This window comes from Arachis stenosperma, chromosome 10 (genome assembly GCF_014773155.1).
Source record: "Arachis stenosperma cultivar V10309 chromosome 10, arast.V10309.gnm1.PFL2, whole genome shotgun sequence".
Lineage (NCBI taxonomy): Eukaryota > Viridiplantae > Streptophyta > Magnoliopsida > Fabales > Fabaceae > Arachis > Arachis stenosperma.
The window spans coordinates 42,967,434-43,039,522 of NC_080386.1; the positions used below are offsets into that span (position 1 = coordinate 42,967,434).

The 72,089-nt window shown below is 36.0% G+C and overlaps 3 protein-coding genes across 3 annotated transcripts; all 3 read left to right on the forward strand.

Annotated features, from left to right (window-relative positions):
• The first annotated feature begins 29,586 nt into the window (after nucleotides 1-29,586).
• LOC130957026 (replication protein A 70 kDa DNA-binding subunit D-like) lies at nucleotides 29,587-32,066 on the forward strand. Its single transcript, XM_057883931.1, has 10 exons — nucleotides 29,587-29,736; nucleotides 29,817-30,084; nucleotides 30,187-30,286; nucleotides 30,389-30,598; nucleotides 30,722-30,764; nucleotides 30,956-31,119; nucleotides 31,193-31,263; nucleotides 31,357-31,583; nucleotides 31,686-31,766; nucleotides 31,881-32,066. The coding sequence occupies exons 1-10, from the start codon at nucleotides 29,587-29,589 to the stop codon at nucleotides 32,064-32,066; spliced, it is 1,500 nt and encodes a 499-aa protein (XP_057739914.1).
• Nucleotides 32,067-37,964: 5,898 nt separating this feature from the next.
• Nucleotides 37,965-40,579, forward strand: LOC130957027 (uncharacterized). The gene is made up of 9 exons (XM_057883932.1): nucleotides 37,965-38,145; nucleotides 38,377-38,523; nucleotides 38,651-38,791; nucleotides 38,992-39,072; nucleotides 39,154-39,300; nucleotides 39,414-39,497; nucleotides 39,723-40,167; nucleotides 40,289-40,502; nucleotides 40,535-40,579. Exons 1-9 carry the CDS (start codon nucleotides 37,965-37,967, stop codon nucleotides 40,577-40,579), a joined length of 1,485 nt encoding a protein of 494 aa, XP_057739915.1.
• Nucleotides 40,580-40,709: 130 nt separating this feature from the next.
• Nucleotides 40,710-44,910, forward strand: LOC130957028 (uncharacterized). Its single transcript, XM_057883933.1, has 3 exons — nucleotides 40,710-41,211; nucleotides 41,557-42,774; nucleotides 43,316-44,910. The coding sequence occupies exons 1-3, from the start codon at nucleotides 40,710-40,712 to the stop codon at nucleotides 44,908-44,910; spliced, it is 3,315 nt and encodes a 1,104-aa protein (XP_057739916.1).
• Nucleotides 44,911-72,089: the final 27,179 nt, after the last annotated feature.

The window sequence follows — 72,089 nt, forward strand, 5'->3', positions numbered from 1 at the left end:
CGCCCTTATACTCACTTCTCGATGACTCTGCCCATATTTTCAAACTCACACTATCAGAGTACGGACCAACCAACCCATAAAAGGTATTTTACAAAAAACAGATCTAGCTGGAAGAGTCCTACAGTGGGCAGTCGAATTATCTGAATTCGGCATCAAATACGAAGCTCGGACTGCCATTAAGTCACAGTATCTGGCCAACTTCTTTGCAGAATATACCGATACCCCGGGAACCCCAATAGAGTGGAGCCTTTACGTAGATGGCTCCTCGAACAAAACCAGGAGTGGCGTAGGCGTAATCCTAAAAAGCGACCAGGGAACCCAAATCGAGCTCTCATTAAAATTTGAGTTCCTTGCCTCCAATAACCAAGCAGAATACGAGGCCCAACTAGCTGGTTTGAAGCTGGCTAGGGAGGTGGGAGTACAAAGGCTTACCATCTTCAACGACTCGCAAGTGGTCATCTCACAAATAGAAGGGAGCTATCAGGCTAAGGATCCCACCATGCAAGGATAAAACCAGAGAACAGCTCGGACAAATAAGGGGATATGAGGCATAGACTACTTCACAAAGTGGATTGAGGCAGAGCCATTGGCCACTGCCACCGCCCAAAGAAGTCGAAAATTCCTATACAGAAATATTGTCACAAGGTTTTGGGTTCCATGCTCCATCACCACAGACAATGGTATGCAGTTCACCGACACAGGTTTCAGGAACTTGGTAGCTGACTTGAAAATAAAACACCAATTCACCTCCGTAGAACACCCATAGGCCAATGGACATGCGAAAGCTGCCAATAAAGTCATATTGGCCGGGCTAAAATGAAGGCTACAAGACGCAAAAGGAGCTTGGGCTGAGGAGCTCCCACAAGTCCTATGGGCATATCGGACAACACCCCACTCCACCACTGAGGAATCTCCCTTCCGACTTGCTTACGGAATTGAGACAATAATCCCCGTCGAAGTAAAAGAAAGATCTCCTAGAGTGATCCTCTATAATGAAGATATCAACTCCCAAGCTCAAAGAGAAGAGCTCGACCTACTCCCAGAAGTCTGAGAAAAAGCTCGAATTAGAGAGGAAGCATGATGACAACTCATTTTGGGCTAGTTTTTACTAACATTTTCTTGTTTTCATTAGGTTTCACACACTTTCTTGCACAATAAGTAAGTGATTGGAGGGAAATTTCATGTTTATCTTGATTCAATCAAACATTATTAATTTTATACAAAATCATGAGATTTATGCAAGAATTAGGTGATTATTATGAATGATGCAAAACTTTATGATTTTGGTGATACTTTGATTGCATGTTTGATTGATGGCAGGTGAACAAATGAAAAGAAAAAGCAGAGAAATAAGCATTGCAGAAGAACACTGTGCTCAATTGAAGAACGCTACGCTCTCTAGCGACGCGCACGCGTACAGGACGCTTAAACGTTGGGCAAGAATTTTGGAAAACCCACGCGTATGCGTGCATGACGCATACGCGTGGGTGTGATCAGCGCTCGTTTACAAAAGAGCGCTACGTTCACTTCGAACGAGCGCCTACAACAATTTCAAATTTATGATTGAAGATTTTCCACCAACGCACTCACGTACATGACGCACACACGTGGATGGGGCATCTGGGAAGAAGCACGCAAACACGTGGATGGCACAGAAGTTGGGAATAATTTGACTTCCACGCGCACGGGCAAAGAACGCGCACGCGTGGGGAGCGCTCATGGCGCGAACGTAGCGCTCATTTAAGGAACGCTACCAAATGACGCGCACGCGTGCATGATACGCGCAAGCATGGTTGAGGCTAACGATAGTGACGACGCGCACGTGTTTGGTACGCATACGCATCGATGTGCAAAAAAGCAGATGATTATTCATCTACTTCTCACGTTCCATGAATAGTCGGCACATTGAAGAATATCCAGAGAGGCATTTAGGGAATCGCTCTGATTCTATCTCTGTTCCTTCCGTTTGAAGAAAGGAAGGATCCGAACAAAGAATCGATCTTTCTTTTAGTTGTTGAATCTCTCTTTGATTGGTCAATGTGTGATATTCCGAATCCTCATTCCTAATGGAATCCCTGGATTGATCAGAAGATCCTTTCAATTGGCTAGAATTCGTTACTTGAATGAAACTAGATCTCGTGGAATCATATTGAATATTTGATGATACATTCCATACCTTGCTAAAAAACTGATCCTTTTTTACCAACCACACATTGTCTAACCAAATCCAATTCTCTCTCGATATGCTCCTCAAAAAATCCGATTCGTGCGGATTCATCAAGGGACGCGCACGTGCAGAAGACGCATACGCATTGATGAAAGAGCGTTGCGCTCTCTTTGAGAACGCTACGTTCTCCTGAAGCTACAACCAAGTACCTTTTCTGACCCACTTCATCAAAGGCCAAAAAGCCCACTCCAAATACTTGATGACTGAATTGGAAAGTGTATAAATAGAGAAAAATTTGATTTCATAGGGGAGTCCTTTTAGTTCTTCTTTTTAGGAGTCCTTTAGAGTTTTAGAGTTTTTGGGGATCTGATTTTATTTTTCTTTCTGTTCTGGGTCTTCTGCATTTTTCCTTTTTCTGTTATGTGCTAGAGCAATGATGAACTAAACCCCAATTTCATTAGGGGGAGGAGCTCTATTGTAATTCTAATGAATCAATGAAATTCTTCTTCTTCTCTATTCATTTGTGTAGCTATTGGGTATCTTCTGTGTTGATTGTGAATTATTCACGCTGGAAGGGGATTTAATTCAGTGAATGCTTGTGTGAGCCTCGGAAGAGGAATCACTTGCATTAGAATTGGAGCTCTATCCTTCACTACTCTCTTGATCAATACTATTCGGGAGGAATTGAGATCTTGAGAGTTAGTGTGCCTTATGGATGAGAGAAATGAACTTAACCTCTTTTCATGACAAGTAGAACAAGGAATTAGCAAGATTGATTGTGATTAGAGAGATTGGATTGCCTAGGAATTATAATCTAATTAATTTCAATCTGCCATAGATCTACTCATATGATTGAGAAAGGAGTTGAGACCCAATTGATTCATGAAGGATTATGATATCTCCAATCCTTGATGAATCATTTTCTTTGAATTTTTTCAACTTAGATCTCTCTGATTTCACTGCACTTTACATTGTCTATTCCTGTTTTGATTCCTAAGACCCAAATCCCTTTATAATTCATGCAATTTAAGTTTCCTTGTCCTTTAAGTTTCTGCACTTTTAATTTTCTGCATTTTAAGATTCAGTTATTTACCTTTCTTGCAATTTAAGATTCAGCAATTTAATCTTCTTGCCATTTACTTTTCAAACTCTTTATATTCTGTAATTTAGATTTCTTGCAATTTAAATTTCGTTATTCAATTTCTACCCAAATCATCAAATATTCGCTTAACTAGAGTTATCACCATACTAAAGTTGCTTAATCCATCAATCCCAATGGGATCGACCTCACTTTCATGAGTTTTACTACTTGATGCGACCTGGTACACTTGTTGGTTAGTTTGTGTGGAATCGATTTTCCCTCATTAAAGCGCTAAAGCGTCGAGAATGGCTTTAAGGTATAACCAGAAGGTAGTCCAGCGAAGCTTCGCCACCAATGATCTCATCTTAATTCGAAATGACATCGGAGCAGGTCGATTAGAAGAAGGGAAGCTAGCAGCCAACTGGAAAGGACCATACCGAGTTGCAGAAGTACTAGGGAAAGGTTACTATAAGGTGTTCGATCTCGAAGGACGAGAGCTACTAAGGTCATGACATGCCTATAACCTAAGAAGGTACTATAGCTAGAAAATAGTAAAGATGTTAGGTCAAAGTGCACTCTTTTTTCTTAAAAGATTTTTTAATAAGGCGCCAGGCCGAGATCTAAAAAATAGCCCAACCTAGAAGGGTAAGCACTCATATGTATACACTTTTTATTTATATCTTTATCTCATTATTATTTGAATGAAAGTTATCAAATTTCCTAAAATGTTTCCTATGAAGACGCATTAATTTACGCTTAAAAGCACAATTCATTGCCTGATCATAAAGAGGTCGGCAAGGTGAAGCGAAAAAGCCCGGATTAATGCAAGGAGTTATAAAAAGTAACCCATAAAAAGCGACCTGACGAGGTCTGACTAGAAATGGGATTACTAAAAATAACTCGAGAAGGCCCGACAGAGAAGTCGGACCAACATAAAAGGATCACTAAATAGGGATAAAAGCATCTCGCAAAGACCAAAGGAAGGTTAAATAACCAAAGGCCATAAGTGCTTCGCTAAAAGGTACAAGTCTTGGAAAAAGACACTACTTAAAAAGCGAAAACACAAGTCAAAACAGCGCTAAAAAGTCTTCCAAACAAAACTATAGAGAAAAGGTTCAACCTCGGAACACTACCTAAAAAAGTTGTTGGAATATGACTAAAAAGCCCAAACAAGGGAAGACAAACAAGTCGGCACCCAAAAGGCGTAACCCAAAAGGATAAATGTGACCTCAACAAAGGAAACAAATAAAGACCAAAATGCTCAGCTAAAAGGTGCAAGTCCTAACAAAGGATGTTACCTAAAAAGGCACAAGTCAGAAGAAGGCTAAAAAGTCCCCTCAACAAACTATAACGAAAAGGTTCCCCAAACGGAAAAGTTGTTGGAGTACGACTAAAAGCCCGGAAAAGCAAAGGCACATAGGTCGACGACAGCCCAAAGGTCCCAAAGGTTGAAAGGCCTAAGACCGAAGTGCCTAAACTAAGGGGGTACGACAATCCTGAAAAAAGGTGCTACTCAAAAAAATGCAATCGTAAAAACAAGGCTAAGAAAGTCGTCCAAACAAACTAAAAAGGGTATATACCTAAAGTTAGTGGAGCTCGACTAAGAAGCCCGGACGGCTAATCGTAAAAGCGATATAGTTGAGGATGTCAAGTTAGCCAAAGATAAAGGCATGATTCAGAAGACCCAAGGAACCTCTAAACAAAGGTTGAAAAACGACTCAGATACAAGCATATCAACACAAGCAGAATCAAATGCATCATTAAAGACTCAAAGACTGCCTAAACGGCACCCAAAGAGTTTAAAGTTTTGTTTTTAAAATAAAAGTTGCTAGGAAGCAACTAAATGTCAGAGGTCACCCACAAAAACTTATATCAACAAAAGTTCAACAAAAGTCCACAAGTCGGACTACACAAATACATAGCCAAAATAAAGGCACAATAAAGAGTCATAAAGGATCCAAAGTTGCATCAGTAGCTACATCTTTAGGAGAGGAAAACCTGGTCAATATTGGGGTGGCATTAACAACTTCATCTGGGCCATTCAATATCTCCACATCAGGATCGGACCCAAGAGGAACCACCTCGACAGAAGGAGTGACAGTAGTTGAGATTGCTGAAGCCTTGGCTGGTGGCACAAGAGGAGAACCCTCATCATCATCATCGGGGGCAGACGCAATATTGTCATCCTCCACCACGTTGTCCATGCTAAACAAGGAGAGGTCGAGCTCGGGAGCAAGAACCCGGACCTGAGCCTTTAGGTTCTCGTACATCTCGGTTATATTGCTCACCATATGACCCTGAAGCTCGGCGTAATCATCCTGGGCAGACTGCCTCTCCCTAGTTTCTAGAAACTCACCATAGGTGCGGGTATAACTCTCCTTGTACTTTTTAGCAGTCTCCTCAGCCAGGTTTGCAGCTGCCTATGCAACAGTAGCTCGAGACTTTTCATTCTCCACATCCAGCTCCAACTTAGCCACCCTAGCATCGAGCTCATCCTTCAAACCTTTAATTCTATCAAACTTAGACTTGGCATCCTCCATGAAGGCCTTGGTCGCACGAACTAGGGACTCCTGGACAACTCGAGACAAGGCCGCACTAAGATTGGCCATCTGAATACTATTGCTCGCTATAAAGTCAAGATGGTGAAGGATCGACACGTCATCAGTCAAAACCTGGCTGTGAGGAGCAATCAACTCTGTGGCAAAGGCCACACCATCAAACTCTTTGTCATCCAAGTTGTAAGTCTCAACAATTTTTTGCTTTTTTGTAGGGGGACCAGCAGCATGAGAGGAGACAGCACCAGAGGTCAGTTGAATAAGGTCGGAAGGAACTGTCCGAACACGTGGTGTCGGGATAATCTTCCTCGGACCCTGGGACTCAGCTGCCGGCTTCTTCGGAGACGACTGACCGAAAGAACCCTCTTTTGTAGTCTTCTTTGACAAATTCACCGCAGCCACCGCCTTCTTGGCCTTCTGGAAAGGCTTCATAGAGTCTGAAGATTTCACCATCTCTAAAAAGGAAGCCAGGAAAAATAGATAAGGATAAATTCACAAGCAATAGAAGAAAACTATCTGAAAGAAGTCGGACGCTACCTAGTTCAGCACGAAGGAGGGAAGCATCTCTTAGAAACTTCTTTGTATCCAAATGAAGAGGCTCTCCCTAGTGTTGCTCTAAAACAGCCACAAAAGCTTGTTCTACTTCACTCAGACTCTCCCAAGAATATTTGACCACTACTACATCTTTTTGCCACCATAAAGGGAAGGTGGGCTCATCATTCTCATCCAAGAAAAAAGGACGAGCACTCTCAACAGCTCGGACTTTGAAGTAGTAATTCTTAAAGTCCCGAAAGGACTCATCAAACATAGAAAATACCTTCTTCCCTTGAGTAGCTCAAAAGGAAATCCAAGAGGTTTTCTTCTTAGCTACCTCGGGTTTTATCAACACAAAAAGGTATAGAAAAAGGGATATGGTAGGTCGGACACCCAGTTCTTGACACAACATCTGAAAAATATTTATAAATCCCCAAGAATTTGGATAAAGCTGAGAAGGGGCCACATTACAGGACCACAAGAGGCCGGTCTCAAAAGCAGTAAAAGGAAGAGTAATACCTAACTGGCTAAAGAAGTAATTATAAGCATAGAAAAAAGGACGCTCTACCCGAGTTAAGGGAGGGAAACTAACCTTCTCCTCAGGGTCGAGTGACACCAGCTCGTAATTCTTCTTGTCCTCCCTATTGCTACATATCCTATGGAACCTTCTAAGCCTCTCACAGTACTTGGGATCAGCCACAGTCACACACATTAGGACTATTGAATCTAGCCAATCAGCCATACCAACAGGAACTTTGGCGGACATCTTGACAATATTTTTACGCGAAGACATAGACCAACTATCCCTATAAGCAAGAAAAATAAAAAAAGTCACTAACAAACAACTCGGACAGAAACAGAAAGTGGGGAAACAACCAGCAAACAACAAACTACAGAAGCAAAAGGATACCTCAGGATTCACATAAAGCAAAAGAGATCAAAATGCCAGAAGTCCAAGGGCATCCTTCGGAGGCAATAGTACAGAGCACGGAAAAAGAAATAAACCCTAACTTTCTAAAACAGAAGAAAAACACGAGGAAATAAACAGAAGCTCATATATCAATGACAGAGATTGCGACTTTCAAGAAACAAAAGCATACAATGATCACCAAAGAAAGCTTCATCTTTTTACTTCTAAAGAAGCTAAGCAAAAAGCAAACCTTAAATAACACATGCAACAATCATCATCGGAAGTAAAACAGAATTGAAAAATAATGCAAAGAAGTTCAGAATGGAAGAAAGAACCTGGATAAGAAGAAGACAGGGAGACGAATGCGCGAACAGCAAGACACGAAATGCCATTACTGAAAAGAAAACTCCAAAAAGATATGATCTTTGTGTTCCGAGGGTTACTTGAAACTATAGGTCGATCTCGGACGAGATCTTCTGTACTGGTCGGGCTATTGTGTCCAACTTGGTGATGGCGCTGATCCTTCGTCCCCGGAGGGTGGGGGTACCTGCAAGGGACTCCGATGCTTAAGTTAGCAAGGGTATTAAACAGGTATTGAGTAGAATCAGAGTATGAGTTATACCTGGGTGCTCCAGTGTATTTATAGTGATGAGACGTGACCTTTTTAGATAAGATAAGTTAGTTATCTTATCTTATCTTACCTTCTAGGTGAGGTCAGCTTATCTTTCATGGGAACCGCCCTTCCCTCTGTAGGCTTGGGCTGCCTTAGAATTTGGGGCGTGTTCCTCTATTTGGGCGTGTTCTTGGGTTTCCTTTAGATTTGCTCAAGGGCACAAAGTCTTTGCCATGTATGACGAGTCCTTTAAGGACTTTAAAAACTATTTCTTTAAAGTTCGAGCTGTTGAGGGGGTTTGCCCCCTTTTTTCTTGATGAAAATGATGAACCTGCTTTTCCTCTTGAGTGGCAAAAGAATGTCATGGTGTCTCGGTATACTTGGGAGATGTTGGAAGAGGTCGAACAGGCCTTTGTGAGTGTATTGGAGGATATTTGGAGGGAGCCTCCGCATTTGGATACTAAGAAATTTCTAGGGGACCCATCTTTGGTCCGAAATGTGTTGGGTACTGACTGACGTGTTTTCGTTTTATTCTATTTTATCCCTGTGATCCATGACTTTTGTTTGTTGATTCTGTCTATTCTGTTTTTCAAAAATGTCGAAAAACAACGACTCCATGAAGGCTTTCAAAAAAGCCAGGAAGGTAGCCGCTGCACAAAATATCTCGGTCAAGGCGACTGGGGAGGGATCTTCTCAAACCACCATGAAACTGCCCGTGCCGAGTTCCCCTAGGCCGAGGAGGGTGATCCCTACTCCTCGGGTTCGCCTGGTAGATCCTCTACAAACTTCTACTGCTGCTTCTGGTGCTCCTTTCTCGAAAAAGCAGAAAACATCTGAGCCCTTTAACCTGGATGCCCCGGATTTTGATGCTGTCGAGTTTGTCAACCAGCAAATTGCCCCTTTGGTGCGCTTTCCATGGATGATGTGTCCCTTCTTCAGCACCTAGATTTCATCACTAGAAATAGTGTGAAGATGGCACATATGGGTGCGGCTATTTTCCGAACTACTCAGGGTATCCCGATTCATGCTACGAAATCCTTCATGAAGGAGGCTAAATCGGAGTTTGATCGGATCAAGGGTCTGAAGGAAGAGTTGGAGGTGAAGTTGGCGAAGGTAGAAAGGGAATTGGAGGGTGAGAAGGCTAGCTCTGTCGCATTGGCGGCTTCCTTGAAGTTGGCCGAGGACATGGCATTGAAGCACAAGGATAGCTATGTCTCAGCTTATAGGGAGTTGGTGCATCTCCGAGATGACTTGGAAACTGCTCGGGTTGATTATGTCGAGCTCCAGGGTCACCTTGTAGGCAGCGTGACTGCCGCCTATGAGAACTTGAGGGAGCAGGTCCGGATTATTGCCCCTGATGCCGACTTGACTCTCTTTAAACTTGATAATGTAGTAAAGAATGGCAAGATTGTCCAGATGATCCTGATGATGACGTTGAGCCTCTTCCTGCGCCTTCTCTTAAACCTTCTGCTATGCCGGTCTCTTCAGCCCCCTCGACCGTAGTTGAGCCAGATCATGATTGTCAGATCTTGAGTCGAGGCGACGGGACGGTGGATGCAGTGCCTCTCCAGACTCGTCTTCCTTCACCTCATGTTGATGCCGCTAGTGAGGGACCTCTGAATTCTCTTTAATTATCTTTGGTATATTTTGGCATAGCCCGGCCTGTGGGCTTTTGAACTTTTTATTTTGTAAAGCATGCTTCTGACTTTGGTACTTCTCTAGTTACTTCGCTTTAGCAACTTTATTTTTGTTAAACAAAATAGTTTCTAAACCCTTGGGGCTGACCCTGATGGCTTCTCAAGTTTGTTTATTACTGCTACTTGTGTTTTGGATTGGACCTTTTTGTTTGTAGCCCGACTTCTGTTAAGACTGAGTCCAACTTGTGTGTTGGTCTTCTTTCTTTGTTCCGGAGGTTATCTTTAGCAATCCATTTCGGTTGGACCTTTTGTGAGGTCTCTATTAGGATTTTCTTTTTAAGGTTTTTCGGGTGGCCGTTTTTACCATGTCGAGCTCTTACGAGTTATTTCTGTAATCCTCTTTCTTGGACCTTGTTCAAGTCTCTTTCAGGGATTACTTTATAACTCTGTGTTATTTGTGCCGACTTCGTCATGTCGGGCTCTTCTGAGTTATTTCTGTAGCTTTATCTTTCCGGGCCGACTTTGTCACGTCGGGCCCTGTCGAGTTACTTTGATAATCCTCTTTCTTGGACCCTGTTTTAGGTTTCTTTCAGGGATTACCTTTTTGTAGCTTTTTCTTTCCGGGCCGACTTTGTCACGTCAGGCCTTGTCGAGTTACTTTGATAACCTTTTTTTTTGGACCTTGTTTTAGGTCTCTTTCAGGGATTACCTTTTTGTAGCTTTTTCTTTCCGGGCCGACTTTGTCACGTCGAGCCCTGTCGAGTTACTTTGATAACCCTCTTTTTTTGACCTTGTTTTAGGTCTCTTTCAGGGATTATCTTTTGTAACTTTTTCTTTCGGGGCCGACTTTGTCACGTCGGGCCCTGTCGAGTTGCTTGATAATCCTCTTTTCTGGACCTTGTTTTAGGTCTCTTTCAGGGATTATCTTTTGTAACTTTATCTTTCTGGGCCGACTTTGTCACGTCGGGCCCTGTCGAGTTACTTGATAATCCTCTTTTTTGGACCTTGTTTTAGGTCTCTTTCAGGGATTATCTTTTGTAACTTTTTGTAGGAGTCCGACTTCGCCATGTCGGGCTCTTCAAAGTTATAGTAATCCTCTTTTATAGGGCTGGCCAGATCTCTTTCTAGGGCTTTACTTATAACTTGGGTTGTTGTGGCTGGTCTGACTTTTTGTGCCGGCCAGTTTTTAAGTTATTTTATAGCAATCCAATTTATTATGTCCTTGTCAGGTCCCTTCTATTGATCACTTTCTATAACTTCTTGCATTATTCTGTTTTTATCTTTGCCGATTTTGTAGAATTTGGGTTTTTAGCCCTCGTTTTTATCGTGATCGCACAGTGAATTCGATTTTCACTTTTTTTATCAATCTGTAGCTTTACAATCGGGTGATGAATGTTTTGAGAATAATACGACTTGAGCATTTGTAGAGAATCTGAACAAAGTTTATTAAAAGAAAATGCAAATATACATGAGGAGTTAATTTCCTAAGTCGGGTGATTTGTAGGTCTTAGCGGGGAGCCTCGTTAAAAAACCTTTTTCAGGAAAAAGAGTGCACCTTGTCCAAGATCTTTTATCATCCCTAGCTATAGTACCTTCTTAGGTTGCAGGCATGCCATGATCTAGGAAGCTCTCGCCCGTCGAGTTCGGAAAGCTTGTAGTAGCCCTTTCCCAATACTTCTATGACTCGGAAGGGTCCTTTCCAGTTTGCTGCCAGCTTTCCTTCTCCAGGTCGAGTTGTTCCTATGTTGTTTCGGATTAGGATGAGGTCATTTTCAACAAAGGCCCGCTATATTACTTTTCGGTTGTATCTGGAGGCCATTCGTCTTTTCAGCGCCTCTTCCCTTATCCGAGCTTTCTCTCGGATTTCTGGAAGTAAGTCGAGCTCTTCCCTTTGAAGTTGGGAATTGACTTTTTCGCTAAAATGGATTACTCTGGGTGATCCTTCTTCAACCTCCACTGGGATCATTGTCTCCATTCCGTAAGCTAATCGGAAGGGTGACTCCTTTGTCGTGGAATGTGGAGTCATTCGATATGCCCATAGGACTTGTGGGAGCTCCTCAGCCCAGGCTCCCTTTGCATCTTGTAATCTCCGTTTTATCCCTGCTAATATAACTTTGTTAGCAGCTTCGGCTTGCCCATTGGCTTGGGGGTGCTCAACAAAGGTGAATTATTGTTTTATATTCAGGTTGGCCGCTAGTTTTCTGAAGCCTGCGTCTGTGAATTGGGTACCATTGTCTGTAGTGATGGAGTATGAAACTCCGAACCTTGTGACAATGTTTCTATATAGGAATTTCTGACTTCTTTGAGCTGTGGCATTGGCTAGGGGTTCTGCCTCGATCCATTTTGTGAAGTAGTCTATTCCTACTATGAGGAATTTGACTTGTCCTGATCCTTGAGGAAAAGGTCCTAGGAGATCAAGTTACCATTTTGCGAATGGCCAAGGTGAGGTTACGCTGATGAGTTCCTCTGGCGGAGCGGTGTGGAAGTTGGCATGCTTTTGACATGGCGAACATGTCCTTACGAATTCTGTGGCTTCTTTTTGTAGGGTTGGCCAATAGAATCCTGCCCGTAGTACTTTTTTGGCGAGTGCTTGCACTCCGAGGTGATTGCCACAAATGCCACTGTGTACTTCTTCTAGGATATCCTTAGTGTTGGAAGTCGGTACGCATTTTAGCAATGGTGTTGAAATCCCTCTTTTGTATAAAGTATTATTTATGATGGTGTAGTATTGTGCTTCCCGTTTTAACCTCTTTGCCTCTTTCTCATCTGTAGGGAGGGCCTCTGTTGTGAGGTAATTAATTATGGGAGTCATCCATCCCTGATCGCGACCTGTTATGGCTAGGACCTTTTCTTCTTCTGAGATTGATGGCTTCTGTAGAATTTCTTGGATAAGGCTTCTATTATTGCCTCCTGGTTTGGTGCTGGCTAGTTTTGAGAGTGCATCGGCCCGGGCATTCTGTTCTCAGGGTATGTGTCAAATCTCATACTCTCCGAGTTGTCCGAGCTGTTCCCTGGTTTTATCCAAGTACTTTTTCATAGTGGGATCTTTGGCTTGGTAGCTTCATGTTATTTGTGAAGTGACTACTTGTGAGTCGCTAAAGATGATAAGTTTTTGAGCTCCAACCTCCCTAGCCAGCTTCAAACTAGCTAATAGTGCCTCATATTCCGCTTGATTGTTTGAGGCAAGAAACCCGAATTTGAGGGAGAGTTCGATTTGGGTCCCCTGGTCGCTTTCAATTATTACGCCTGCGCCACTTCCCGTTTTATTCGAGGAGCTATCCATATATAGATTCTATTCTGCGGGGATATCCGGTGTGTCCGTAAATTCTGCAATGAAGTCGGCCAGATATTGAGATTTGATGGTCGTTTGAGCTTCGTATTGAAGGTCGAATTTGGACAACTCGACTGCCCACTGTAAGATTCTGCCTGCCAAGTCTGTTTTCTGTAAGATTCCTTTTATGGGCTGGTTGGTCTGAACTTTAATGGTGTGAGACTGGAAATATGGGCGAAGTCGTCGAGATGTTATTATGAGAGTGTAAGCGAACTTTTCTATTTTCTGGTAGTTCTGCTCGGACCCTTGTAACGCTTTGCTGATAAAGTATATGGGTTGTCGCCCACTGTTGTCTTCTCGGACCAGTGCTAAGGCTATTGCCCGATTTCCCACTGCGAGGTACAAGATGAGTGGTTCTCCTTCCCGTGGCCGACTTAATATAGGTGGCTGTCCCATAAATTTTTTGAAGTTTTGGAAGGCTTGCCCGCATTCAACTGTCCATTCAAACTCCTTTCCCTTCCTTAGAATGGCGTAGAAGGGGAGAGATCTTATTGCTAATCCAGCTAGGAATCTGGACAAGGCTGCCAACTGCCCGTTGAGTTGTTGTACCTCTTTGATACAAGTCAGACTTTTCATGTTGAGTACGGCCCTGTACTTGTTCGGGTTTGCCTCGATTCCTCTCTGTGTGATCATAAAACCCAAGAATTTACCAGCTTCTACTGCGAAGGTACATTTCGTGAGATTGAGTTGCATGCCGTGTCGTCTTATGGTGTTGAATACTTGTGTCAGGTCGGATAATAACATCTCTTCGTTTTGCGTCTTCACTAGCATGTCGTCTATGTAAACCTCCATGATCTTTCCGATGTGATCCGAAAAAACTTTGTTCATTAATCTTTGGTAAGTGGCTCCCGCATTTTTGAGACCGAAGGGCATAACAATGTAGCAGTAATTTGCCTTTGGGGTTAAGAAAGAGGTTTTTTCTTGGTCGGGTGGGTACATTGGGATTTGGTTATATCCCGAGTATGCGTCCATAAAGAAGAGGTATTTGTATCCGGAGGAGGCATCTACCAGTGCGTCGATGTTTGGGAGCGGATAAGGATCTTTCGGGCAAGCTTTGTTGAGATCAGTATAGTCGATGCACATTCTCCACTTCCCATTTGACTTTTTTACCAAAACGACATTAGCAAGCCATAGCGGGTATTTGACTTCTCTTATGAAGCCTGCCTCCAATAGAGCTCGTACCTGTTCTTCCACTGCTTGAGAGCATTCTGGTCTTAGCTTTCTGCGCCTTTGTTGTACCGGCCAAGATCCTGGGTAGACTGCTAGCTTGTGGCACATTAGTTTGGGATCTATGCCTGGCATGTCTCCGGCCTTCCACGCAAAGAGGTTGGCGTTGTCGCGTAGGAACAGTATGAGAGATTCTTTTATGTCCCCTTTTAGGAGTGTGCCGATGTTGGTTGTTTGGTCCGGGGTGTTCCCGATCTGGATTTTCTCTATTTCTCCTTCAGGTTGTGGGCGGAGCTCCTCCCGCCTCCGAACTCCACCGAGCTCGATTGTGTGGAATTCTTCTTCTCTGTCTCTGAGGTTTAGACTTTCGTTGTAACAGTGGCGCGCCATCTTCTGATCTGCCTTTATTGTGGCTATTCCTTCTGCGGTTGGGAACTTTATGCATAGATGCGGAGTCGAGACTATTGCGCCGAGTTGATTTAACGTTGCCCGACCTATTAGGGCATTGTAGGCTGAGCTTACGTCGACGACGATGTAATCTATTTTGAGTGTTCTTGACTGACTTCCCTTCCTAAAAGTTGTGTGGAGCGAGATGTATCCCATTGGTTGAACCGGGGTATCTCCTAACCCGAACAGGCTGTCCGGATATGCTCTGAGTTCTTTTACTTCCAAGCCGAGTTTATTGAAAGCAGTTTTGAATAAGATATCGGCAGAGCTCCCCTAGTCTATCAATGTGAGATGAAGATTTGTGTTTGCCAGTATAATAGTGATGACCATGGGATTGTCATGCCCTGACGCGACGCCGGATGCATCTTCCTTGGTAAAAGTGATCGCCGGGATGTCGGGTGCTTCCTTCTTTTCTGCGACGTAGTATACGTCTTTGAGATGTCTTTTGCGGGATGAATTGGAGATTCCTCCCCCGGCGAATCCACCGTGTATCATGTGGACATGTCTTTCTGGCGTCCGGGATGATCGCGCGGTTGGTCCGACATCTTCTGCTCTTCTTCTTTTCCTTTGTTCTTCATCATGGGCGGCCAGGTATCGATCTAGCTTTCCTTCACGTACGAGCTTTTCTATGACATTTTTAAGTCAAAACACTCAATGGTGGAGTGCCCGCGGATTCGATGGTATTCACAATATTCAGCCCGATTTCCTCCTCCTATTTTGCCTTTGAGTGGTCGAGCTGGTGGTATTTTTTCTGTGTTGCAAACCTCTCTGTAGACATCCACAAGAGACACCCGAAGAGGGGTGTAATTGTGGTATTTTTTGATTTTCTCTCCATGGCGATCTTCTTTCTTTCTGGAATCTTTGTCTTTATCCCGAGAGGTGAACCCGGCCTTTGAGGTCTCTCCTAATCAGGAGTTTTCTTCCATGTTGATGTACTTTTCTACTCGTTCTTGCACCTCGTTTAGAGACGTGGGGTACTTCTTTTATATAGATTGGCTAAAAGGCTCTTCTCGCAGGCCATTAATGAGGCCCATGATAGCGGCTTCTGTTGGCAGGTTTTGTATATCCAGGCATGTCTTGTTGAATCTCTCCATGTAGTTGCGCAGGATTTCCCTTTCTCCTTATTTGATTCCCAGCAAGCTCGGCACATATTTAGCTTTATCCTTTTGGATGGAGAATCTGGCAAGGAATTTCTTGGCCATGTCGTCGAAACTCGAGATGGATCTAGGAGGGAGGTTGTCGAACCATCTAATTGCTGTTTTTGTTAAAGTAGTTGGAAATTCTGCTCCTGAAGTTGCTGAGATGATGGCTGGGATCCGTAGTGCCGTCGTACAAGGTCATGTCTGGGAGTTTAAAGTCTTTTGGGATTCTTATCTTCATGATCTCCTTGGTGAATAGATCTTGCTCCTTGCGGGTGCTATCTTCGGGAGTGGATCGGCCGGCTTTAGTCTTGACATCGGCTTCAAGTTTTAGGAGTTTGTTCTCCAATTCCCGACGTCGCCTTATTTCTCTTTGCAGGTCCTTCTCAGCCTTTCGTTGGCGTAGAGCTTCTTCCTCAAGTTGTTTTAACCGATCTTGAAACGCATCCAGGGCTCCCTCGTTTGGGGAGTTCTTTTTGTTGATTTGGGGAGTATCTTTTGGTATAGTGTCCACATTTTTGTGCGGCGTTCTATCCTCTAGATCTGAGTCGTGGTTGTTGTCATGGTCGTCCGCCATGGTGCTGGGATGACTTCCAGGTTCCCCGGTAACGGCGCCAATTTTCCGAGGGTTACCTGAAACTATAGGTCGATCTCGGACGAGATCTTCTGTACTGGTCAGGCTATTGTGTCTGACTTGGTGATGGCACTGATCCTTCGTCCCCAGAGGGTGGGGGTACCTGCAAGGGACTCCGATGCTTAAGTTAGCCAGGGTATTAAGCAGGTATTGAGTAGAATCAGAGTATAAGTTATACCTGGGTGCTCCATTGTATTTATAGTGATAAGGCGTGACCTTTTTAGATAAGATAAGTTAGTTATCTTATATTATCTTACCTTCTAGGTGAGGTCAGCTTATCTTTCATGGGAACCGCCCTTCCCTCTGTAGGCTTGGGCTGCCTTAGGATTTGGGGCGTGTTCCTCTATTTGGGCCCTTCTTTGGGCTTTTCTGGTGACTTGGCCGAGCTCTTTGGAAAGAGGTCGGGTTGTCCTGACCTGAAGAGGTCGGTTGCTTTGTCTGTAGAACATCCCGGGTCGGACAGCTTGATCCAGGGTATGAACACTTTGGTTAAGGAGAAAACAGAAAGCAAGCTTCTTTTTTCGTTGAGCAAACGAAGCGCACTAACGGTCCAAGAGAAAAACTCCAGAAAAAGAAGGAAAAGATTGGGGCAAAAGTGATAGTGGAGAAAAGGAGGTTCTTTTCCAGCCAAAAGGAAACGAAGTAGACAAAGGAAGGAGAAGAAAGGGCTAAGTTCAAATTCTTTTTGATCTCAAAGCAAAGAGGGAAAAGGAAACGGTGAAGTAAAAAGCATTAAAGGCACGTGCATATTCCCAAGGAGGTAACCCCCCTCGAGGAAGGAAACGCGACAATAAATGAGTTAAAAGCAAAACGCTTCGCATTTAAAACATAACATAAAACTCACGAACGGAGAAACGGATGCTTGAGTGCGACTTCCCCAAAGAGATCGAAGTCCAAAAAGGCACGATCTTATGGAAAGGTCCGAACTCAAGCAGGGGCACTGTTCATACCCTTGACCGAGCTATACTAACTGGGTTGGACGACGTCAAAGCAACCAACCTCTTGAAAAGGTTGGCTCATCACCGATCTCTTCCTAAAGAGCTCGGCCAAATCTCCATAAAGGCCTAAGCAGGCCCAAAGCTGAAGATTACGGCCCCTCTAAAGGCGGCTAGCCAGAAAGATAAGGTGACCCCACTCACAAAAGATAAGATAAGATAACAAACTCATCTCAAAGGAACATCATCAAACACTACTATAAATACACTGGAGCACCCAGGTATAACTCATACTCTGATTCTACAAAAAAACCTGCCTAAAGCCCATGCTAACTTAAGCATCGGAGTCTCTTGCAGGTACCACCACCCTCTGGTGAACAAGGATCAGCAACATCTCAAGATCACATAAGTCAGACACGACAGCTCTGGCTACAACAGAAGATCTCACCCGAGATCGACCTACAGTTTCAGGTAACACTCAGAACAGATAGCTTTCTTATTTGATGAGTACTTTATTATTATTCATAAAATTCATGAGTATAAATTGTTGTTTTTCCTTGATCAATATGTGAGTCTACTACACTCGTGGCGTAACACCTTACCACACAGAACCTTACGCTTACGTCATAAAGCAGAGGTGGCGAGGTATTACGACCTCTAAAAGAAAAGATGTGTGTGTGTGTGTGTCTATATATATATATATATATATATATATATATATATATATATATCTGTGTGTGTATGTGTGTGTGTGTATAGTTAAGTAAAAGCGAAAACAGAAAATCGTTTCACATTCGCATGGATAATCGTAAAAGGGATAGGTAAGATTAAAAGAAGGATAAAAACATAATACGGATTAGAGTCCCAAAATACAGATATCAAGCTCCAGACTCGACCTGTGAAGCTAAGGCCAGCTAGAGTATATAATTATATGTATTTATACAACTCAAAATATAACTCAAACTACAGAATATACACCTCCAAGTCAACCTCTAGGAGGGAAAAAATAGAAAATATACATTTAGAGGCTTCTATATACATATATACATAGCCTAAAAGAAAATATAACAGCCCAAAAGACAGTTCGTCGCTAGTAGGGAGGGTCTCTAGACACTTAACGAGGTGTCTCTCGACCTGCATATGAAAAACAACGGAAATATGTATGGAATGAGAATTGGGGGTTCTCAACATGGAAAAGATGCCCGTGTAGTTAATACAAAAGGTCCCGAGAAATTCAAAGGCATTCCTAGAACTCCGACACTCAGATTTCAGCTTAAAGATCCAACTAAACCATGAATTAAGTAAGTTATCCAAGGTATTCAAGTTCTAAATCTAACTTTAACCTAACACTTCACTTTCAGCTCAAAGTAGTGGGTTGCTGAGTGGATGGAGGTGGTGGAGGAGTCTACTCTAGTGAAGCAGCTGCACGACTTCGTGGTGACAAGAGTTGCACAGTAGAAAAATCCACGTAGTTGGGGTTAGGGACCATGATGAACGGCTGTTCCTGTGCACCCATTGCCTGTGATGTCCCAGGGGTTGTTGGGGTAGAGGACGATGACTGAGAAGTCCCACGAGTAATAGTAGAAACCTTCCCTCTACCCCGATCACGAGGCCGATTCGTGACACTTCCCTTCCCTCTACCCCGATCACGAAGCCGATTCGTGACACTTCTTCCTATCGTCATGTCGAGAGAGAGAGAGAGAGAGAGAAAGAGAGAGAGAGAGAGATTTTAAAGATTTTAAGAATTTATAGATAAAACAAATTAAAAATTAATTTTTTTAGATATATTATTCATTTCATAATTATTAATACAATATTATTCATTTAATGGCTATTATTCATTCAATGCCAAAAAGAGTTTTGTTTTTAATTTCATCATTCGATTATATTTAGAATTTTTAAAAATTTCGATAAAGTTTTATCTATAATTAAAAAAAAATTTAAATATAATTTTTATTTTTTATTTTTTTACAAATTAAACAAAAATTTTAACGAAAATTCGGCAAAATTTCTTCTTACATTAGAAATCTCAACTAAAAAAAGTAATCAAATTTTTACATAAGGAACAGTTGTAAACATTAATTAGAAGGCTTGTTTTGGGATTCAAAACTTTAATAGATTATTAATTATTAAATTTAAGCTTCCAACTTCCAAAATCTCTAAGTTCCAATTTGGTACCACAATAATCACTACTACATAAGGTCAAACTAATAATAATAATAATAATAATAATAATAATAATAATAATAATAAAGAAGGGTGGAAGCAATATATATTGGGATGTAATAAATTTCAAGCTTAGAAAGAGATATGGCTTCATACGAGTAATAGCATTGTGTGCGACAGTGACATGCAAATGCAATGCAAAACTATAAAAGACAAAGAGAAGCAAATGCATAAAATTTTGGTAGATTTTAATTAAATGAAAGCTCTTTCATTTCCAATTGCATGCCGCATAGGGGTGTTATTGGTTTAGTTTGGTTCGGTTTTAAATCAAAAATTAATCGAACTGATATATTTGATTCTTTAAATATATAATCGTTTGGTTTGCTATTTTTACAATAATTGAACTGAATTAATAACGATTTGGTTCAGTCGATTTTTTTGGTTTTTAATTTATAATGAACAGAATAAGAATCATAATTATTAAATATTTAAAATAGTCAATAAACTAAGATAACAAGAGTACATCATATCCAAATTCAATACATTTTTAATCCATTCTAATAACTAAACATAAAACAAAACACACAAATAAACATAAAACAAACATTTAAAAATATCTAACAAATTCAATCTTAAAAACCAAACAAACCTACAAACACACTTAGCAACTAAATAACAATTAAATTAGCCCATGATTAATCTAAATCCACACCAAATTCATCTACAGTTGGTATAATTTCTACAAAACAAAATAAAGAACTCAATATAAATTATAAATTATAAATTAACGCGCATAAATTATGTAAGAAATTTCAATTTTTTTTGCATACCTAATTCAAGTTTCTCAACCTTTTCAATAAACTCCTCAAAATCAATTGACATTGGAAAAGCAAACGAACAATAATATATATAAAAATAATAAATGAACAACAATATAATCAGTAACAACAACCAACAATATACTAACTAGCAACAACAAAAATTACAACAAATTGAACAATAAATTAGATAAAAAAAACTAACAACAACAACCAAAAAATACTAACTAGTAGCAACAACAATAATTACAATAAATTTTATTGAACAAATTTTTTGTCTTTAGCTATTGCAGTTTTAAATGCTCTTAAACAAACTGATGGCATAGTATTCAAAATAAAATACAAGAAGGCAGATGCATAGCCAAAAGAATCATAAATCAGGAACCATGTAGCTAAAGATGTTACAGCAGATAAAAAGGGAATGAATTAAATTGATTTGAAAAATAAATTGTTAAAGAAACTCTACCCCTTCTGAAAATACCAAAATATAGATTCTATGTTTCTGACACATTACTAGACATCTTATATAAAATCGTGTGAAGTTTGAAGCATAGCCAAAAAGATTTAATACTATATACGTGAATATATAGTGTTGTGCCTTGTCAAAAGAACAGTTCAATCTAAATGACTAACCCATTATGTGAGAGCACCAAAACAGATTTTATAATATTAATTTGCTAGTTTTGTATAGAGATCTAGACAAGATGCAAAAAATGTAAAAAAATACTAGTATTTATTTTAGTGAAGAGGATAAAACATAAGATTTATAAAAAAAGGATAATACAGCCACAAAGAACAAAAGGATGAGAAAAATCCTAGTTAAAAAAAGGGGGGGGGGGGGGGAAGACAATATAAAAATAAAGAAAATATAACTGAAGCTAACCACCTAAATCATAAAATTTGCAAGATTAGGCATTTGTAGATAAAAATAAAGTTGTTCAAAATAATTGAGATTTAATTAAAAAATTTTATCAGCAAATTTCTGTGCTGGAGCTTCTCTGCTTTGTGCCTCTTCAACGAGGCGCTGCGAATGAGAGAACGTCGGACTGACGAAAGGAGGAGACAAACACAAAAAAAATAAATGAAATGTATGTATATTTTTTATTCGATTTAGTTTTTACTAAATTAACTGAAAATCGAATCGAACCAATCAATTTTATAAAAAAATTCCAAAAAAATTGCTTTTTCAATTTTTAAATTAATGATTATAATTTTTTATTCGATTTTATGGTAATTTTTGGTCTAATTCAATAACTTACACCCTTACTGCCATATATTAATGATGTTCCAACAGATCTGATTTCGTACTTATTATTAATGCCACATATTAATCTACCACGATACCTATGACTCTTATCATTTCTCATTATGAAGCGTGTGGATTTAATTATTTATGATTGAAATAAAACATTATAATAATGTAATTTTAATGAGGGGAGTGGGCTGTAGCACAAAGGTATGTTGCCGCGCATTTTTTTATTATTGTTAAGTATTTTACATTAATAAGATATATACTAAAATTAATTATTAAAATTGATTATTAATATATAATATATATTAATTATTAAATTTAATATATAAATAATATTTTTAATTTTTCATTTTGCCACTTCAATATTTTTTATAAACTACAAAAAACTCAAAAAATGAAATAAAATAAAAATGTTGCTTACAGCCTTACACTCTGTAAAAGTAATAAAAAATACTTTTTGTATTCTGTAAAAACAATAACATTTATTAAAAAATGCTTATCGTATTTTAGAAGAAGTTTATTTTATCCTCATATTTCTGAATTTTATTTAAAATTTTCATTTGAGTATTACACAAAATCAAGGCATATAAGTATATAACAATTTTTAAGCATTGTTGTTAGACCTAATAAATTAAAAAGCGAGAATTAAAATAAAAAGGGCCAATGAACCTTAACTCACACGGCATTTTACTTTCTCTCTATCTTAAAAGTTTTAGGTTTAACTCCTACCGATTTTATTCGAGAAAAAAAAAATTAATAAGTATATGAGAAGTGTATAAGTGTGTCTACTTATACCTAAAATTAGAAGTTGTCTAATTCATTTAAAATATTTAAAATTAAAGATTGTTTAATTTACTGATCAATAAATAAATAAAGAAAAAAAGGCCTAAGGGCTAAAATAAATAAATAAATAAAGAAGAGAAGGCCTAAGGGCTAAGGGCATGGTGATGTCAAAAAGGTAGCTAGGCTTTGCCATTAGCATATACACCCAAATTTGTAGGACGGCTGGGGCTATATACATACACCACGTGATTCTGATCTGATAAAAGCTCTAAAGTGTGCGGTGCAGGGTGCCACTGCCAGGTTTCATTTTGTTTCTTAATTATTTGACAATTTGGTTCCTCATAACCCATGCCCCCATCCCACCGCGCACCACACCAATAGCCAATTTTCATAATTCACCTTATTTCCTTTAAATTCTAATGAAATTATTACAAATCTAATTATATTAGATTATACATAAACGAAAAAGCCTAGGAAATCAATTTTATATGCCGCGAAATAATCAACATTTACTTTTGGACGTTTTTTTATTTTAAGAATTTTTTTAAATTAATTTTAGATAATTTTTTAAATTTATTTACACTCCAACTAATAGTTAATATTCTAATTGATTATCTAGTATGATTATATATACTACTGTACAATGATGCGATGGAAACAACTGGAGTATTAACTATGGCAAGATTTAGTAGTTTGTTCAGGCTATATAGCATAGAAAGTTAGAAACAAAAACATCATCACATGATGGTTAATAATTTGATGCAACAATTGATACATAATTTCACTCTTTTATTTATTCTCTTAGCCAAGCATATCCCAATTATTGTTTGTCTAATTCTCTAGTCATAGGTTTTTTAAATTACATATATTTGTACTTTTAGCCTATTTATGATCATATTGGATTGAATTTATCTCAAATTAAGATTGTCAGATGAAAAAAAAAACAAATTAAAATTACTAAAAAACATAAAAATTAAAGGAAAAATAATCTGTTCAATTCAAATATTTATCGAAAGGGACCAAATCTTTTCTGGAGGAGGGGCTAAGTCCAAGAAAAGAAGGGTTGTTTTTGGACCAATATATTTGGCTAGGCTTATAAATTGGGTAACGTCCAACCCTATTTAGCAAAAGAATTTGGGCCTCATGAGGGGCCTTGTTTTTCTAAGACAAAAACCTAGATGTTGTATTAATACCAAAAGCAAAAACGAAATAAAATCCTAGCAAAAAAAATAAATAAATAAATAAAAAAAGAAGAAAAGAAATAAAACAAGAGATGTCGACATGTGGTTTTTCAGAAGTCTCGTGGTGGCATTACAAAAAATAGTACTGTCAAAAGACAAAAGTTAATCTATAAAAATGAGTAATATTTCAAAATTACCAAAAAAAAAATAATCCTTAAAGAACTTTTAGTAGAAAAATTTAATTCTTACACATTAATTTTTACGTCAATTTTATTAAAAAGTTAGATAAATTAATATCTGTCGTTATTTAACATAAAACATAACAGTTTTAAGAAAAATTTCTTATATTAGTTTTTTATATAGATAAACAATCTAATAAGATGTTTCGGTACGATCGTTTGACATATTTAGTTGGAGCGAAACAGGAGGATATTTCAAAATCAAAGAAAAGGCGTGGAAGATATCATCACTTAGACCATCCTTAACCGTGAAAAGTAGAAAAATGTGCATCTCTAAGATTCTTGATGGTTATGCTGAAGATGACGTGAAGATGTTGTTTTTCTGTTAAAAAATTTTGTAGGAGTTGTCTGTCTTTTTGTTTGATTCATACTGCTTATTCTACTTTAATGTGTTGAACTCTTTTACTTTTAAAATAAAATAAAATAAAATAAAAATTTAAAAAATAGTTTAATAAATTTTTTTGACACATAATTTAACAATTAAATTTATTAAAAATTAAAGTATTTGACTAAAAATTTCCTAATAACTGATTTGCCCATTTATATTCTCACCCAACTTTGTCCCAACTCCCAACTCAACGTTATACATATATAGCTTTAGAATTTAAAGTCCCCTTCTATATTTGATCATATTTGCCTTAATAGAGCTAGAGGACCACATTTGACATTTGTTTACCATTTTTTAGTGGAATGTTCTGATTGGGTTACATATCTGCCATTTGCCTGTTGCTCACTTGTAGCAATAGTTTCCATCAATTTCTCCATATACAAATAGCTGTGCTTAAGTCCTCCCTACTTGGACTTAGTGGATACTAATCCATTCTACACCAATCAAAACAAATAATTTTTTTTTTGACTTTATGGGATATTATAATTATTAAAAATATTTATTAGATGATGGTTCAATTTTTGGTGGTGTTAGTGAATCTTAATAAGCTTTTTATAAATATATTAATTATTTTGTTTATCTTAAAATTTATTGTGTTTCACAATAATTATTATCTTCTGTCATTTTTATAGAAGATTAAAAAAATATTATTATGCTTAAAAAAAATTATTGATTAAAAACATAGTTTAAGATGAATAAACAAACTTGTTAAATAGTCATATTTTATAAAAATATTTGCGATACAGTTTGGTTTGATTTTAAAAAATTATCTAATCCAATTTTATATTGATAGTTTGATTCAATTTTTTACTGAGATTATTTGAACCAAACTAACTAATTAAATTCGGTTTGGTTCACTTTAGTTTATTCGATTTTTCAATTAATTCAAACGAAAATTTGTCCCACTACTTCATAAAGTTTTAATATGAAATTATACAACACAATAACTAACAAAATTCTTGACACAATGAGATTCGACGATAAAAAAAATTACAATACGACAATTAAAGTTATGAAAAGTTTAATAGTCAAAGCAACAAAAAATAAAAACTAATTTTTCTTAATTTTTCAAGCTAAAGACAACCACATTTCGATGTTTTCTCTAGCAAAATAACAAAATATCTTCAAGCAAACAAATCTAAAATCAAAAGACAAATATACCACCTATTGCTTTTTCTGTGTCGTCAATATTCTCACTTGAACTGATATCTAACTGCATAATTATACAACTGACAGAATCATAAAAATAGAATTAAAAATCAAAATTGTAAATACAGAATCATATAAAAAATTAATAGAAGCAGAAGCACAACAAAATAAAATAGGTTGAACAAATATTCAATAACAATTTTAAAAAATCAACAAATACTCAATAACAACAAATCAACAACAAAATAGGTTGAACAGTAATTAAATCAGAAATTGAACCAACCTAACTCGTAAGCTCCATTCTTGAGGACGACGGCGTGGAAGACAATGGCGCCTACTGGTGCGTGGAGTAAACGGCGACTGCTATGCGTGGAGGACGACGAGGAATGGAGGGAGGGGCTGCGCCGAGAAGAGGGAAGCGTGATGAGGAAAGGAGGGAGAGAAAGGGATGCGCCTCCGCGAAAGTGTTGTTTGGCGGCGTCAGGGGATGAGAGGACACTAGCAGTTTGGAGTATGGGAGAAGTTTTGGCAGCATTACTGTGTTAGGGCTTCAAAATTGTGGTAGTTAGGTTAAATGGGTGATGATCCTTGTTTGGGTGAGGGGAGGTGTAACACCCTACCACACAGAATTTTATGCTTAAGTCGTAAAACAGAGGTTGTGTGGTATTACGGCGTCTAAAATAAATATATACATATAGTAGTAGAAGAATATAATAAACTAGGAACCTTGAAAAATAGGTGAAACAAAATCGCGAAAATAAAAGCGCAACGCTCATGAAATGGGATTGCTTGCATGCTAAGAAATCTAAAGATCGTAGGTATAAATAAACAAAGTGAGAATAGAGAGTCAAGGATACAGAATAACTAGCTCCTAACTCATCCTGCGAAGCCAAGGTTGGCCCGAGAATATTTACATACATATATACATATCCCAAAATGCCCAAATTGTATAGATAAACTCTAACTCTCCATAAACCTCTAAGAGGAACAAAATGAACATGTTATTCGGAGAGAAAGTTAAGTACATATATGCATAAACTATACAACAAAAGAAACCCAAAAACCACTCCGCTTCAGAAGTCTAGACGCCTAGCAAGGTGCCTCTCGACCTGCATCTGAAAACAACAACACAGTATGGGGTGAGAACCAGAGGTTCTCAGCATGGTAAAGGTGCCACGCACATAATATATAAGGTCTTAGGAATGCCAGAGGCAATCCTAGAACGCCGACACACAGATTAAAAAGCTTAAAAGTATAAAACAGAAACCATAAAAGGTGGTCTTCTAAGGAAATCTAGGTCTAATTTAAACTTAACCTTAACTCTAAATCTTTCCTCCGTTCCTCCATCTCCAATAACATATCACAGACAATCAAGCAGATAAAAACAAACACAAGTAGAGTGTAAGTACTGCAGATAACAATTATACAATTAACATAGCAAGTACATTTAGGCACACCTAGTTAATGCACAACAAGTAATTCGAGCAATATGTACATGATGCATGCCTGTCCTATGACTGGTGAGTCTCATCTGTCGGTTATCAAGCCAACCCGACAAGTCCGGTTGCTAAACCTTTGGACTGTCCCCTAACACACATCCCTAAGAGTCTATGCCTAGCTTTTTCTCATATTATAGATTGATCATTGGGGTCAACCTTCCCAGAAATTTAGAATGCCCGGTCACATCTTATGTCGCAGGGTCAACAGAGTATTGAGTCTCAACCTAGAACACGTGATGGCAAGCCACAGCACTTTATCCAGGGAAACTCGTATCTCAGATAAATTAAATGTGTAAGCCTCATACATTTCAGAGTAATTGTAGAAATCAATCATTCAAGCCTTGTCATCATAAATCATTCAAGTATACATCTCATTCTTATATGATTCAACATTTTTAACCTTTACTTCATCCCCAAGTTACCTTAATTTTTTAACTCCATCTCATTACTAAGCTCTCTAACCAAGTTTAGAACTAACAATATAAAAATAGAGGTTTAGGAGGTCAAATTGGCTTTGAAAATACAAAATAATGATTTGCTGAAAACAGGGGTATGCGTACGTATGCATGCATCTGTTCGCGTACGCATGTACGCTAGACAGAATTGAACGCATGGGTCTGGCTCCTATATGCATACGCATAGGTACCAAATAGAATGTAATCAATGCGTATGAAAGGGTATGCGTACGCATGCATGGGTTTTTGGTTAACTAAAAATGCTGCAGAATTTACATTTTGAACCCCGAACTTCTGACGTGTATAACTTCTTCATTTTAAATCATTTTTCATCCTTTTTTCGAACAATGTAAACTTCACAGATCCAATTTTTATATAAAACAAGTTTGAAATCATTTGGGGGTCCAGAAGTCAAGTTATGGCTCGCTGAAGTTCGGCCAAAAACTAATTTCACACCAAGTTCAAAAACCTCAATTTTCTTAAAGAATCCAATTCAAACCTAATATACCATACACCAAAATCAACACAACATAACCTTGCGATCACCACAATAATCCTTCCATGACTATCATATCTCAATTCAATAATATCATGCATCAATCTCTCAAATACATCAACAAATTTGTCATCCACTTATCCTAGGCATTTATATATTCTTGTCAATAAGTCCATAATCATAAATTCATCAATTCACATCCTATTATTATCATCCATAGCAGTTACCCAATCCAATACATAACTCATAGTACAATTTAACAACCAGAATAGTAAGCATTAAACATTCCTTTACATTGCAACCTATCTTATGGTCGTCTAGTCTAAGTTTTCACAGAACATTATATATTAAATACGTGAAACCTAAACCATACCTTGGACGATTTCCACGTATACCCTAAGACACCACCAAGGCGCCCAAAGCAACCCTCAAGGCTCAAAATCTTCAAGGCAAAGCCTCCCAAACTCCACCAAGCCTCCAATGTACTCAATCAACTTCAATATACACATATACATGCCTAATTCACATATTTCATACATATATACTTTAAAACTCATAATTTAACATACTAAAAACAAGGATTGGCTAGAGTTAGAGACCTCACCATATCCACAGATCAAGAGAGCCAAGTTCAACAAATTTTGCAAATTAATTCGAACCAAGAGAACTAAAATCAACAAATTCTTCAACTTGGGCACTCACAATTTTCAAGAATTAAAGGGATAGAAGAACTGGGATGATAGAGGAGCTTACCAATGAAATTGTTCCGATAGGTTTATAAAGCTCGACGCACTAGACACGTGGCTGCAAACGTTGCGGCGATCGGAGCTCGAAACTCGGAGTAAGAAGTTGTGGTGGTTTGAATTGAGCCTAGGGTTTGGAAGCTTTCTTCACTCCTTCCCTAAGGTTTGCTGCGTGAATGAAGAGTAGGGAGGAAGGGGAAGGCTGGGTTCATTAAGGCTAATGGGCTGAGTTGGGCCTTGGGCCCATTTTGGGCCCGATTCAACCAATCCAGTCCGTTCGGCCCAATCTTGTAGTCAAATTCTTTGAAATTAGTATCAAAATTCTCGTTTTAATGAGCTCTCTCCTAATTTAATATAAGATTTATATTTTTAATTTTTCTTATTAAAATTTAATTTATTGACTAATTATTTACTAATTTAACAGGGTTTACAGGAGGGATTTGGTTACTTGGTTTTGTTTAGGGTTTTTTAGAGTGCGTTTGATTTGCGTTTTTATTTATTTTTAGTGTTTTTTATTTTCTAAATTTCGTGGTGGCAAAAGTAAATATAGAAGGTGAAACAGAAAACATGATTTTATTATTTTTATTGTTTTTACTTTTTCTTTCACAAAATTTATAAAATAGAAAACATAGAAAATAAAAATACAGACCAAACACATCTTTAAAAATTTCAGTTCAGTTTGATTAGAATTTTTTTTACCAAAATTAAAAACTGAACCGAATAAAAAATAGTAAAATGTCATTCTTTTTAGTTTTTAATTTGTTTGGTTATCAATTTTGTTAGTTCGGTTGATCGATTTTGTTTGGTTTAGATCGATTTTAAATATCCATGTTAACAAATTTTTTTTAAGTCGGTGTAAAATTTGTCACAAACAAATCATATATGCCGTTTATTTTTCTTTTTAAATTTGCGCGATTTAATAATGCATTATTATTATTATTATTATTATTATTATTATTATTATTATTATTATTATTATTGGTGCTGGAATGGACCTATCTTCCTATATATAATAGGAGACTAGTGGTTGATTTGGTGCTCGACAAGTGGTGGATCTATTCACCCGACACGTGTTGAGTCATATGATAAAGAAAAAAAATAATATTTACTAACAAATTTCAACAAAAAATAAAAGACAAGGATCCAGTAAAGGTCTTCATTTTTCTCTTTTTGTACTCTCTTTCCATCTGTATCATATAAAATCCCATCTGAAAGAAGAATTACATGCATAAATCATTCTCACAAGTAAACAAAAAAAGAAGGGAAAATGTCTCAAACCTTTGATTACCTGGCTGATTTAAATGCAAGAAAACTGCAATGGAATTTCAAAGTATATGTAATACGTGTGTGGGAACTCCCTAACAGATACAATGAAGGAGAAGTTGGCACCATTGAAGTGATTATTGAAGATAGTCAGGTAAATATATTTACTCTATTCAAAAGTTTCAAAATTTTGCGTGATATAAGCAAGTTCTAAATATATTCAAATAACTGCAGGGCACAAGGTTGCAAGTCTCGATCCCTAAATCCCTGGTGAGCAAGTGGCGGGGTGTCTTGGTTCAGTTTCAAATGTACATTATGACCAACTTCATTGTTGTTGACAACCAAAAGGGTAACATATCAAGGGGAAAGTATTTATTATTCTTCAGTCATAGGACAATCGTCAGTCATGTTGAGAATCCCAGTTTTCCGCTAAATGCTTTTCGATTTAGAACCATCCGTGAGTTACTAAATGCTGAGAAGATCGATGACTCTGCATTGTTTGGTAAGTTGGTTTTATTAAATAGTTGTTCAACTTCTTTCATATTCAAATGCAATGCCTAGCTATGGTTCTCTCAAATGTGTGTACTGTTTATTTTTTTTTTAGACATGATTGGTAAAGTAGTTGGTAAAGAAGATCCAAAAGAGTTGATCACCAGCAAAGGAAAGGAGACTAAACGACTGGCTGTTATCTTGGAGGACCTAGAGTATGTACATTCAACACTATAACAACTATATTTCTGTGCATATGTAGAAATTTCTATTTTCAAAGAGTTAATGTGATGTCTTTTATATTTATAATGTTTCAGAAACAATAGGATTGGATGCACTATATTTGGTGAAATGGTTGACCAGCTACTTCGTCACATGCAAGATGGAAGGGTTGAGCCACTAATAGTTGTGGTCCAGTATTTTAAGGCAACCAGATGGAATGGCAAGACATCTGTCCAAAGCCATTTTGACATTTCACAGCTGCACATAGACTCCAACCTTAAAGATGTTGCTGAATTTAGGAGCAGGTTAGTTGAGTCTATCTTATATAATCACTAAAGTGGCTTGCTTTTATACTTTGTATGAAAAATTCTGTGGTCTATATGTATATTTGTTGATGAAGTTGATGATCCTTTTGAACCAATGTGTAGGCTGCTTGGCGGTGAACCATCATCCTCTGTGAGGATTAGTCAAGTTCCATAAAAAATAGCTTGGTCAGGGGTTGAGGAGCTTAAACAAGGTGCTGTGTCAGTGAAAACAATTGAAGAAGTCCTTATCCAACATGAGGTAATCACAACTATGTTTTTTCAAATTTTTGTTGCCCAATGTCTATTTAGATTGGTTGCTGATGCAAAAATACTTGACATTTTAATATGGCTTAATAGGAAGGTCCAGCTTGGATTGCTGCAAGTATTGTTGCGATTAATGTTACGAAGGATGATTGGTTCTATAAATCATGTAGAAAATGTCCAAAGAAAGTAGAAACTCCTATTGGAAACAGATATGAATGTAGGAAGTGTGGCCATACACATGGATCTGCAGCCCTAAGGTTCTTTTGTATAATATTTGTATGGAACTTTTTAAATAAATACATGTTCATTTGTATTTTGTTTGTATTATAGGTTCAAAGTCGAGGTGATGGTTTTTGATGGAACCGGTAGCATCCGATTGCTACTATGGGACAAGGAAACAAGTATGCTATGTGAGAAGAGAGCTGAATAGATTATGGAGGACGATGTAAGCACCTATTGTTATTCTTAAGAATTGCTATCTATAAGCTATATAGCAAGAGTGAAGTGTTTTATTTGTGTACAGGTTATAGTGGGAGATGAATATCCCAAAACACTTGATAACATGATGGAAAAAAGAGTCCTTTTCAAGATAAATATCAAAGAAGCCAACATTAATCAATTTGATCATGTGTACACGGTTATGAAAATCTGTGATGATGAGGATATCATTGACAAAAATCTTCCCAAAGAGTTGTCTACTAATCTTCCGAGTAATGTCAGTGTAAGTTCTTTAAACAATTTAGTGCTACCGATAAGTGTATATTCTTATACATGGTCAATTCACTGTAACATCTAAGCAGACCAATTCATTCCCTAAACACAGGAAGATGGCTGCAACAACTATTTGGAAATTTCAGAAAATGTGGCTAATCTTAAAACTGATTGTGATACTGAGTCTTCTATGGTATGTTCAAAATATCTATTTTCTTTTATATTGTTACAAACAAGTGCAGATTTCTTGACAGCTTTTAAGATGAACTGTTTAACCTGATAGTTTTCTGTTATTTATGTGTTATAGGATGTTGTGGAGGAGTGCATCTCATCCCTCAAGTACAAAACACCATCCAAAAATATTACCAATGGATTGAAGAATTCTCCTCTAAGTCTGAATGAAGATGAGGAAGAAGGCCAGCTATCAACCAACAGGTTCAGTAGGAAGATGGGAAAGAGACAGAAATGTGTTAACCTTGATGCAGATATATGAGTAATTGAAAATTTGATTTATATTTTGAGTAGTAAAAGAAACTCTATTGCAGTCACCTAATTATGTGTTTTGTAATTGTATGACTTTCTTATTATCTTTTTATCATGTAAGACTTGGTTAGTCAGGTGGCATTCAATTTATGATGAACTTACCTAATTATGTGTTTTGTAATTCTATGACTTTCTTATTATCTTTTTATCATGTAAGACTTGGTTAGTCAGGTGGCATTCAATTTATGATGAACTTACTTTAGAAACTTGATTGATTCCTAATTTTATTTCTAAATACTTTGCTTTGTTTTGACATGGTCAGTAAGTACCTGTATATACACCTTAAAAGAATTGTTTTTAGTAAGAATTCTTCTGAATGAATTTAATCATCTAATGTATACTATGGCTAATTTCGGTATATACACCAACTAAAATTGTTTCACATGGTTAGAAATAAACTATGTACACATCAGAGTAAAAAGAAGTATGCATTCACTATGAAATTTTGATATGGCCCGTACAACTACTTAGATAATAGTGTGAAATATGTATGAAATGCTAGATGTATTTTACACGTGATATTAGAACAAAAAGTAGATAAGGATAAAAAGATCATTTAAATACAATTACATTCTTATCTTATAACACTAATAGAATTTAATTTAATAGAAAAGATGGTCAGGTAGAATATAAAGCAATATCCTGCTGAAATACATAAACTATCTATTTATGATGGACTATGTTACGCAAATTTTTATAGGTGAAAGGATACATATAATTCAGTTTCATATTAAATTTCTAACTTATATGTATCTTTACTAAAGTGGGTTCACTAAATATGGTTTGAGTTGTACCCAAGTGATTAAATATGTTTTTTGTTTAATAGATATATTAAATGAAATAAATATGCCATAAATTGGAACATAGTGAAATGTGACCTTTATGAACTTATTTGTTAGGGATATTGACAAATAATTAATCTGATTTAAGCTATTTAATATACTAACTTTGGCAATAGAGGTAAAATTTTTGAAATGAGAACTATCTATATGTTAAATTTAACCCAATTTCAAAACAATGAATATAAATATTTAAAATGTAACTATCAGAGTTTTATTATCAATGAAGAAATTCGTTGGTCACATGATCAATTTTAATTTATAGTATAAGAGATATTACGTAAAGTATAGACCCTAAAGCTTTTTCTGAAATATAGCCACAGTATACAATAAAAAAAGCTAACTTTATTTCAAGTAATCCCTGTGTACATTACGTGAAAAAGAAAGGTCAAAACATGTTAAACCAGATACAATGAAAAAAAGCATGATGGATACTCTGATAATTTTTCTAGGCTATAGACACAGTATAGATAGTAAAAGATAAATTTATTAATTGTTATTATAATCAAGTCCTCCCTATGTACATTGCGTAAAGAAGAAGCGTCTTCAATATGTTAAAAAACTTAACAAAGCAGTGTTAAATGAGGTTATCGATGTACATGTTTTTAATATACATTACCATATATTGCTAACAAATAACACCACATATTAAAGTAATATTGTTGATACCACTTTTGGCATTTATAAAATGTCAACTAAGACAGTCTACCGCTGAACCTATGGTCAATAATCGGATAGCTTTTAATGAGCTATGATAGTTGTGTAAAGTGCTATTGATTTTACATAGTAATATATATTATTCGAAATTTTCAAAGCTTGGAGTTTATCTAAAAGGATGAAAGTTAAATAAAGCCAACCCCTATTAACTGCATATCTTAGGTTCAGGAGGATATCACGCGATGCTATATGACCCAGTAGTTAATTTATTTTTGTTAAAATAACCTTCTCAGACTAATATAAAATGTTACACATTAAATAAGTTTTGTGTTTACAAATTTTGTGTTTATCATTTATCTATCATCCATTACAACTTACAAGGACCAACTAAATAAAGACTTAGCTTAGATAGGTATGGTCAGAATCGTAGGAATTCATATACTCTTTTTAATCCCAAGTCTCTTCAAAATCACAGCAAAATGGGTATTTTCAAATTTGGCTTTTTCAATCGTTGCATTGCAAATAAAAACATTAAATATATTAGGAAATTACAATCATGATTGTGATAAGGAAGAATTGAAAAAAAGATTTAATAAGTACATGACAATTTTAATCATCCTAATTCAATATTGAAATATCGGATCATGTATATTGATAATTCAACCATTAAATGCATTAGCATAGCACGTACTAAATAGAGTTATTAACATAGAAATTTAAATTAAATCTAAATGTAATTTGACGGAAGAAAGAATTGTAAAAATTTATTGTAAGTCATTCTCACTGATAATTTACAATAGGTGAAATACTTGCAGTTAAAGCAGATATAATTTTTACATAAAAAAGTGAATAAGATTGATAAGACAAAAGTCTCTCAGGAGTAGAATATTTCAAATGTATCTCATAGGAACTACATCCAAGATGAATTAGTTATTCACAAAATGGGAATATATATATAAATAGCAAAGATATCTAGCAATGGGCCACATTATGTCTTATATCCACTAAAGCAACTCCATGGAATATTAATACAGCATCACATCAGTCAATATAGGATGAATGCATTCTAAATCATTTTTTGAAGTTGTATATATTTAAAATAAATTGTCAATTGTATAATGTTCCGGTAAAATTCATGATATAGCTACACGAGTATATAGTCATGTATTTGCCCATTTCATAAATTATTTTATTATACAGATGGGAAAATGTCAGATATTTTGTTTTTAAAAATTTAAACTACTAAAAAATCAAAACTTATAAAAATATTATGTGTGATTCCAAATGGCTCTACTGAATACTTTTTGACCGTTGAACATGGCTTGAAAATATTATTTTCTATAAAAAATTGCTTTAAAAGTTGATCTCCTAATATAGTTGCAGAGTATGTATTTGATAATGTCTTACTTTTTATGGTTTGCATAAAGTTATGAATAATATTGAAAAGTGATACTTATACTCGGAAGGAATATCAACCATAAGGATGATATAGGCACTACATTCAAGGTGCACCAATCAATCACAAAATTTGTATAGATATCTATAGTAGACCGATATATTATTACTGAAAAAAATGATTAAAATATAATATAAAGTTATAAGTAATATACTCAGATATGCCTTCTAACTACTTCGTTCATACTAAGAAGGTACTGTTCGACATATACTATAAGTCATGGCAGTTAATAAAAAAATGTCCATATTTAGCGTTAATAAAAAAATTATGGTTAGGAGATTAAACTAAGAATAGAATGTGGTAATTTCTATAAAGCTTATATCCATAATAAAAATCACATATTTTCAAAGGATAAAATATTAGATTTTCTGTATTATATTTGTCTTTGTAATGTTGGTAAAAAATAAGTTCAGGTACAAAAATTTAGATATTTTAAAAGATGAATGAAACACTTCTATAAGAATCATCAGTTATTATGTATATAGGTGCATGTGCCACCTTTTATTGATGTTTAAATATAACATATAAAAGAGAACAGCACAACGCCATAATTTCTTCTTAATTAGGATATTCATTTATAAATGTCATTTACGGCCTTATGGATGAATCCACCAAAAAATCTATTACTAATCATTTGTCTAACCTAGCTAAAAGCCTTTTCAAAATCATTTCTAATATGAGTGACATTACACACAAGAGAGTCCCCCTTCCCCATATCAACGATGAATTGTTGTGGAAGATTTTCAGCAAGTCTCATCATAAAACTGTTGGGAAGTGCAGAATGCTGAGCAAAAAATGGAGGCACAAGCTATCGAGCCCATACTTTGTCAAACAACATTTCATGGAGAACAAGCTCAGGGATAAGCGAATGATCATTGGGGTTGGTTATCTTCCTTTTGATGAAAAATCTAATTGGTTTCTGTGCGTTGATGTTGCAAGCGGACAACAGTTCGATTTCAACATTCCTATACCCATAGACAACTTTGGCTATTATGTTCTCATTGGTTCTGACCAGGGCAACATTTGTCTGAAGTTTTCACAAGGTGGCTTCAACTCTACACTTATGATATTGAATCCTCTCACCAGGAGGATGGCTTTTGTTACTGACAAGGCTAGGAAGCATTGCTCACATGCGGTCTCTCTATATGCTTTTGGTTATGTGCTTGATACCATTGAGTATCGCATAGTGCATGTTTACAAGAAGCACTACAAAGACAAAGTACTCTCATGGACTCTCTACAATTCTTACGAAGCAGAGTGGACCTACTCCGGTAATTTCCAAACCAAGACTCAAAAACTTGGCCCAAAGAATATTGTAGACAAAGGTGTTGTCTATTGGATAGGTTGGGAAGGGGTTAGATTTGAAGAACCAACCTCTATAATCACTTTCTCTCTGCAGAGCAGATTATTTTCTGAAGTTAATGTTCCACATGAAGTGAGATCATCAAATAATTCACTCACAAACTTCAATAATGGCGTTGGTTTCATATCATATAACAATATTGGATTCACAAGGGAGGTTGTTGTCTGGGAAATCACTCCCAAAGCTAATGATAAACTTGGGTGGGAGAAAATGATCAAGGTATCGAGAATTGGTATCCCATACAACCCAACTATCTTTGTGGGAAAGGACATTATTTCTGTTATGGAGTTTCGGGGTAGCTTTGGGAGTGCGAATGACTCTGAGAGCACAGATCTTCTTATATAAAGATTTAAGTTCATGACTGCCCGCAGGAAGCATCTTCTCCATAGGAACTGGAACGAGAATGTTTATGTTAAGTCTATTTCTATGCACTTGCAAGGACTCTATCCAGTTTGAATCACTTCCAGAAACCTCCTCCATATATTAGTGTGTTCTACTCTACTATTCTATGTGTGTGTAATTTGGAGTTAAATGTTTATGGCAATGTTTTTAATTTTTATTATGGTTCTCAATTTCATGTTTTGAGCCAGTTTTGTTTTACAGTTTGTTCACGTAAGAGTAATGCTTCACCAATATTAAGTAAACTGCTACCTTTTGTTAGTAATCCAGCCTTATAAAAGGGTTAATGAAGTCTGCCAAACAATGTGCAGCCTGTGTTGATGGAATATATGCATGTGTATACTACAACTAAAAAATTATGCAAACAAGTTTTCATTCTCATTGGGACTTTAGAAAAGTATTTCTGTATTCTGGACCTTAATATGTTGTCAAAAGTTAAATTAACATCATGAAGAGATAACTATCTCTTAATCAGCCTCACATCCCAAACAGTTGACGATGTCTTTATATATAAAAACCAATTAAAATAGCAAAATAAACTTCATAAAATTGATATAACAAATCCATTACATAGATTATAAAAAATATAGAATGAACCTCTGTTAATTTAAAGGAATTCAGGCCATCAGATGTGCAATATATATACTTAGAAAAAGGAGGTTAATAACCTATAGGATTTATGAGGATAAACCATTCTCAACAGGCATCTATATGGTTTTCCATAATATGGATTCGCATCTTGCCATTAAAACTCTATGCAATACTTATAAAACCTTTAAACATCTTTTAAATATATAAACAAATTAGTAATGTCAATTATAATTTGACTCGAGCAAAAAGTAAAATTTCATTTGATTATCTAAATTAGCTTATTAAGGAGTATCATACTTTATGTCACCGAACGGTTTTTTATTCCTACCAATAGCTATTACCAATACTCAATAATAAGTTAGTGGTATCAATTAAAATCACCTATGCCATCAGGTGATAGAACTTGGTCACTTGAAGCAAAAAATCTCACAAATACCAAGAAAGTTCCATCATATTATCTACCCGATTACCCCTCATGTAATACTAACAAAAAAAAGTTTGTGAACATTGGTTTTTTAAGTCAATTATCAACACTGGCTTAACATGGAGAATATACAAAAGATGGAAAAAGCAAATGCTTCCATAGCAAGAAGAGAAAGGAGAGCTATTATTGAAGAGAAGAGGAAGAAGGCAAGGATATCAAACGAAGTTCACACTGGTTCTCAAAAGGAGTGCAGAAATCCTCTTCAAACAATAAACTTAAACTCAGACACATCCTCTTCAGGTATTATATTTGTGCATAAGCATATGGGTTATTAATGTCATTTATTTTAAAATATACTATGAACAAAACTCAGATTATAGAAGAATGAATACAGAATGCAAAATGATGTTTATTGGTTTAAAAATCGTTAAATCTTTAGGTTCATTACATGGCCAGCTGACAAAGTACATATTGTGTTCGGATATGTCAAACTTTCTAAGAGGATAATATAATTGGTATATTTGGTTTCAGGAGAAATACATACATATTTAAAAAACAAGAGGAAAGTTGATGTGTCGAATCTGTATGATAATATTAGGACACCAACAAAGAAGATAATGGGACCGATAATATCTCGAGATAGTGAACTAAATCATATGATGGGAACTCCTTTGTCAAGTAATAACTAATACTCTTACTAAATAATAACTTTATACTTTGACACCATGGAAATTGCTAATACATTTAAGCCATGCGCGTCCGATTCAATCAGGTTCCATACAACTATATAAAAATTACCTTGCAGGAAAAGAGAATAATATTTATTGGAAAAATGGTGACACAAGCATACAAACTTCCATAAGGTTAGAAGGCACGGTCAACAACGAACCTAATTTGGGTTTTCCTGTAGAAAGAAATCTAGCAAGCAAGACACCTGACTCGAGAGGTATTTTATATTAGCAAAAATAATATTCAGGTTGTTTTGATAAATCTACTTCTATGATACAAAGACCATCATTAACTCATGGTGGTTGTTGTAGTTACAATCATTTATATCTTGACAATACTTTTCATACATTATAACTGAAAATGCAATTACTGTACATTATCATTAAGCAAAGTAGTTAATACTTCAAATCTACATAGATGATGCCAAGAATGCCAGACGAGAGAGAGCTTTGAAACTAGCTGGAAAAAGGCAAACCATTCATAAAAAATCTGCGGGAGGTATTCCACTATTGTTTTCAAAGCTTAATAGACAAGTGTATTTGCAAATAAGAGGGCGATAATAAATATCTGTATTTTTAGGCAGGAGAGATTCTAGCATTATTGAACTAGACTTGAGCTCAATAACAAGTACACAAGAAGTTAGTCTCGATCAAAGTACAAATCCAGACATAGGGAAAATGAACAATATGGAGGTTAATTCATTTCGGTGCAGCAATGAGTTTTCAGGCAATTCAATTTTTTTAATATATGTTTAGTGGTTTTATATTATATATATGATCTTTGATTAAATTGTACTTAGTCTAGAATTTGAATAATATACTATATTTATATTGACCCAGTAGAGCAAAGGAAGTTTATTAGGGGACCAACGACATCGCCACCAGCTGTAGGATCCAACACACGAACACTACAAGCTGGAAAAGGTATTAGAAGTTTTTCAACATGAGTAAAATTAAAAGTTTTGTTATGTTTATATCTCACTTTATATAGCATTGCTAAACAGATACAAGTATTATAAGACTGTTGAAAAACAAGCCCAAAACAACACATAACAATGCAAGCTCAGGTGCAGTGACTTTGGCTATTTTAGTATAAGATAGTGAATTTTGTCTAGAATACTATGTAATATGTTAATTATTTGTTTATAGGTCCTGAATACTTGAGCATTGGAGATCCAATGCATCAATGTGAGTATTGTAATGCACTCTTTTGGTATGATGAACGCACAAACAAGCACTACAAAGCAACTGAACCTAAATACACAAATTGTTGCAAAGGAGGCCAAGTTCAAATACCCCATTTACAAGATGCTCCAAAGGAACTATACAATTTGTTGTATGAAGATAGTCCTAAAAGCAAGCACTTTCGTGACAACATTAGAGCTTATAATAACATGTTCCAATTCACTTCAATGGGTGCAAAGATAGACCGAAGCATCAATCGCAGCAAAGGACCGGCTACCTTCATTCTTTGTGGAGAAAATTATCACTTGATGGGTAGCCTCATACCACCAGAAGGCAATGTCGCCAAGTTTGCTCAGCTATATGTGTATGATACACAGAATGAAATCCAGAATCGTATGAACATTTTCAGGTTTGTAACAAAATACTAAAATTTAACGACAAATTCCTGTTAGGATTCTATAATGGAGAGTATAGAGACTTCTTATTTAGAAAATGTTAAATATCTTATGTACATTGTTGTTGGTGTACAGCAGAGCAGAAAACCAGTTAATTTATGAAGATATTGTAAAGGATTTAAAGAAGATGCTAGACGAGCACAATGTCCTGGTAAAGGCCTTTCGTATGGTTAGGGAGACGATGAGAGTTGACTCACGTAATTCTGTGAAGCTTAGGCTCTTGGGTAAAAGGGGTAAGGATGGTAGACGCTATAATCTTCCGTCAACAAATGAGATTGCTGCATTAATAGTGGGTGATTTTGATATTGATAAGAATGACAGAGACATTGTCGTAGAGACACAGACTGGGAAATTACAACGGATTAATCAACTTAATCCAGCTTATCTTGGATTACAATACCCTCTTTTATTTCCTTATGGTGAGGATGGTTTCAAGGAAGATATCTCTCTCAGCAAACCTACATCTAATGATGGAAAAGGGAGACAACACATGTCTATGAGAGATTTTTTTGCTTTTAGAATACAAGAGAGACTAGCAGATGGATCTCCATTGTTGTATTCAAGGAGGCTCTTCCAACAGTTCTTGGTGGATGCTTATTCAATGATTGAATCATCTAGATTGAATTATATACGTCATAATCAAGACAAATTTAGATGTGAAATGTACAAACGAATAAAAGATGCTGTTTTGAATGGTGAAACTACACCCTCATGTAAAGGGAAGCGAATTATACTACCTTCTTCATTTACTGGTGGTCCTAGGTATATGATACAGAATTATCAAGATGCAATGGCAATTTGCAAAGTTGTGGGTTATCCAGACCTATTTATTACATTTACATGTAATCCTAAATGGCCAGAGCTTGAAGATTTTTTTGACAATAGAGAACTACGTGCAGAAGATAGACCAAACATGGTTTGCAGGGCTTTTAAGGTGAAGTTGGATTGTCTTATCAAGGACATCAAAGCAAATCGCATTTTTGGGAGGGTTAGTGCAGGTGACTCACTGACTATACTCCAAATTATATTTTTTTAGCAACTTTATTTTACACCTGTTTATAAATATAGGGTTAATTTTGATATGCAGAACCTGAAAAATAGAGATATTTTTCTATGAATATAAACCTTTTATTTGAGCAAGTTATATGTCTTTTGCATTAAAATGTGATCATATTGAAAGTGAATAGAGTGCTTTAGAGCAGTTTAGATGCAGTCACATGTTAATTTATTAATGAGTGATGATTTTTATCCATTTCATAGCTTATAATAATGAGTCATTAGCTATTAGATAAACAATCATTATACCAAGTAAAGGCTGACATAATAAATTTTTATATTTTTAGTGGTGTACACGATTGAATTCCAAAAACGCGGATTGCCTCATGCCCACATACTAATTTTCCTACACCCAGATGATAAGTATCCCACTGGAGAAGAGATAGACCAGATTATTTCAGCTGAGATTCCAGATAGAGAAAAAGATCCTGTTTATTTTGATGCCGTTGAAAAACATATGATGCATGGTCCATGTGGCAATTTTAGAAAACAATCACCGTGCATGGAAAATGGAAAATGCATAAGGCACTTTCCAAAAAGATTTGTTGATGAGACAACAGTTGATGAAGATGGCTATCCATTATACAGGCGCAGAGATGATGGGAGGATTATTAATAAAAGTGGTGTTGATCTCGATAACCGTTACGTAGTCCCACATAATAGGTTTTTGCTGCTGAGGTATGGTGCACACATTAATGTTGAGTGGTGTAATCAATCGAGATCAATTAAATATTTGTTTAAGTATGTGAATAAAGGGAATGATCGTGTAACTACTGCATTTTACAAAAGTGTTGGTGAAGACGTAGAAAGTGATGAAATCGATGAGATTAGTATGTACTATGATTGTAGATACATATCTCCATGTGAAGCAGTTTGGAGGATTTTCGGTTATAGCATTCACTATAGAGATCCTTCAGTCGTTAGGTTGGGGTTTCATTTGCCGGATGAGCAAAATGTGATATTCAAAGACCATGACAACTTAGATGAGGTAGCTAGAGAGGCTCCGGTAAAGGAATCTATGTTTCTTGGTTGGTTTGAAGCAAATAAAGAATATCGAGAGGCTAGGTCCCTAACATTTGCTGAGCTTCCTACTAAGTTTGTATGGAAAGCCCAAGAACGGATATGGGTTCCACGAAAATCGCATGCAGTCATTGGAAGAATTTTTTTTGTGCCTCCTGGATCTGGTGAAATTTACTATTTAAGACTACTGTTGAATTTAGTCAAAGTCCCTACTTGCTATGAAGATATTAGAACTGTTGATGGAACTGTGTACTCAACTTTCAGAGATACATGTTATGCACGTGGCCTTTTAGATGATGACAGAGAATATATTGATGCAATACAAGAAGCAAATAATTGGGGTTCCGGAGAATATTTGAGAAAATTGTTTGCAACACTTTTGTTTTCAAATTCTATGACAAGGCCAGAATATGTATGGGACAACACGTGGCATATTTTATCTGATGATATTCTACATAGGCAAAAGAGAATTCTTGACAATCCAGGTATTTTAAAGTTGATTTACCCCTAATTTATCTGACATACTATTAATTTGTACATAATACAACTGGCCAATACATATTAATAGGTCGGATTAGGTTTATAATGTTGTTTTGGTTGGTTTATTACATTAGTGTTTGGTTAAAAAAATGTATTATAGAATAAAAGAGTGGTAATAGAGAATAAAAAGTTCTCATGATATAAAAATTTAGTTGAACAAAGTCTAATTTTTTTTGTAAACTAGGCATTAACAATGACTACTTCATACGAGACAGTAAGATTTTATGATCGAAAAGAAATTATTATCAACAATGTTTGTTCATATTTAGAATGTATACAATCAATATTAATGTAAAGAAATAGAAGGAAAAAGATATTTTACTCTGTATAACTACTCAAAAAGTTAAATTACCATTTAATGTGTTTATGAATATGAAATCATGTATATTGTAAAATGATAATAATTTGAAAAGTGATCTTGATAGTAGTTTCTTCTATGTGTTTTTACACATTTAACTCTCTCCATTACGTTGGTGTCTTTCACAGATTTAAGTTTAACAGAGCAGGAATTGAAGGATCTAACTCTTATAGATATTGAGAATAAATTGAAGACTTACAACAAGAGTCTAAAAGAGTTCTCTTCCATGCCATTTCCAGATATGGAAATGTGTTCCTCTCATTTGGTTTCAAGCGGCATCAATCGGTTAATTTCTGATGAGCAACAATATGATAGACACAGATTAGCTGATGAACATAGCCTTTATTTACAACAGCTGACAGATGAACAACACCATGTTTATGATAGGATTATGCAATCTGTCAATGATGGAGTAGGTGGTGTTTACTTTTTATATGGATATGGTGGAACAGGAAAAACTTTTGTTTGGAAGACATTGGCATCAGGGTTAAGATCAAGAGGTCAAATTGTCTTGACGGTGGCTTCAAGTGGCATAGCTGCTTTGTTATTACCGGGTGGTAGAACAGCTCATTCAAGATTTGCAATACCACTTAATGTTGATGAGTTTTCCACTTGCAATATAAAACAGGGCAGTGCATTGGCAGAATTGATCATAAAAACAAAACTTATTATTTGGGATGAAGCTCCCATGGTCAATAAGCATTGTATAGAAGCACTTGATAGGACAATGCGAGATTTATTGAGATTCAAGAATGTTCATAGTGAAGAGCAACCTTTTGGAGGGAAAACAATTGTGTTTGGTGGTGACTTTAGACAGATACTCCCTGTTATACCCAAAGGAAGCAGGCAGGATATTGTGAATGCGACTATCAATTCATCCTACATTTGGAATAGTTGCAACATGTTGAAACTAACAAGAAATATGCGGCTACAAGCGGATGATGCTAATGTACATTCGTCTGAGTTAAAGGATTTTGCAGAATGGATACTAAGCATTGGCGATGGTAAATGCGGGGAGTCTAAAGATGGAATTGATACAATTCAAATTCCCAATGACATTCTGATAAAAGAATGGGAGGATCCTATAGCTGCTATATGTAGAGCAATTTATCCCGAGATGTTTTGGCCTTCAAATTCTGTCTATGAAGTCGAAGATCGAGCTATCCTTGCCCCAACATTGCAAATAGTAGATGAGATTAACCGATACATGATGAGTTTAAATCCACGTGAATCACAAACATACTATAGTTCTGACAAAGCATGTCCAACAGAGCCATCTAATGAGTTAATCGCATCAATACACACTCCAGAATTTCTAAACACAATTAGGTGTTCGGGGATTCCAAACCATGAGTTGACAGTCAAGGTAGGAACACCTATCATGTTACTACGGAATATTGATCACTCGGCTGGATTATGCAATGGAACCCGATTGGTGATAACAAAGCTAGGAAAACACATTATTGAAGCTAAAAGCATGACAGGAAAGAATGCTGGTCAGAAAGTTTTTATTCCAAGGATGACCCTTAGTCCATCTGACCATAGAATGCCATTCAAGTTTCAACGCAGACAGTTCCCTATAATGGTATCCTATGCCATGACAATTAATAAGAGTCAAGGACAATCCTTATCAAAAGTTGGATTGATTTTAAAGAAGCCTGTTTTTACCCACGGACAATTGTATGTGGCTATTTCGAGAGTTACAAATAAATATGATAAATAAACATTTCAAATTTAAAAGTGATTATTTACACTTCAAAGTTACAATAAATTTATCCAGATGATAAGTTTTGGCAAAATATCATTACAAAACCATCTCTATGTAAAATTGTATTATTTTAGATGGAAGCAATATCCCTAAAAAATCTCTTACATTATCAGTTGTTTGAACATATGAGATTTCACAAATTGGATGAAGCTAAATAGAAACATAGAAGCATATAAAAAGGCAAATAGATAAAAGTATGCAAAACAATTAAGCCAACTGCCATTATCATGTATAACAGATAAAAAGGCAAATCAATAAACATATAATCATACAACTGTAATAAAAACTATCAACTATACTCACAAAAAAACATCATGTTCTTATATTGTTTACTTTTTAATTACCTCATAGTATGAAGCTTCTGTCATGAGTGGTCACCACTTTGTTAACAAAACTTTATCTACAATCTTGCCAATTTTCATCTAAATATCATCCTATCCACCATTGTCAGGAGCAGGACTCTCCACACAAATTAAGAGGGAAACACGTAATAAAAGTAAAAAAAAAAATTATATAAAATTTATAGAAACATTAACAATAGATTTAATTTAATTTGTTAAATTTAAAGATGGAGGCATAATCTATTAATTTAAACAGATCAAGTTATGCAGGCACATTTTGAGAATCTCACTAACTTACTTATAATCTGGTGAAGAAGTAGATCGACGCAAATCCCATAACCAACCCGTCAAATTCATCAGTATGATCTATAAATTTGCAATATCTCTGCATCAGATAAACTATGTTAGTGAAAACCAACATGTGTAAAACTAAATATATTCAACAGAAACCCAATTTGAAAAATCAAAAACAAAAATAATATAATTTGGTGATCTCCGAAAAAAAGATACACCTGTTATTATTAGAAATAGAACGCTCTTATAATCGGAGACTCTCAAATCAGATCTCATAAGTACCTTTATATTTCAGATGGCTGCTCATGGGGTAAGCTACAAATCTCCTGTGGAATTATGGCGGATGGCATGGTAAAAATATTGCAGAAATTGCATCATCAGCTGCACCGTTATTAGCACCGTCAACACCATCAACGGTAATCCTTTCCTTGACAAGGTCAACAACTCCAAGAAGGAGAAGACCACTGGTGACAAGAAAGTGATCTATTTCTCTTGATTTTTCTTAATGCGTGTAATTAGTGACGAGAACTTCTGATCTAAATCCACTAAGACTCAAGAACTATAGTTCCTGATCTGATCCAACTTTCTAACTCTTGAGCATCCCAAGTTCCCAACTCTCCTGACTGTTTAATATTCTAACCTATTAAAAGTTGCATTTTTTTTCTTGATTGGTGAAAAATTAGGTGCCAATTTAAATTTGAATGGTAGTAATAGTAAATGTGTGTATATCTGTATATACAAGTGGGAGTGGAAGAGAGAAAGATACGTTTTTTTATTATTATTAAAATGTTTTATTCATGACAATAAGTTTCAAAATGATTTTTAAGCGGGAGTTATGATCTTCTCTAATTCAATTAGTATATATAGTATTATAATAAATTTAAATATTTAGTTCACCAATTATTAGAAAGTCATAATATAGTTATCAAACAAAAAAATAAATTAAAAAAATTAAAATATATTTTTTATTTTTAAAATATGTAAATTTTTTTAAAAAAAATTTATTTTATTTTAATTTATTTTTATATCAACAATTTTTAATTTACATTAAATATATTCTTAATTACTATTTTTTTATTAAATTTTGAACTAATTTAACAAAAAGTTAACAAAAATAATTCTTAACACAAGTTAATCAAATATGGTTGTCATATATTATTATTGGATAGATCATAATTTTTTTAAAAATTTTAATTGTCAAGTCTATACTTTTAAGATAAAATTAAAATAAATTAAAATTTTAAATATTTGATTAACTTTTAAAAAAATTTAAAAATAAAAAATACATTTTACTCTTATTAAAATATATCAACTTAAAAATTATTTTTTTTTAGTTGACGTAACAAAAAGCTTATAATTCTTTTGAATAATTATTTCTTATTAAATATTAAAATTATTTCAAATACAAAAATCTACTGTCCTTTAATTTTTTTTCAAATGATACATGTGCAATAACGTTAACTAATATTTTCAAATTGTTAATTATTTTATTAATATACTTTATATAAATTAGACCATTTACTTGAATGAATTTTCTATGAATCGAAATCATCGATCTAACGAATATTTTAATGCATACATTATACCAATTATTAACTTATACGAAATAATATTTAATTTGGAGTCAATTTTGAGTCATTGTTTTTAAAATTTATTCTTATTAAATCATATCATTCCATTTCACAATTTATTTATATATTTATATATATAATAATTCAATTATATAATACGATAAATAGTTAAATACACAAACCGCGCATAGCGCGGGCACTAGACTAGTCTGTTTTACAAAATGGTCGCAGGCTGAACCGCTGAAGCACACTGAGAAGGGAAAGAGAGTGAATCTTGTTGCCATAAAAAAAAAAAAAAAAAAGAAAAATGGCTTGGAAATGTCAGATTTGACTCCACTTTGAAGAAAGTGGTGCCATTATATATACGGTCCACATTGGCCAATAATAGTGATAGCCACAATTAAGGATAATGTTGAAAATGAATTTTGACAACCAATTATATATGGGCTATGTTCCCTTCTTAAATTTGCAAACGAATCAACATTTCGAATTTGGAAAGGAGAAAGTTCTCTGCCTCTGAAATGTCTGTTGGGAGATCCATTTATTATTTATCATGGTCTGCGGCAAAAGTTAGAACTTAATTAGAACCACGGATAGATTTGTTGCACTATTTTCTTATCTTTATCCCATGCAAAATTGGGGTTGACTTTCTATATAATGCATAGCATAACGTTTGATAACTAAGCAAAAGTGGTTTCTTGTGGGGAAAAAGCTACAACATTTATTGTTGTTGATATAGGCGTTATAAATCGGCATAAACGGCATAAATTGGTGACTGAAGTTACAGGATCAGTTATCAATAAATGGTTGTCTAAATAAAAATATTTTTATACATTATTAATTTCTATAAAAAAGGAAATATTCAAAATATAATTATTGGATACTCCATCCTATAAAAAGAGAGGCAAGACATTTTTATATTCAAGTATATTGAGATAATTTATATACTAATTTGATCGTTAGAATGTCTTTTATAAGTATCCGCACTCCTATGTGTACTCTAAGCCAAGATATAACTCTCCAAGAGAAGAAAGTTCGAATTTGGTCATTAAAAAACAAGATTCATCCTGTTAATTTATAGTTTGACCACACAAGAATAGTTGTTATTAAAGTATTATTATTTAGAGAAAGTATAAAAATTAATTTTTAATTAGTAAATATTAATCAATTTGAAAATTTAAGTTTATAATTTATAATTTAAGATTAATTATTTATAATTTAGAATTTAAAATTTAAAATAAATAAAATAATTTGAAAATTGATTGATGTTAATTAAAAAAATTAAATACTTAATATTATTCTATTATTTATTATAGTATTGTTGTCTTTTTAAATTAATTATATAAATCGCATTTTAAACATGAATTATTGACAAGCGAAACAACATTAGTAAGTCAATGAATTATAACTCAAATGACATAATTTTTTTATATTCATTTAAGAAATCGCGGGTTCAAGTTTCTCTATTTTTGATAAATAAAAAAAAAGAAAAAACAACATTAGTAAAACAATTCTTTCAAATAATAATGCTTTTTCATGTTTGAAATCAGATACTATACTCTCATCAGTGATCAAAACAAGTTATGCTAACATTGCTTTTAATTTAAGATATATATAAATATATATATCAAAATTAATTACCAAATTAATTATTATATATTTCAATATTTGTATATAAATATATATGGTATTTAACTTATTTTTAATGTGCATTTTGTATTTCAATATATATTTTATACGAGCGAGTGATTTAGTGACTGATTTTTAATGTGTCTATAGCATAGATTGAGACAAATTTTGAGACCATTAACATATTCGAAAAAGTATATATAAAGGAAAAGTAACTAATACACTTGGTAGTTATGTTAAGAGTGGCAATATTCTATAGGTTGTTAAAGATTGTTAAGCTTGATTCTTGAGCAAGCTTCTTGGTTAGTCACAACCTCTAAATACTAGTCTCTCCTCTGTAGTGTGTAATGCGCATTCAATCATATCATACATTTCTTCATTTAATTTTCTTATTATCATTGATTCTTCACCAAGAAAACTGTTATTTTTCTTTAGTTTTTGAAAACACTCAAGTTCCTTTCATGGCATCAAGAGTTAGGTTATCTTGATCCATGGATTCATCCATAAATACTGCTACATCAACCAATACCAATCCTCAATAGAATAACAATATTGCTGCAGCTTCTTCATTCATTTTTAAAAAATTTTAGAATTCCATCAGTAACAAACTTAGAGAAAACATTCATAAAATATATAACAATAGGACTTGGCTGCGATCAGGAGCCAGGACCTTAAAGACCATCTTCAATCCTCTTCCACCCCATCTCAATATGCTTCAATGGATGATCAGATTGTTGGAATTGAAAATCAGATTTATAAGAGGTGGAGGCAAGAAGATTACAACATCATCTCCTTCTTTCTTGACTCAATGGACGATGGATTCATCACCAACAAAATGTTGGATTGCATGTTTGCACATCAGACTTGGCGCAAGGTTGAGGAGTATTTTGTAGAATCAACTAAGTACAAGATTAAACAATTCAAAGCTCAACAAGAAATTAGCTCTAAGTGCTTTAAATTATATCTGAAAAATAAAAAAAATCATTGATTCTCTCAAAACAACTATTCTTGCGGGATTAAATGAATATTACCAAATACTGATTTCAAAAATTTCTTCAAAGAGTGAGAATTTTATTAGACATACGGCATCAACGATTAGGATATATGCCAATGCTAAGATTGTTAGACATATTCTGACTCAATGTAGTGATTCAATAAATAAGATTCAATCTTCTTCTTTCAATGGTGTTTGTGATAATTGTGTTAGAGCTAAAATGCATACCTTGTCATTCGTTAGTTCTATTATTGTTTAGAGAAAGTATAGGGAGCCAATGGCTTAAGCGTACAATGCGTACAATGGAGGTTTAGGAAGTATTAGAGATATAATCATTAGTGTTACATTGTCTTATCAGGTTACGCTTTTGGGATGAGTGGTTTCATGATATGACATTAGAGTTCTAGATTTGTAAGGTTAAGGGTTCGATTCTTGGTGAATCCCAAAATTAGTTTAAGTTTTTGGGATGAGTGGTTTTATGACATGAGATGTTTATTTATCCTGGTATCCGGATGGTTATTCTGGATAATATGGGTGATTCGGATGGTTATTCTGGATAGTATGGGTGATGTTCATTCTATTCATGAATCACAGATTTAGCCAATTGTACACTTAGGCCATTGGCTCCCTAGGACTACTCATTTGTTTATCATCTACCTCTTAAAATAGTATATTCTGATGTTTGGGGCCTTTCCCTTGTACTAGTTGATGCTCCCGTGCGCTTGTACAGTTTTATTACATGATATTAAAGATAAATAATTTGATTATGTAATTAAAATGAGTAAATAGGATTAGCTGAAATAAAACAAATTTTATTTCATGCATTTATAAATAATTCAAGAAAAAAATACAGCACAATGTATACATATTAGTTAAACAATGAATGAAAATTAAAATCTTTAGTTTATTTAATATAATACTCACCTAAGATTTTGAGTAAATTGTCTGATTACATTAATTAAATAAAAAATAACAGAGATAATTTTAAAGTATATACTTATACAAATACAAAAAAGACAAATTAAAGCATAATTGTGATAAAAACTAAAAATTACTATGTTATTATGAATTCAAACAAAACACATGTTTTTCAACTAAATATGATATTTGTATATTACATCCATCAATATATTTAATTGAATTGAATTATTCATAACAACAATTGAAAATCAGCAATATCCAAATTCATTCATGAAAACAAAACAAACATAACAGTGAACACTCTTTATTTAAGATATACAACATTACTTAACTTCTCATCCTTATCAACAACCATGTAAGTTTGTTGAAAAATATGAGCAATATAATTAATATTAATAATTAAAAATAAAATAATTACGAATATAAATTTTGTTGTTTAAGGCAATTCTATAATTTTATTTTTTATGTTTACTATATAATTATTATACAGAAATTTTTAACTAAATGAATTAATCAACTAAATTAGTTGATCAACTCAGATGATAATTAGAATCTTAATTAATAATACAAATTTTAAAAGAGAACTAATTTCACACTACTAATTCTTTAAAAGTTCATATATATATATATATATATATATATATATATATATATATATATATATTATTTGAAAATAATAAAGATAACCAGCAAAACTATTTTAATATTTTCCGAACATAATATTTTTAAGTTTAATAATACATGACTTTATTATATTTTTAGTCTCCTTATATAGAGAAAAATCTAGCAAGATAAATTATTAATTGAACATTACTGACATTAGCAAATTGCATTTGAAGTATAACAACTACAAAGTAGTATATATTGACTTTATGCCGATCAATTTGAACAAAAAGAAAAAATTCAAAAATAATATTCATCCATCATAATTTATTTGTAAAACTTAATAGACAATATTCTAAATTCGAATTCTAAATTATTTGTAAATCTCTTTAAAAAAATCAAATTTTTGCCTATTACTCAAACAAATTAAACAAAAGATTAGATGCTTAACTCAAATCTTGAATTAAAAAAAAAAACTTTGTCCAAAATATAATTAGTTAATATATATATCAGAATGATGAAAACTCAAACTGATACAACAACATAGGAATTATAAACACCTTAATAAAAATGAGTCCAATTGGAACAAAGTCCATTAGCCCTTCACCTGTTGGCCTCTCGCAGGAACACAGTAGGTTCAAAAGGCAGGGATACCAAAAAGCTTGACTCTAAACTTAGTTTGAAGAATTGCTTATAAATACAAAATCATATAATTTAAAAAGAACTTGCATACATAAAAATCTAAGAAAAATAAATGATAGCTTCAACAAAGTAAATGTGTTTCGAAAAAATTTTATGAATAAATTATATTTTTTTTTTTTGGATAAAGTTCTAATTTTATTAAGGGGAATATAAGGTATTTCTTTTGATTTTTAACTTTTGTTAAGTGAGTAAGAAATGGCAAGAAACCTCCAAGCCAATATTAAGAGAAAAAGAATTTGTGAAAAATATGAAATTGAAACATTGACATGACGAAAAGAAGCATATTTTATTTTTTTGGTGTATTAGTACTTTTGGCTAATGTAAAATTTATGCATTTTTAAGAAAAAAAATTTTAAATTTTAATCTGAAGATCGTAATAAATTTAAGTAGAGTAATAGACTAAGTAGTAAAAATTATTCTGTTAAAAAAAATGGTGCATACATGATGAAATAATTAATTAGGATGCAAAGAGAAATAAGAGAATAATAGTTACCAAATCTTTTAAACTTTTTGTGCATAAATATCTTTAAAAAACTGCTGAATGAGATTAATATGACAATATCTATATTTACAAAATTGAAATTGTATTTGTTTACAAACAACTAAAAAGGGAATACTAAATCTATAAGCACAATAACTTTCAATACATTCGAGGTTGTAATTTATTTTTTATTTTTAGAGATTAATACAGTAGTGGATATCAATTTTGAAGTTGAGCTACAATTTATCTTTTCTATCGTAACATACATCAATTAAATTTTATAGTAATTTATTGACATAATTTTGATAAATTTAGGGTGAAAGTGAGTTTAGTAATTTTATCTTGTACCTTTGTATTAAGACAAAAACGTACAATTCATGATTGTAATTAGATAAAAGATAGCATATGCGACAGAAAGGATGGAAGACCATAATAAAATAACAGACTAACAGTTATTGGGGTTAGATAAAAAAAATACAATTAAATGAACTAACTGATAATATTTTGATTCATGTAAAGGAATCCGTTAAATTACAATTTGAGAATTGTAATTAAGGTAGGCACTCCAAACTCTAAACGAAGGATCATTAACATTCAAACCTTACTATCAATGAATCAACATTTTAGAATAGTGACATATTGTATAAGAATTTATTTTGAGGACTGAAAAATAGCAAAAAAGAGACCCTAAGAGAAATCAAGAGCTCTGCAATATCTGCACAAGTCACATTCTCAATAGAATCCTCTTCTTTTCTCTTTTCTTTTTTTTTTCCTTTCAGGACTACGTGCCTCCACATATCACGATGACCATAAAGATCAATTTGATCAACCTAAACAAATAGTTACTAAAGTAATACAAATGTTTGAACTTGTGGTGAATAATACTTGCTATTACTATGAGTTATAGAATAATGCTTACTATTACTATGAGTTATAGAATATCTTGTTATATACTATCAGTTGACCAATTATCATACAGTGTATTTAAAAATAAATAAATAATTCAGACATAAAATTCAAGCATCTAATACTATGTTTATTGAATTTTTATTTTCTTCTTTGTTAGGATACAAATAAAACATTCTCTCACAGTCTTGCTATTTATGTGCTTTCTTTCTTCTTTTCTTGTTGCACTTATGAAATCCAGTCTAGTCACATAGTTTCTTTAGAATAAAATATTGGACAAAAAACGAAATATTAAGAAAAAGGAGTAACACATAATATGATAAAAGTTTAATGAGAGTAAACCCAATTAAAAAATAGATAGGGATAATATAATACCTGAAAATATATACTAAAATATCTAGTAACTTGCTCTGCCAAAAGTCTAAAATTAAACTAATTTCAAGGTGTTATAAATTTAAGAGTTTTGAGAAACTATTGAGCAGTTAACATCTTAAACATACGGTGATATATTTGACCCATAATTTGAAAAGCCTAACTTATTATTGCATGATTTTTTTTAAATCAACAATGATGAGAAGACTCTAGAAAAAAAAATTTAAAAAAACAGAAACAATCCAATAATTTAAATAAGTACCCTTAGAACCTTCAAGTTATTGATTTGCTCTGAATAACACATTTTAATTAGTTTATGTCTGTAAAATTAACTTATTAACTGTAGAAAAAAAATTCTAAAAACTCTCAACACACAAATAGGAACAGTAATGTTGTGTATAAGACAGTTCTCTCTCAACTTTAGCCAATCCCTTAAAATAAGGATCGGCCAATGCCTGAAGATACCAAAAATTATTATATATTATAGATTTTTATACATGATCTACACTTCAATACATTTCAATGTATACATAACCAATAAAGCACAATGTCACAAACTACTACAATGGTAGGTCGCTCTTTCGAGATCAAAAGCAAGCAATCTCTCTAGTAGTCTGATGAGCGGATAATTTATATGCTTTTTGGCATTGTTTTTAGTATGTTTTTAGTAGGATTTAGTTAGTTTTTAGTATATTTTTATTAGTTTTTAATTAAAATTCACTTTTCTGGACTTTACTATGAGTTTGTGTGTTTTTCTATGATTTCAGGTATTTTCTGGCTGAAATTGAGGGACCTGAGCAAAAATCTGATTCAGAGACTGAAAAGGACTGCAGATGCTGTTGGATTCTGACCTCCCTGCACTCAAAGTGGATTTTCTGGAGCTACAGATGCCCAATTGGCGCGCTCTCAACGGCGTTGGAAAGTAGACATCCTGGGCTTTCCAGCAATGTATAATAGTCCATACTTTGTCCAAGATTTGATGGCCCAAACCGGCGTTCCAAATCAGCTCAAGAATGCCCGGCGTTAAACGCCGGAACTGGCACAAGAATGGGAGTTAAACGCCCAAACTGGCACAAAAGCTGACGTTTAACTCCAAGAAGAGTCTCTACACGAAAATGCTTCAATGCTCAGCCAAAGCACACACTAAGTGGGCCCGGAAGTGGATTTTTATGTCTTTTACTCATCTTTGTAAACCTTAAGCTACTAGTTCTCTATAAATAGGACCTTTTACTATTGTATTTTTCATCTTCGGACATCTAGTTCTTAGATCATGGGGGCTGGCCTCACGGCCATACCTAGACATTGTTCTTATGTATTTTCAACGGTGGAGTTTCTACACACCATAGATTAAGGTGTGGAGCTCTGCTGTACCTCGAGTATTAATGCAATTACTATTGTTCTTCTATTCAATTCAGCTTGTTCTTATTCCAAGATATTCATTCGTACCCAAGAACATGATGAATGTGATGATTATGTGACGCTCATCATCATTCTCACTTATGAACACGTGACTGACAACCACCTCTGTTCTACAAGCAAACAAGGCTCTAATGTTTATCTCTTGGGTTCTTTAACCGGAATCTTCGTGGTATAAGCTAGAATTGATGGCGGCATTCAAGAGAATCCGGAAGGTCTAAACCTTGTCTGTGGTATTCTGAGTAGGATTCAATGATTGAATGACTGTGACAAGCTTCAAACTCACGATTGTGGGGCGTTAGTGACAGACGCAAAAGAATCACTGGATTCTATTCCGACATGATCGAGAACCGACAGCTAGATAGCCGTGCCGTGATAGGGTGCGTTGAACATTTCCACTGAGAGGACGGGACTGTAGCCATTGACAACGGTGATGTCCAACATACAGCTTGCCATGGAAAGGAGTAAGAAGGATTGGATGAAGACAGTAGGAAAGCAGAGAGACGGAAGGGACAAAGCATCTCCATTAGCTTATCTGAAGTTCTCACCAATGAATTGCATAAGTATCTCTATCTTTATCTTTATGTTTTATTCATATATCATCCATAACCATTTGAGTCTGCCTGACTGAGATTTACAAGGTGACCATAGCTTGCTTCATACCAACAATCTCCGTGGGATCGACCTTTACTCGCGTAAGGTTTATTACTTGGACGACCCAGTGCACTTGCTGGTTAGTTGTGCGGGATTGCAAAAGTGTGATTGCAATTTCATGCACCAAGTTTTTGGCGCCGTTGCCGGGGATTGTTTCGAGTATGGATAATTGACGGTTCATCTTGTTGCTTAGATTAGGTATTTTTTTCAGAGTTCCTAAGAATGAATTCTAGAGTTTCATGATGATCTGTTGAAATCTGGCTGGCTGTGAAGCCATGTCTAATCTTATTGGACCGAGGTTTCAACTTATCATCACAAGAGCTTATTGATTTCTATCAATCTTGCTGTTGGAGCAATGATCTGCTGAGGCTTGGCTGGCCATTGGCCATGTCTAGTGTTTTGGACCGGAGCTTTCTTTGAAAGCTTGGCTGGCTGTGAAGCCATGTCTAATTCCTGGACCGGAGTCTTAGACTAGCAGTGCAATGATTCCTGGAATTCTCATTAAGAATTTTGATACCTTTATTTTCTTTGCCACTTAATTTTCGAAAAAAAAAACCAAAAAAATTACAAAATCATAAAAACCAAAAATATTTTATGTTTCTTGTTAAGTCCAGTGTCTCATTTTAAGTTTGGTGTCTTGCATGCATTGTTTATTTGATCTTGGTTCTATTTTCAAGTCAATAATACAGGGAACTGAAGATTCAGTGTATGCAGCAGAGGAATTATACAGAAAAAGCTGCGCGTTCAAAACGCCCAGTGAAGAAGGAAAACTGGCGTTTAAACGCCAGCCAGGATACCTGGTTGGGCGTTTAACGCCCAATAGGGTAGCATTTTGGGCGTTAAACGCCAGAATGGATACCATTCTGGGCGTTTAACGCCAGGATGGCACAAGAGGAAAGATTTTGTTTTTAATGCAAATTTTTTTCAAGTTTTCAAAGTTTTTCAAAATCAAATCTTTTTCAAATCATATCTTTTCAATCAAAATCAATTTCTTTCCATTTTCAAAAATACTTGCTATCAATTAATGATTTGATTCAACATTTCAAGTATGTTGCCTTTTCTGTTGAGAAAGGTTTAATGTTTGAATCATATCTTTTCTTGTTAGCCAAGTCATTAATTTTTAAAATCAAATCTTTTTAAATTGTTTTTCAAATCATATATTCTCAATCACGTCTTTTTTAAAAAAAACCATAACTTTTAAATCACATCTTTTTCAAAAAAGTTTTCAATCATATCTTTTTGATTTCTAATTTCAAAATCTTTTTCAAAAATCACTTGATTTCTTTTCCACTCTTGGTTTTCGAAAATCAATTAGTGTTTTTCAAAATGTTTTTAAAATCTTTTACTTAATTTTCGAAAATTTCTTCCCCTCTTCTCACATCCTTCTATTTATGGAGTAACACTCCTCCTCAATGCACAATTCGAACTCTATCTCACTAAGTTCGAATTCTTCTACCTCTTCCTTCTATTTTTCTGTTCCTCTGACACCTCAAGGAATCTCTATACTGTGACATAGAGGATTCCATATTTTCTTGTTCTCTTCTCTTTCATATGAGCAGGAGCAAAGACAAAAGCATTCTTGTTGAAGCTGACCCTGAACCTGAAAGGACCTTGAAGCGAAAGCTAAGAGAAGCTAAAGCACAATTCTCTGTAGAGGACCTAACAGAATTCTTCAAAGAAGAAGAACCCATGGCAGCCGAAAACAACAACAATGCCAACAATGCAAGGAAGGTGCTGGGTGACTTTACTGCACCTACTCCCGACTTCTATGGGAGAAGCATCTCTATCCCTGCCATTGGAGCAAACAACTTTGAGCTTAAGCCTCAATTAGTTTCTCTAATGCAACAGAATTGCAAGTTCCATGGACTTCCATTGGAAGATCCTCATCAGTTTTTAGCTGAGTTCTTGCAAATCTGTGACACTGTCAAGACTAATGGGGTTGACCCTGAGGTCTACAGACTTATGCTATTCCCTTTTGCTGTAAGAGACAGAGCTAGGATATAGTTGGATTCACAACCTAAAGAAAGCCTGAACTCTTGGGAAAAGCTAGTCAATGCCTTCTTGGCAAAGTTCTTTCCACCTCAAAAATTGAGTAAGCTTAGAGTGGAAGTCCAAACCTTCAGAGAGAAGGAAGGAGAATCCCTCTATGAAGCTTGGGAAAGATACAAATAATTAATCAGAAAGTGTCCCTCTGACATGCTTTCTGAATGGAGCATCATAGGTATTTTCTATGATGGTCTGTCTGAACTGTCCAAGATGTCTTTGGATAGCTCTGCTGGAGGATCTCTTCATCTGAAGAAGACGCCTACAGAAGCTCAAGAACTAATTGAAATGGTTGTAAATAACCAATTCATGTACACTTCTGAAAGGAATCCTGTAAACAATGGGACAAATCAGAAGAAAGGAGTTCTTGAGATTGATACTCTGAATGCCATACTGGCTCAGAACAAAATATTGACTCAGCAAGTCAATTTGATTTCTCAAAGTCTGTCTGGAATGCAAGCTGCACCAGGCAGTACTAAGGATGCTTCATCTGAAGAAGAAGCTTATGATCCTGAGAACCCTTCAATGGAAGAGGTGAATTACATGGGAGAACCCTATGGAAACACCTATAATTCTTCATGGAGAAATTATCCAAATCTCTTATGGAAGGATCAACAGAGACCTCAACAAGGTTTCAACAACAATAATGGTGGAAGAAACAGGTTTAGCAATGGCAAGCCTTTTCCATCATCTTCTCAGCAACAGACAGAGAATTCTAAGCAGAGCCACTCTGACTTAGCAACCATGGTCTCTGATCTAATCAAAACCACTCAAAGTTTCATGACTGAAACAAGGTCCTCCATTAGGAATTTGGAGGCACAAGTGGGACAGCTGAGCAAGAGAATTACTGAACTCCCTCCTAGTACTCTTCCAAGCAATACAGAAGAGAATCCAAAAGGAGAGTGCAAGGCCATCAACATGGCCGAATTTGGAGAGGAGGAAGAGGCGGTGAACGCCACTGAGGAAGACCTCAATGGGCGTCCACTGACCTCCAATGAGTTTCCTAATGAGGAACTATGGGAATCTGAGGCTCAAAATGAGACCATAAAGATTCCATTGGATCTACTTCTGCCATTCATGAGCTCTGATGAGTATTCTTCCTCTGAAGAGGATGAGTATGTTACTGAAGAGCAAGTTGCTAAATACCTTGGAGCAATCATGAAGCTAAATGACAAGTTGTTTGGTAATGAGACTTGGGAGGAAGAATCCCCTTTGCTCACCAAAGAACTGGATGACTTGTCTAGGCAGAAATTACCTCAAAGGAGACAAGATCCTGGGAAGTTTTCACTACCTTGTACCATAGGCACCATGACCTTCAAGAAGGCTTTGTATGACTTAGGGTCAAGTGTAAACCTCATGCCTCTCTCTGTAATGGAGAAGCTAGGGATCTTCGAGGTACAAGCTGCAAGAATCTCACTAGAGATGGCAGACAACTCAAGAAAACAAGCTTATGGACTTGTAGAGGATGTTTTGGTGAAGATTGAAGACCATTACATCCCTGCTGATTTCATAGTCCTAGAGACTGGGAAGTGCATGGATGAATCCATCATCCTTGGCAGACCCTTTCTAGCCACAGCAAAGGCTGTGATTTATGTGGATAGAGGAGAATTGATCATTCAAGTGAATGAAGAATCCTTTGTGTTTAAGGCTCAAGGATATCCCTCTGTCACCATGGAGAGGAAGCATGAAGAGCTTCTCTCAAAACAGAGTCAAACAAAGCCCCCACAGTCAAACTCTAAGTTTGGTGTTGGGAGGCCACAACCAACTTCTAAGTTTGGTGTTGAACCCCCACATTCAAACTCTAAGTTTGGTGTTGGGAAGTTCCAACATTGCTCTGAGTATCTGTGAGGCTCCATGAGAGCCCTCTGTCAAGCTACTGACATTAAAGAAGCGCTTGTTGGGAGGCAACCCAATGTTATATTTTATCTATTTTCCTTTGTTATTTTATGTTTTCTGTAGGTTGATGATCATGAGAAGTCACAAAATCAATTGAAAAAGCAAAAATAGAATGAAAAACAGAAAGACAAACAGCACACCCTGGAGGAGAATTTGCTGGCGTTTAAACGCCAGTGAAGCTAGCAAATGGGCGTTTAACGCCCAGTCTGGCACCATTCTGGGCGTTTAACGCCAGAAAGGGGGCACCAGACTGGCGTTAAACGCCAGAAAAGGGCTAGAAGCTGGCGTTAAACGCCAGAAATGGGCACCAGCCCGACGTTTAACGCCAGAATTGGCAAAGGGTGCATTTTTTACACGCCACTTGGTGCAGGGTTGAATTTTCCTTGACACCTCAGGATCTGTGGACCCCACAGGATCTCCACCTACCCCACCACCCTCTCTCTTCTTCACCCATTCACCAATCACCTCAACCACTCTTCCCCAAAAACCCCTCACCTATCAAATCCCATCTTTCTCTTCACCACTCACATCTATCCTTCATAAAACCCCTCCTACCTCACCATTCAAAATTCAAACCACTTTCCCACCCAAACCCACCCATAATGGCCGAACCCTACCCCTCTCTTCACCCCTATATAAACCCATCTTCACTCCTTCATTTTCACACACCCTAAACACTACTTCTCCCCCCTTTTTTTGGCCGAACCACAAAGCCACCTCCATCTCCTCTATTTCTTCTTCTTCTACTCTCTTCTTTCTTCTTTTGCTCGAGGACGAGCAAACCTTTTAAGTTTGGTGTGGTAAAAGCATTGCTTTTTGTTTTTCCATAACCATTTATGGCATCCAAGGCCGGAAAAACCTCTAGAAAGAGAAAAGGGAAGGCAAAAGCTTTCACCTCCGAGTCATGGGAGATGGAGAGATTCATCTCAAGGGTGCATCAAGACCACTTCTATGAAGTTGTGGCCTTGAAGAAGGTGATCCCCGAGGTCCCTTTCAAACTCAAAAGAGTGAATATCCGGAGATCCGACATGAGATTAGAAGAAGAGGTTGGGAAGTTCTTACCAACCCCATTCAACAAGTCGGAATCTTGATGGTTCAAGAGTTCTATGCCAATGCATGGATCACCAAGAACCATGATCAAAGTGTGAACCCGGACCCTAAGAATTGGCTTACAATGGTTCGGGGGAAATACTTAAATTTTAGTCCGAAAAATGTAAGGTTGGCGTTCAACTTGCCCATGATGCAAGAAGATGAACACCCTTACACTAGAAGGGTCAACTTTGATCAAAGGTTGGACCAAGTCCTCATAGACATATGTGAAGAGGGCGCCCAATGGAAGAGAGATTCAAGAGGGAAGCCGGTTCAACTGAGAAGGCATGACCTCAAGCCCGTGGCTAGGGGATGGTTGGAGTTTATCCAACGCTCAATCATTCCCACTAGCAACCGGTCCGAAGTTACTCTAGACCGGGCCATCATGATTCATAGCATTATGATTGGAGAAGAAGTAGAAGTTCATGAGGTTATAGCCCAAGAACTCTATAGGGTGGCGGACAAGTCCTCTACCTTGGCAAGGTTAGCCTTTCCTCATCTTATTTGTCACCTCTGTTATTCAGTTGGAGTGGACATAGAAGGAGACATCCTCATTGATGAGGACAAGCCCATCACTAAGAAAAGGATGGAGCAAACAAGAGACCCCACTCATCATGAAATCCCTGAGATACCTCAAGGGATGCACTTTCCTCCACAAAACTATTGGGAGCAAATCAACACCTCCCTAGGAGAATTGAGTTCCAACATGGGACAACTAAGGGTGGAACACCAAGAACATTCCATCTTCCTCCATGAAATTAGAGAAGATCAAAGAATCATGAGAGAGGAGCAACAAAGGCAAGGAAGAGACATTGAGGAGCTCAAGCACTCCATAAGATCTTCAAGAGGAAGAACAAGCCGCCATCACTAAGGTGGACCCGTTCTTTAATCTCCTTGTTCTTTATTTTCCTGTTTTTCGATTTTTCATGCTTATGTTTATCCATGTTTGTGTCTTATGATCATTAGTGTCTTAGTGTCTATGCCTTAAAGTTATGAATGTCCTATGAATCCATCACCTTTCTTAAATGAAAAATGTTCTTAATTGAAAAAGAGAAGAATTGCATGAATTTCAAATTTTATAACAGATTAATTATTTTGATGTGGTGGCAATACTTTTGTTTTCTGAATGTATGCTTGAACAGTGCATATGTCTTTTGAATTTGTTGTTCATGAATGTTAAAATTGTTGGCTCTTGAAAGAATGATGAAAAAGGAGACATGTTACTAAGGATCTGAAAAATCATAAAAATGATTCTTGAAGCAAGAAAAAGCAGTGAATACAAAAAAAGGGGGTATATGCGAAAAAAAAGGGGGGACGAAAAAAAAAAGAGAAAGAGGAAAAGAAAGAAAAAGAAAGAAATAAAGTTGTGATCCAAGGCAAAAAGAGTGTGCTTAAGAACCCTGGACACCTCTAATTGGGGACTCTAGCAAAGCTGAGTCACAATCTGAAAAGGTTCACCCAATTATGTGTCTGTGGCATGTATGTATCCGGTGGTAATACTAGAAGACAGAGTGCTTTGGGCCACGGCCAAGACTCATAAAGTAGCTGTGTTCAAGAATCATCATACTCAACTAGGAGAATCAATAACACTATCTGGATTCTGAGTTCCTAAAGAAGCCAATCATTCTGAATTTCAAAGGATAGAGTGAGATGCCAAAACTGTTCAGAGGCAAAAAGCTAAAGCCCCGCTCATCTAATTAATACTGATCTTCATAGATGTTTTTGGAGTTCATTGCATATTCTCTTCTCTTTATCTTATTTGATTTTCAGTTGCTTGAGGACAAGCAACAATTTAAGTTTGGTGTTGTGATGAGCGGATAATTTATACGCTTTTTGGCATTGTTTTTAGTATGTTTTTAGTAGGATTTAGTTAGTTTTTAGTATATTTTTATTAGTTTTTAATTAAAATTCACTTTTCTGGACTTTACTATGAGTTTGTGTGTTTTTCTGTGATTTCAGGTATTTTCTGGCTGAAATTGAGGGACCTGAGCAAAAATCTGATTCAGAGACTGAAAAGGACTGCAGATGCTGTTGGATTCTGACCTCCCTGCACTCGAAGTGGATTTTCTGGAGCTGCAGAAGCCCAATTGGCGCGCTCTAAACGGCGTTGGAAAGTAGACATCCTGGGCTTTCCAGAAATGTATAATAGTCCATACTTTGCCCAAGATTTGATGGCCCACACCGGCGTTCCAAATCAGCTCAAGAATGCCCGGCGTTAAACGCCGGAACTGGCACAAGAATGGGAGTTAAACGCCCAAACTGGCACAAAAGCTGGCGTTTAACTCCAAGAAGAGTCTCTACATGAAAATGCTTCAATGCTCAGCCCAAGCACACACCAAGTGGGCCCGGAAGTGGATTTTTATGTCTTTTACTCATCTTTGTAAACCTTAAGCTACTAGTTCTCTATAAATAGGACCTTTTACTATTGTATTTTTCATCTTCGGACATCTAGTTCTTAGATCATGGGGGCTGGCCTCACGGCCATGCCTAGACATTGTTCTTATGTATTTTCAACGGTGGAGTTTCTACACACCATAGATTAAGGTGTGGAGCTCTGCTGTACCTCGAGTATTAATGCAATTACTATTGTTCTTCTATTCAATTCAGCTTGTTCTTATTCCAAGATATTCATTTGTACCCAAGAACATGATGAATGTGATGATTATGTGACGCTCATCATCATTCTCACTTATGAACGCGTGAGTGACAACCACCTCCGTTCTACAAGCAAACAAGGCTCTAATGTTTATCTCTTGGGTTCTTTAACCGAAATCTTCGTGGTATAAGCTAGAATTGATGGCGGCATTCAAGAGAATCCGGAAGGTCTAAACCTTGTCTGTGGTATTCTGAGTAGGATTCAATGATTGAATGACTGTGACAAGCTTCAAACTCGCGATTGTGGGGCGTTAGTGACAGACGCAAAAGAATCACTGGATTCTATTCCGACATGATCGAGAACCGACAGCTGGATAGCCGTGCCGTGATAGGGTGCGTTAAACATTTCCACTGAGAGGACAGGACTGTAGCCATTGACAACGGTGATGCCCAACATACAGCTTGCCATGGAAAGGAGTAAGAAGGATTGGATGAAGACAGTAGAAAAGCAGAGAGACGGAAGGGACAAAGCATCTCCATTCGCTTATCTGAAGTTCTCACCAATGAATTGCATAAGTATCTCTATCTTTATCTTTATGTTTTATTCATATATCATCCATAACCATTTGAGTCTGCCTGACTGAGATTTACAAGGTGACCATAGCTTGCTTCATACCAACAATCTCCGTGGGATCGACCCTTACTCGCGTAAGGTTTATTACTTGGACGACCCAGTGCACTTGCTGGTTAGTTGTGCGGGATTGCAAAAGTGTGATTGCAATTTCGTGCACCATAGTCATAGTGCTAAAGGTCTGCATTAGAAAACTTACGTGCAAATGGCACATGCTACTTTTTTCTCATGCTAATAAAATATTACATTCTCATTGCATACCTGCATCCAACTCAATTTTTTATGCAAGCTAGTAAGCTTCAGTTCAGAATTTTACTAAGATATAGTACACTATAGTCATCACATCTGTCAATTGCGAGGAAGAAGTTACCTGTGATATGGTATTTAGTGAGGGAGTCCCAAGCAGATCTGTCATTAGATCCGAACAACATTCTTTCCAGGAAAAATGGGTTTTCTAAGAGTACTTCGATAAAGATGCAACCAATACTCCATATATCAATTGCTGGGTTATATTGCACCAAGAATTACAAAAGAAGACAAAAGAGAAAATTGTTACAACTGTAGAAATCTCAAAATCTGTAACAAACCGAAAAAATATCTAAGCTAACTCAAATCAATGCCATTGGTCTCGAAATCAACACGAAACTTATAGTTCAACATAAGAAGCAAAATAAAACAAAATCAAAGAAATCCCACAAAATATGATAATGATTCATCATCTCCATATATTAATAGATCACAATTAAAAAAAATAGTAAATTTGTATTTTTTGAAACAAAATCAAAGAATCCCTAGAAAACATGATGATGATGATTCATCTCCATATACTAATATATCACAATTAAAAAAAAATATAATAAATTCATATACAAAATCAACGAAACCCTAGAAAACATAATGATGATTCATCTCCATATACTACATTTCAACATTCATATTCAGAAACTCAGTATAAGTATTGTATACATATCACAACAAAATAAATGAAAAACATGTATAGTACAAAGAAATCACAAAAATACTAATATGAATGGCTTCACTTCAAAGCCCACAATTCTAGCATATTCAATTTGAGAGGTCTGAGCGTCGCAACAGGCGATGTTATGAGAGGTCTGAGCGTCGCCACAAGCGACACTATGAGCACCTCAAGCTGATGATCCGATCTGGTGGCGACATTCCCTCCAAGCCCGACACACCATTAGACACATCTGAGGAGGAGGCGAGCGATCATGAGGAGGAGGCACCTACCCAGGCTGAGCAGGGAGGTCCCGAGCACACTGTCCCACATCATGAGGAGCACCACTATCACTAAAAAGAGGATGGAGCAAATAAAAGAGCCCACCCATGGACCTCAACAAGAACATGAGGAAGTTCCTCATCAAGAAATTCCTGAGATGCCTCAAGGGATGCATTTTTCTCTACACAACTATTGGGAGCAACTCAACACCTCTTTGGAAGGCTTGAGTTACAACATGGACCAACTAAGGGTGGAGCACCAAGAGCACTCCATCATTCTCCATGAGATTAAAAAAGATCAAATAGCCATGAGGAAAGAGCAACAAAGGCAAGGAAGAGACATAGAGGAGCTCAGGCGTTCCATTGGATCTTCAAGAGGAAGAACTAGCCGCCATCACTAAGGTGGACCCGTTCTTTGATTTCCTTGTTCTTATTTTTCTATTTTTCGAATTTTATGCTTTATGTGCTATCTATGTTTGTGTCTTCATTACATGATCATTAGTGTCTAGTGTCAATGTCTTAAAGCTATGAATAATTCCATGAATCATTCACCTCTCTTAAATGAAAAATGTGCCTAATTACAAAAGAACAAGAAGTACTTGGATTTCAAATTTTATCTTGAAATTAGTTTAATTATTTTGATGTGGTGGCAATACTTTTTATTTTCTGAATGAATGCTTGAACAGTGCATATTTTTTATAGTGAAGTTTATGAATGTTAAAATTGTTGGCTCTTGAAAGAATGATGAACAAAGAGAAATGTTATTGATAATCTGAAAAATCATGAAATTGATTCTTGAAGCAAGAAAAAGAACTGAAAAAAAAGAAAAATGACAAAAAAGAAAAAGAAAGAAAAAAAAAGCAAGCAGAAAAAGCCAATTGCCCTTTAAACCAAAAGGCAAGGGTAAAGAGGATCCAAGGCTTTGAGCATTAATGGATAGGAGGGCCTAAAGGAATAAAATCCTGGCCTAAGTGGCTAAATCTAGCTGTCCCTAACCATGTGCTTGTGGCATGAAGGTCCAAGTGAAAAGCTTGAGACTGAGTGGTTAAAGTCGTGATCCAAAGCAAAAAAAGTGTGCTTAAGAACTCTGGACACCTCTAACTGGGGAATTTAGCAAAGCTGAGTCACAATAAGAAAAGGTTCACCCAGTTATGTGTCTGTAGCATTTATGTATCCGGTGGTAATACTGGAAAACAAAGTGCTTAGGGCCACGGCCAAGACTCATAAAGTAGCTGTGTTCAAGAATCAACATACTGAACTAGGAGAGTCAATGACACTATCAAAATTCTGAGTTCCTATAGATGCCAATCATTCTAAATTTCAAAGGATAAAGTGAGATGCCAAAACTGTTCAGAAGCAAAAAGCTACTAGCCCCGCTCATCTAATTAGGACTAAGTTTCATTGATATTGTGAACTTCATTGTATATTCTTTTCTTTTTATCCTATTTTATTTTCAGTTGTTTGGGGACAAGCAACAATTTAAGTTTGGTGTTGTGATGAGCGGATAATTTATACGCTTTTTGACATTGTTTTTAGGTAGTTTTTAGTAGGATCTAGCTACTTTTTAGTTTTTATTAGTTTTTAAGCAAAATTCACATTTCTGGACTTTACTATGAGTTTGTGTGTTTTTCTATGATTTCAGGTATTTTCTGGCTGAAATTGAGGGACCTGAGCAAAAATCTGATTCAGAGGCTGAAAAAGGACTGTAGATGCTGTTGGATTCTGACCTCCCTGCACTTAAAATGGATTTTCTGGAACTACAGAAGCCCAATTGGCATGCTCTCAATTGTGTTGGAAAGTAGACATCCTGGGATTTCCAGCAATATATGATAGTCCATACTTTGCCTGAGTTTTGACGACGCAAACTGGCGTTTAAACGCCAACTTCCTACCCTATTCTGGCGTTAAACGCCAGAACTGAGTTACAAGCTGGAGTTAAACACCCAAACTGGTACCAAAGCTGACATTTAACTCTATGAAAAGTCCCTACACATGAAAGCTTCAATGCTCAGCCCAAGCACACACCAAGTGGGCTCGGAAGTGGATTTCTGCATCATTTATTTATTTCTGTAAACCCTAATAACTAGTCTAGTATAAATAGGACCTTTTACTATTGTTATTGGGGATCTTTGATCAGTTTTATGCGATCTTAGAATTTTATGGGGCTGGCCATTCGGCCATGCCTGGACCATTATTGCTTATGCACTGTTCAAGCATTCATTCAGAAAACAAAAAGTATTGTCACCACATCAATATAATTAAACTAAATTCAAGGATAAATTCGAAACTCATGTACTTCTTGTTCTTTTGTATTAAAAACATTTTTCATTTAAGAGAGGTGAAGGATTTATGGAATTATTCATAGCCTTAAGACATAATTACTAAATATTAATGATCATGAAGTAGAGACACAAACATAGATGACACAATAATTATAAAAACCGAAAAACAGAGAAATAAGAACAAGGAATGAATCCACCTTAGTGATGGTGGCGCTTTCTTCTTGAAGAACCAATGATGTCCTTGAGCTCTTTTATGTCTCTTCCATGCCTTTGTTGCTCCTCCCTCATTGCTCTTTGATCTTTTCTAATTTCATGGAGAATGATGGAGTGCTCTTGATGTTCCACCCGTAATTGATCCATATTGTAACTCAAATCTTCTAGAGAAGTGTTGAGTTGTTCCCAATAGTTGCTGGGAGGAAAGTGTATCCCTTGAGGCATCTCCGGGATTCCTTGGTGATGAGCTTCCTCATGCGTCTCTTGGGATCCATGAGTGGGCTCTCTTGTTTACTCCATCCTCTTCTTAGTGATGGGCTTATCCTCCTCAATGGGGATGTCTCCTTCTATGATAACTCCAGCTGAGTAACATAGATTGGAAATAAGATGAGGAAAAGCTAGCCTTGCCAAGGTAGAGGTCTTTTCGGCTATTTTGTAGAATTCAAGAGAGATGACTTCAAGAACTTCTACTTCCTCTCCAATCATGATGCTATGGATCATAATGGCCTGATCCACAGTAACTTCAGATCGGTTGCTAGTGGGGATGATGGAGCGTTGGATGAACTCCAACCATCCTCTAGCCACAGACTTGAGGTCCAGTCTTCTTAATTGAACCGGCTTGCCTTTGGAGTCTCTTTTCCATTGAGCTCCTTCCACACATATGTCCATAAGGACTTGGTCTAATTTTTGATCAAAGTTGACCCTTCTAGTGTAGGGGCGTGCATTTTCTTGCATTGTAGGCAAGTTGAACGCCAACCTCACATTTTCCGGACTAAAATCTAAGTATTTCCCTCGAACCATTGTAAGATAATTCTTTGGATTCGGGTTCATACTTTGATCATGGTTCCTAGTGATCCATGCATTGGCATAGAACTCTTGAACCATTAAGATTCTGACTTGTTGAATGGGGTTGGTCAGAACTTTCCAACCTCTTCTTTGGATCTCATGTCGGATCTCCGGATACTCATTTTTCTTGAGCTTGAAAGGGACCTCAGAGATCACCTTCTTCTTGGCTACAACTTCATTGAAGTGGTCTTGATGGGCTTTGGAGATGAATCTCTCCATCTCCCATAACTCGGAGGTGAAAGCTTTTGTATTCCCTTTCCCTTTTCTAGAGGTTTCTTCAGCCTTAGGTGCCATAAGTGGTTATGAAAAAACAAAAAAGCTATGCTTTTACCATACCAAACTTAGAATATTGCTCGCCCTCGAGCAAGAGAAGAATGAATAGATGAAGAAGAAGAAGAAATGGAGGAGAAGGAGAGAGGGTTGTGTTTCGGCCAAAGAGGAGAAGAGAAGGTTGTGTTGTGTGAAAATGAGGAAGAATGGAGGGGTTTATATAGTGGATGGAGAGGGGTTAAGGTTCGGCCATATTGGGTAGGTTGGGTGGGAAAGGGATTTGAATTTTGAAGGTAGGTGGGGTTTCTGGGGAAGAGTGGATGGATGTGAGTGGTGAAGGGGTTAATTGGGAAGAGAGATTGAGGTGATTGGTGAAGGGTTTTGGGGAAGAGTGTTTATTGGATTGTGTGAAGAGGAGAGAATGTGAGTTGAGGTAGGTGGGGATCCTGTGGGTTCCACAGATCCTGAGATGATCCTGTGGGGTCTACAGATCTTGAGGTGTCAAGGATTTACATCCCTACACCAGTTAGGCGTGTAAAACGCCTTTGTATGCAATTCTGGCATTTAAACGCCAGAGTGATGCTTGTCTTGGGCGTTCAACGCCCATTTGCAGCATGCTTCTGGTGTTGATCGCCAGTTCCATGCTTATTTCTGGCGTTCAGCGCCAACTCTCCTCAGGGTGTATTCCTGGCGTTCAAACGCCAGGATGCTGCTTATTTCTTGCATTCAACGCCAGATCCATGCTCTGTTCTGGCGTTGAACGCTAGCCAGATGTTCCTTACTGGCGTTTAAACGCCAGTAAGCCCTTCGTCTAGGGTGTGCTATTTCTTCTGCTATTTTTGATTCTGTTTTTAATTTTAGTATTTATTTTGTGACTCCACATGATCATGAACCTAATAAAACATAAAAGAACAATAAAAGAAAAATAAAATTAGACAAATAAAAATTAGGTTGCCTCCCAATAAGCGTTTCTTTAATGTCAATAGCTTGACAATGGGCTCTCATGGAGCCTCACAGGTGATTAGGTCAATGTTGTAGACTCCCAACACCAAACTTAGAGTTTGGATGTGGAGATTCAACACTAAACTTAGAGTTTGGTTGTGGCCTCCCAACATCAAACTTAGAATTTGATTGTGGGGGCTCTGTTTGACTCTGTATTGAGAGAAGCTTTTCATGCTTCCTCTCCATGTATACGGAAGAACACCCTTGGGTCTTAAACACAAGGTAGTCCCCATTCAATTGAAGGACTAATTCTCCTCTGTTAACATCTATCACAGCTCCTGCTGTGGCTAGGAAAGGTCTTCCAAGGATGATGCATTCATCCTCCTCCTTCCTAGTGTCTAAGATTATGAAATCAGCAGGGATGTAAAGGCCTTTAACCTTCACTAGCACGTCCTCTACCAATCCATAAGCTTGTCTAACTGACTTGTCTGCCATTTGTAATGAGAATATGGCAGGCTGTACCTCAATGATCCCCAGCTTCTCCATTACAGAGAGTGGCATAAGATTTATGCCTGACCCTAGGTCACACAGAGCCTTCCCAAAGGTCATGGTGCCTATGGTACATGGTATTAAGAATTTTCCAGGATCCTGTTTCTTTTGAGGTAACGTTTGCTGAACCCATGTATCTAGTTCACTAATGAGTAAGGGAGGTTCACCTTCCCAAGTCTCATTACCAAACAACTTGGCATTCAGCTTCATGATGGCTCCTAGATATTGAGCAACTTGTTCTCCAGTTACATCTTCATCCTCTTCAGAGGAAGCATAGTCTTCAGAGCTCATGAATGGCAGAAGGAGATTTAATGGGATCTCTATGGTCTCTATATAACCTTCAGATTCCTTTGGGTCCTCAATAGGGATCTCCTTATTGCTTGAGAGACGTCCCATGAGGTCTTTCTCATTGGGATTCACGTCCTCTCCTTCCTCTCTAGTTTTGGCCATTTTGATTATATCAATGGCCTTGTACTCTCTTTTTAGATTTTCTTCAGTATTGCTTGGGAGAGTACTAGGAGGAGTTTCTGTGACTTTCTTACTCAGCTAGCCCATTTGTGCCTCCAAATTTCTGATGGAGGACCTTGTTTCACTCATGAAACATAAAGTGGCCTTAGACAGATCAGAGACTATGTTTGCTAAGTTAGAGGTACTCTGCTCAGAATTTTCTGTCTGTTACTGAGAAGATGATGGAAAAGGCTTGCTATTGCTAAGCCTGTTTCTTTCACCATTATTAAAGCCTTATTGAGGCTTTTGTTGATCCTTCCATGAGAAATTTGAATGATTTCTCCATGATGAATTATAGGTGTTTCCATAAGGCTCACCCATGTAATTTACCTCTGCTATTGCAGGGTTCTTAGGATCATAAGCTTCTTCTTCAGAAGATGCCTCTTTAGTACTGTTGGATGCATTTTGCCATCCATTCAGACTTTGAGAAATCATCTTGACTTGCTGAGTCAACATTTTTTTCTGAGCCAATATGGCATTCAGAGCATCAATTTTCAAGAACTCCTTTCTTTTGAGGCATCCCATTATTCACAGAATTCCTCTCAAAAGTGTACATGAATTGATTATTTGCAACCATGTCAATAAGTTCTTGAGCTTCTGTAGGCGTTTTCTTCAGGTGAATGGATCCACCTGCAAAATGGTCAAGTGACATCTTAGAGAACTCAGACATACCATAATAGAATATATCCAGAATGGTCTACTCTGAAAGCATGTCAGAAGGACACCTTTTGGTCATCTGCTTGTATCTTTCCCAAGCTTCGTAGAGGGATTCACCATCTTTTTGTTTGAAGGTTTGAACATCCACTCTAAGCTTGCTCAGCTTTTGAGGAGGAAAAAAATTAGGCAAGAAGGTCGTGACCAGCTTATCCCAGGAGTCCAGGTTATCCTTAGGTTGTGAGTCCAACCATGTTCTAGCTCTGTCTCTTACAGCAAAAGGGAAAAGCATGAGCCTGTAGACTTCAGGATCTACTCCATTGGTCTTAACAGTCTCACAAATCTGTAAGAACTCAGTTAAAAACTGATAGGAATCTTCTGATGAAAGTCCATAAAACTTGCAGTTTTGTTGCATTAGAGCAACTAGTTGAGGTTTCAGCTCAAACCTGTTAGCTCCAATGGCAGGGATTAAGATGCTTCTTCCATCAAACTTGGAAG

Excerpts from the sequence above, each read along its gene's own strand:
- LOC130957026 (XM_057883931.1), top strand. The coding sequence starts at position 29,587 with ATGTCTCAAACCTTTGATTACCTGGCTGATTTAAATGCAAGAAAACTG. Across the intron at positions 30,765-30,955 it reads CCTCTGTGAGGATTAGTCAA|GAAGGTCCAGCTTGGATTGC; the intron begins GTTCCATAAAAA and ends ATGGCTTAATAG. Across the intron at positions 31,264-31,356 it reads ACTATGGGACAAGGAAACAA|CAAGAGTGAAGTGTTTTATT; the intron begins GTATGCTATGTG and ends TAAGCTATATAG.
- LOC130957028 (XM_057883933.1), top strand. The coding sequence starts at position 40,710 with ATGAGAGATTTTTTTGCTTTTAGAATACAAGAGAGACTAGCAGATGGA. Across the intron at positions 41,212-41,556 it reads TTTTGGGAGGGTTAGTGCAG|TGGTGTACACGATTGAATTC; the intron begins GTGACTCACTGA and ends TTATATTTTTAG. Across the intron at positions 42,775-43,315 it reads GAGAATTCTTGACAATCCAG|ATTTAAGTTTAACAGAGCAG; the intron begins GTATTTTAAAGT and ends TGTCTTTCACAG.
- LOC130957027 (XM_057883932.1), top strand. The coding sequence starts at position 37,965 with ATGGAGAATATACAAAAGATGGAAAAAGCAAATGCTTCCATAGCAAGA. Across the intron at positions 39,073-39,153 it reads TCATAAAAAATCTGCGGGAG|GCAGGAGAGATTCTAGCATT; the intron begins GTATTCCACTAT and ends CTGTATTTTTAG. Across the intron at positions 39,498-39,722 it reads AACACTACAAGCTGGAAAAG|GTCCTGAATACTTGAGCATT; the intron begins GTATTAGAAGTT and ends ATTTGTTTATAG.